The sequence below is a fragment of the Trachypithecus francoisi genome, unplaced genomic scaffold (genome assembly GCF_009764315.1).
Source record: "Trachypithecus francoisi isolate TF-2019V2 unplaced genomic scaffold, Tfra_2.0 Lachesis_group4, whole genome shotgun sequence".
NCBI lineage: Eukaryota > Metazoa > Chordata > Mammalia > Primates > Cercopithecidae > Trachypithecus > Trachypithecus francoisi.
Window position 1 is genome coordinate 110,951,979 of NW_022681469.1, and position 70,988 is coordinate 111,022,966.

The 70,988-nt window shown below is 49.8% G+C and overlaps 1 protein-coding gene across 1 annotated transcript; it reads right to left on the minus strand.

Annotated features, from left to right (window-relative positions):
- Positions 1-1,898: 1,898 nt before the first annotated feature.
- On the minus strand, positions 1,899-57,942 carry MMD2 (monocyte to macrophage differentiation associated 2). Its single transcript, XM_033193121.1, has 7 exons — positions 57,706-57,942; positions 23,055-23,136; positions 16,966-17,126; positions 12,828-12,902; positions 7,866-7,967; positions 6,611-6,680; positions 1,899-3,517 (listed from the first exon to the last, which is right to left on the minus strand). The coding sequence occupies exons 1-7, from the start codon at positions 57,750-57,752 to the stop codon at positions 3,314-3,316; spliced, it is 741 nt and encodes a 246-aa protein (XP_033049012.1). The 5' UTR covers positions 57,753-57,942; the 3' UTR covers positions 1,899-3,313.
- Between the last annotated feature and the right edge of the window lie 13,046 nt (positions 57,943-70,988).

Consider the following 70,988-nt stretch of genomic DNA (forward strand, 5'->3'; position numbering starts at 1 on the left):
AGGTTGGTCTCAAACTCCTGACCTCAGGTGATCCACCCACCCCAGCCTCCCAAAGTGCTGGAATTACAGGCGTGAGCCACCGCGCCCGTTTTCCCCTCTCTACATCACACACCCAGTGCACGGCCTAGAATGCTCCCAGGACAGGGCCTTGTCCACTGGAGAGAATGGCCTAGAAAGCTTCTTTTCCTTTCCTGCACTACTTAGCATGCATTCAGAGGACATCCAGGGTCTGGGCTTGAGTGAAGTGGAATCCTGGGAAAATCACTTCCAGAATGATGCTGGGGAAGAGAAAGTGTTTATGGGAAGCATGTCCTGAATTGGAGTGAGGGGAGGAAATGTGGCCAAAGCCCTTCTGAATGCCCTCCATGTTCTCACCAGACTAGCTACAGTTCGAAATTCCACCATTAGTGATTCATTCCTTTGGCTGACACCCCTGAAATCGTGTGATCTTCAGGATCAGGGGTTGCTTTCCATTGGAAAGCCAACAGAACTAATGAGGAGAGCAGATGGTATTGTGCATTTGTTATCCTAGTGCATCTTCAAGCAGCCCATAAAGTCCTGCCTTACTATACCCATTTAGCAGCTGAGAACACTGAGGCTCAGAGAGGTTAGGAAATTGACAAAAGCTCCCACAATGCTGGGGTCATGCTGGATTTGATCCCAAGTCCAGCAAGACACAGTCCCTCCCTCCAGGAGCTCCCAGGTCTGGGACTGGCGCAAGTAGCTGCATGATGAAGGACGGGGCTCCAAGCCGTGATGCTGGAGGGCAGAGAGCATGACCGGGAGCAGAAGGGAAGCCTCTAAGTCAGAGGAAGGCCGGAAGTTCCCCAATGCTGATGCCTAAGCTGAACTTTGAAGGATGAGTAGGAGTAAGTTGGGTGGACAAGGGGATCAACAGTTCCCACCAGCAGAACCAGCACCTCCAAAGATCCAGGAGCATGAAGGGGCAAGCCATTCTGGGGAAATGCAAGCCCAGATGCCCAGGAGGAGGGGGCACAGGAGGTGCAGGTGTCACACTGAGGAGTCAGCAGCTGCTATGGAGCCACTAAAGAAGTCCCAAGTCATCCAAATAAGAAAATAAGTCAAAGTATCTTAGTAGAAAAGAAGGAGGAGAAGAGGAGGGGAAGGAGGAGGAAGAACAAGAAGAAAAACAACAACAACAAGAACAAGAAGAAGAAGAGGAGGAGGAGAAGGAGGAAGAGGAAGGGGAGGAGGAGGAGAAGGAGGAAGAGGAAGGGGAGGAGGAGAAGGAGAAGGAGGAAGAGGAAGGGGAGGAGGAGGAGGAGAAGGAGGAAGAGGAAGAGGAAGGGGAGGAGGAGGAGGAGAAGGAGGAAGAGGAAGGGGAGGAGGAGGAAGGGGAGGAGGAGGAGGAAGGGGAGGAATGGGAGGAAGGGGAGGAAAGGAGGGAGGGAAGAAGGAAGAGGAGGAGGAAAGAAGGAAGCAAGGAAGAAGAAGTAGTCCCAAGTCACTGGTCCCAGAAGGTGCTTTGGTATCCATCAGCGTCTTGATCATAGGATTTTATCTTGGCCTGGCATGGTGCCATGCCTTGGGAGGTCTCCTAAACAGCACCCCAGAACCCTCTTTTCCAGCCCCAGGCCCAGGCAGAGGTCAAGTTTTCAGTGTCTCTGTCCTCATTTGGGAGCGAGTCTCTCTCCAACCAGCCCTCCCCTGCAAAAGTTTCCCCACTGACCTCCAGCCCTGACCCCAGCTGGTGGGAAATATTTGGTGAGCTCCAAAGGGCAGGCTTACCGAAGATAGCTTCCAGGCATTAGGAGTGCCTGTGTAGACACATAATGCTTGTGTAGACACATGTGTGCACACACATGCACATATACACGCACATATACGGGCAGGAGGACAAAAGCTATTCAGCATCTCCCAGCATGGAGACAGTCTGGTCTGTGGAATGTGTCGAGATAATTTAATACTGGCTTGGACATACGGGATTCCAGGTGCAGGAGCCCTGGAACCCCCTGGAATGTGCTAGAGATAAGCATAAGGCATTCTGTCTGTGCCCACTCCCTCTGGTTGGGAGTCACAGAATGAGGACCTCCTGCTTTGAGACAGATTCTTTATCCAGAGAATCTGAGATTCCAGTTCAGATCCTGGAGGTGGGCCTGCTACTCACCTCCCCAGTAAATGTCCAGGCAGCATTGGACAGAGAGGCTGGCCCTGCCCTGACGGGGGCTGAAGAGCAGGTCCCCAGAAGCCTTGTTGTTGGGCTACTGGGCACTTCAGAGGTTGAGGGGACCTGGAACAGTCTCCCTAGATCCGTGTGCCTTCCTTTTGGGGTACACCTGAGTAGCCTCTAACAGCCACTGATTGGCACCAAGAGAGAATCCAAAGGTTGGTATCACAAACTTTAAGTATGGAACAGGGAGCAAGTGCCCAGGGACTGTTTGCCCCATCTTATGAATGAATGGCTCTCGTAATGTCTCTGGATTTTGGGGGATGGGAAGAAATGGCCAAGTAACAGCATCCTCATCCCCAACTGTACTGAGAACCAACTACAGTGGGACAGAACATCAGGGGCTGCATGGGTGTGTGCCTCAGTTTCCCTCTACTGCCCCCAAACTGCCTACTCCAGGAGCTTCCCAAAAGGGAGGGAGAGATGAGGAGATAGGCATGCAAATGCCCATGTGGAGATTTTCAGCTACCCTGGCCATGATCCCATTTCAGCGCACACCAGACAGGAAGGGCAAAGAGGTCCCATCATGAGTGCCAAATTGGTTGGTACTGGCTGCCCAGAACACAGTGCTGGGAAGAATTCTAACATCACCCATGTGCTGCACTTGATTGGTGATGTCTGCCATGGTCACAGCCATTCACCATCCCTCATCTACAAGCTGGGCTGTCCCCTTTCCCTGAACAGGAGACAATTCGCCAGCCTGGACTTTGGTAGCAGAGAGGGAGGCCCTGGCCACCCAAGTATAAACAAGCCACAGGACTCCTTGCCAGATTCCTCAGGACCTTTGAAACACAGATTGGCCCGTCATTCCCCAATTGTCCAGGACCACGCCTGCTTCCTTTTCTGAAGATGTTAATGTTGCTTGTATTAGGAAACACTCATCTAAAATAGAAACACATTACAGGGTTAATTTCTCCTCTGTGAGAATGGCTAAATGCTTTCTTTCTCGCTGGAGACTCGGGGGACGATCTGGTTGTCACCAGAAGTCACCTCAGAGCCATCGAGAACTCTACCCAATGAAGGGAAGACAGGCCTTCGTGCTGTGCTCTGGGTTAACGTTCGCAAAAACGCTTCCTGTGGTGCTGCACTCCTAAAGCCCAAATGACCTCTGGAGTCTGGGTCACCTCATTTGGACACCTTGGTCTGCAGGGTGCTGGGCAGATAGAGGTACCTCCAGATGGCATAGTAGTGGGTACCAGCACCAAATGCTACAAAGAGATGCCAGATGGCGTGGGCAAAGGGGATCCTCCCGTCACTCTTGAAGAAGACCATGCCCAGGCAGTAGAAGACCCCTCCGGTCACCAGCTCCCAGATGCCCTCGGTGTTGGGCTGTCGGCAAGGACAAGGGTGGGGCACAGGTCAGAGGGGCAGCCAGTGTGGCTGGAAGTACCAGCCAGTCCCCACCACCCAAAACTAAAAGACACACAGATGGCAAACCAGCCCAGACTCCCAGGTGGGAAGCCTCAACACTGATATGCCAGTGATTCTCCCCAGACTAGTTCTCAGATGTCCCATTTCTATTAAAATCTCACCAATTTCTTTTTTTTTTTGAGACGGAGTCTCAGTCTGTTGCCCCAGCTGGAGTGCAGTGGCACAAGCATAGCTCACAGTAGCCTCCAACTCCTGAAACGATCCTCCTGCCTCAGTCTCCTCAGTAGCTGGGACTATAGATATCCCATGGCGCCATGCCTGGCTAATTTTATTTTATTTTTGGAGATGGGGGTGTCTTGCTATGTTGCCCAGGCTGGTCTCAAACTCCTGGCCTCCAGTGATTCTCCCACCTCGGCTTCCCAAAGTGCTGGCATTATAGGGGTGAGCCACCACACTCAGCCTCAAATAATATTTGTATAACTTATCTGTTTTTGTTTTTTTTTTTTTTTTTAAGACACAGTTGCTCTTTTGCCCAGGCTAGAGTGCAGTAGCAAGATCTCGGCTCACTGCGACCTCTACCTCCCGGGTTCAACCCATTCTCCTGCCTCAGCCTCCTGAGTAGCTGGGACTACAGGTGTGCACCACCATGCCCAGCTAATTTTTGTATTTTTAGTAGAGACAAGGTTTCACCATGTTGACCAGGCTGGTCTCAAACTCCGGACCTCAGGTGATCTGCCCACCTTGGCCTCCCAAAGTGCTGGGATTATAGGTGTGAGCCACTATGCCTGGCCTACAGCTTATCTTTTGTAAAAATGTAATACATCTGGGTATATGCACAAATAATTGAAAGCAGAGTCTTGACAGATATTTGCACACCCATGTTCATAGCAGCATAATCACAACAACAAAAGGAGGAAGCAACTCAGGGGTCCACCAAGGAATGAATGGATAAACAAAACGAGCTCGAGGCCGGGCGCCTCACGGTGGCTCACGTCTATAATCTCAGCACTTTGGGAGGCTAAGGAGGGCGGATCATGAGGTCAGGAGTTCGAGACCAGCCTGGGCAACATGGTGAAACCGCGTCTCTACTAAAAATACAACAATTAGACAGGAGTGGTGGCGCATGCCTGTAATCCCAGCTACTCAGGAGGCTGAGGCATGAGAATCACTTGAATCTGGGAGTTGAAAGTTGCAGTGAGCCAAGATCAAGCCACTGCATTCCATGCTGGGTGACAGAGTAAGACTCCATCTCAAAAAAATAAAATAAAATAATGAGGACAGGACAGAGTTATAGTTTGCAGAGATGCAAAAAGTTCTGGAGATGGATGGTGGTGATGGTCGCATGACAATGTGACTGTGCTTACTGCCACTGAACTGAATATTTTACCACAAGTTTTTAAAGTAATGGCATGGCAAAAAAAAAAAAAAGTAGAGAAAATAATTTTTGTTCTGCTTCATGGCAAAAAATATTTAGAGAAAAAAACATGGTAAGAAAAAAGTAGTAGTCCTGGCCCCCAGATGTGAGTACTATTAACAGGAGTTGTTCTTAATAAAAGAAACTCTCTGCAGGGCACGGTAGCTCACGCCTGTAATCCCAGCAGTTTGGAAGGCCAAGGTGGGCTTAAGCTCAGGAGATCGAGACCAGCCTGGGCAATATAGTGAGACACCCATCTCTAAAAAAAAAAAGAAGGCCGTCGCGGTGGCTCAAGCCTGTAATCCCAGCACTTTTGGAGGCCGAGACGGGCGGATCACGAGGTCAGGAGATCGAGACCATCCTGGCTAACACGGTGAAACCCGTCTCTACTAAAAATACAAAAACTAGCCCGGTGAGGTGCGGGCGCCTGTAGTCCCAGCTACTCGGGAGGCTGAGGCAGGAGAATGGCGTAAACCCGGGAGGCGGAGCTTGCAGTGAGCTGAGATCCGGCCACTGCAGTCCAGTCCGGGCGACAGAGCGAGACTCCGCCTCAAAAAAAAAAAAAAAAAAAAAAGAAGAAGAAGACGAAGAAGAAGAAGAAAAGAAAAGAAAAAGAAGAAGAAGAGAAGAGAAGAAGAAGAGAAGGAGAAGAGAAGAAGAAGACGAGAGGAGGAGAGAAGAGAAAAGAAGAAGAAGAAGACGAAGAGAAGAAGAAAAGAAGAAAGAATAAGATAGAGAAGAAAGAGAGAGAAAAAGAAAAAAGAAAAGAAAGATATTTTTGAAGAAAGAAAGAATTCAAGACCATCTTTTTTTTTTTTTTTTTTTTTGAGGCGGAGTCTCGCTCTGTCGCCCGGACTGGAGTGCAGTGGCCGATCTCAGCTCACTGCAAGCTCCGCCTCCCGGGTTTACGCCATTCTCCTGCCTCAGCCTCCCCGAGTAGCTGGGACTACAGGCGCCCGCCATCTCGCCCGGCTAGTTTTTGTATTTTTTTTTTTTTTTTTTTTTTTTTTTTTTAGTAGAGACGGGGTTTCACCGTGTTAGCCAGGATGGTCTCGATCTCCTGACCTCGTGATCCGCCCGTCTCGGCCTCCCAAAGTGCTGGGATTACAGGCTTGAGCCACCGCGCCCGCCAGAATTCAAGACCATTCAGGCAACATAAGGAGATCCTGCCTCTACAAAAAAAAAAAAAAAAATTGTTTTTTTGAAACAGAGTTTTTGAAACAGAGTTTCGCTCTTGTAGCCCAGGCTGGAGTTCAGTGGTGCGATCTCAGCTCACTGCAACCTCCGCATCCTGGGTTCAAGAGATTCTCCTGCCTCGGCCTCCAGAGTAGCTGAGATTATAGGTGTGCACCACCTCTGGCTATTTTTTTTTTTTTTTTTAGAGATGGGTCTTGTTGTGTTGCCCAGGCTGGTCTCAAACCCCTGGACTCAAACTATCCTCCCACCTCAGCTTCCCAAAGGACTGGATTATAGGCATGAACCACTGTGCCTGGGCTATTGCCTCTTTAGACAAGTCATGCTAGGCCTCAGTTTCCCCACCTGCCATAGGAGAGTGCGACAATCTCAACAGCCAAGTCCAGCCCAGACACTCTTGGTCCCTTGCAGGGACCCATCCATGCAGGGCTGGCAGCACTTACCATGGAGAGGATGACCAGGGCAGGGAAGAAGCCCATCACGATGTAGCAGAGAAGCTCCACAAGCTTGTACCTGGCAGGAAGACAAGCCATGCCAGCCTTAGGACATGCCTCCCCACAAGGAAATCGCGCACAGTTCCTGGGGAAGAGGGAACACTCTGGCCAGAACAGTGAGAAGAAAGGACGCTTTCTCTGCCCAGCACGCCTTGGCTCGGATTTCACCCAGCTACATCCAATAAGTGCTGGCAGTTGTGTGACCTTGGGTACTTTCCCTCCCTGAGACTCAGTTTCCACATCTGTAAAATGCATGCTGGTGCCACAGCAGGGATTACAAACATTGGGCATAGCATACACGGGCACTTCCTATGCTCAGCCCATGGCAGACATCACTATTTGACCCCAGCATCTCTTTCCACAGGGCCCAAGCAGCCACTTCCAATCGAGCTGGGTTGCTGCAGCAACCGAAGCCTCTTTGCTGTCCCTGGACTAAATGACTTCCAGAGGTTCCTAGGCTCTGAGACTGCAGGAAGTCTGTTATTCTCTTTTGCTTCTATCGTCCTGTTTCTATAATAATCCCATTGAATTATTTCCATCCCCATCACTCAGCAGAATGGGGATACAGAGAGTGTGGCTCTTTCAGGACCTCTCCCTTTCATCTGCTAATAATTTAGGGAGGGCAGGTGGCATGTGACCACCCCCACCCCACCCCGGTTCAATGGGGCTAGGAACCTATTTTTTTTGTTGTTTGTTTGTTTTTGAGACAGAGTCTCCCTCTGTCGCCCAGGCTGGAGTGCAGTGGCACGATCTTGGCTCACTGCTACCTCCACCTCCCGGGTTCAAACCATTCTCCTGCCTCAGCCTCCTGGTTAGCTGGGATTACAGGCGCCCATCACCATGCCCGGCTTATTTTCATATTTTTAATAGAGACAGGGTTTTATCATGTTGGCCAGGCTGGTCTCAAACTCCTGACCTCAAGTGATCCGCCTTCCTCGCGGATCACTCGGCCACCCAAAGTGCTGGGATTACAGATGTGAGCCAGCACACCTGGCCACCTGTGATGTCTTTTTGATAACTTCAAGTTGACCCTAGGGGCTGCAAGACCTGGTGGCCACCCATGAGCCTGAATGGCCTGACAGCCAGAGCTGTGCTCTCACGATTACGGCATCATCCTGGGCTCTCAACTACCCAGGAGTACTGCCCAGGAGGCTGGAGCATCTAAGGGAATCCCGCCTCCCAGCAGCCCCCAGGCCTGGCTTACCGCTCATGGAAGAAGAAGACATAGATGGTACCCACGGAAGCCATGATCCAGACCAGCCAGCGCATGTGGGAGGCCCAGGGGCCCAGCTCCCGAAGGTTCAGCCTGGGAGAGAGAGAGCCAAGGCCATGGCCCTGAGGGGGGCCCACCAAGACCCCAGCCCTTGAGGACCGGCCTGTCACAGGAAACTGACCCCAAGGAAGTCCTGTCACCCGTCGCTCCACGGCTGGGACATGGGCGCTCACAGGAGGACAGGTGAACAGGCAGAAAGTGCGCTAGATAACTTGAAACAGCAAGCAATGATTAGAGGAAAATTAGCAAAATTGATAATATCTAGAAGAAAAGGTAAGTAGGGCCTCAAACTGGCGGGATTATGAACAAGTGAAGCCTGTTTGGAGGGAATTGTGCATTCTCCGTCACTGCAGTTCCAGCAGCTAACCAAAGCAACGCTGTTTTATTTTGCTTTGTTTTGTTTTGCTTATTTTTTTGAGATGCAGTCTCTATCTGTGCCCCAGGCTGGAGTGTAGTGGCACAATCTCGGCTCACTGCCACCTCCACCACCTGGGTTCAAGCGATTCTCCTGCCTCAGCCTCCCGAGTAGCTGGGATTACAGGCACCCACCGCCGCGCCCAGCTAATTTTGTATTTTTAGTAAAGATGGGGTTTCTCCATGTTGGCCAGGCTGGTCGCGAACTCCTGACCTCAGGTGATCCACCCACCTCGGCCTCCCAAATGCTGGGATTACAGGCCTGAGCCACCACGCCCGGCCTCCAATCCTTTGTTAATAATTATTTTAAGAGACAAGGTCTTGCTACTTGAGAAGCTGAGGCGGGAGGATTGCTTAAGCCTGGGAGGTCGAAGCTGCAGTGAGCCATGATCACACCACTGCACTCCCGCCTGGGCAACAGAGTGAGACCCTGTCTCAAAAAAAATTAAAAAATAATAATAATTTAAAATCAAAAATAGGCCGGGCGCGGTGGCTCAAGCCTGAATCCCAGCACTTGGGAGGCCGAGACGGGCGGATCACGAGGATCAGGAGATCGAGACCATCCTGGCGAACACTGTGAACCCCGTCTCTACTAAAAAAATACAAAAAACTAGCCGGGCGAGGTGGCGGGAGTCTGTAGTCCAGTACTCGGAGGATGAGAGGAGAATGGCGTGAAACCGGAGTCGGAGCTTGCAGTGAGCTGAGATTCGGCCACTGCACTCCAGCCCGGCGACAGAGGACTCGTCAAAAAAAAAAAAAAAAAAAAATAAAAAAAAATAAAAATCAAAAATATGAGGAAGATCTGTTTTTACCAACATAGATAGATCTCTAAGCTATATTGTGAGGTGTTCGGTAGGTGGAGGGTATGAACCAAGAATGAGATGACTAATATTGTGCGTATGTATAAAGAGAGAACTGTCGGCCAGGCGTGGTGGCTCACGCCTATAATCCCAGCACTTTGGGAGGCCAAGGCGGGCAGATCACGAGGTCAGGAGATTGAGATCATCCTGGCTAACATAGTGAAACCCTGTCTCTACTGAAAATACAAAAACAAAATTGGCCAGGCATGGTGGCGGGTGCCTGTAGTCCCAGCTACTCGGGAGGCTGAGGCAGGAGAATGGTGTGAACTCGGGAGGCAGAGGTTGCAGTGAGCCGAGATGGCGCCACTGCACTCCAGCCTGGGCGACAGAGCGAGACTCCGTCTCAAAAAAAAAAAAAAAAAGAGATAACTGTCAATGCACAGAAAAAGATCTGAACCTCGTCCCATGTGGTTTTGTCTGGAAAGGTATAGTAGTAGTGGTAATGATTGGCAGAAGAGGGTCCTTTGAGTTTTTTCTGGAATGAATTACTATTTTTTTTTTTTTTTTTGGTGATGGAGTCTCACTCTGTCACCCAGGCTGGAGTACAGTGGCGTGATCTCAGCTCACTGCAACCTCCGCCTCCTGCGTTCAAGTGATTCTCCTGCCTCAGCCTCCCGAGTAACTGGAATTACAGGTGCACCACCATGCCTGGCTAATTTTTGTATTTTTAGTAGAGATGGAGTTTCACCATGATGGCCAGGCTGGTCTTGAACTCCTGACCTCAGGTGATCTGCCCGCCTCGGCCTCCCAAAGTGCTGGGATTACAGGCGTGGGCCACTGCGCCTGGCCTGGAATTAATTTCTGAAATGAGAATGTGTTACGTAAAACTTCTGCCAAAAAAAGTGACCTGCTTGGAGTCTGTCATTATAAAGAAGTTAAGTAACACTGAAAAGTTTAAGAGTAAAAAATTATAACTCGTCTCATTACCCAAAATACCCATCAGTGAACATCATTCTAGATATCCTTCCAAGTAGACCTAAAAATAGGCCACCAGGTAGAAGGATAGGACGGGATGACGGGAAAGGAGAAAGGGTGAGAATTAAGTTATACACATCATTTTTAATTAAAAGTATTATGTTTAATTTTAACTTGACTTTAAAAGAAGAAAATGGACACTTAAAAGTTTTGCTGAAATTCAAACAAATGTTTTTTCACTGTAAAATTCACTTGAATTCTGAAGTTAAGATAAATTATGTAAAGCACAAGAAAATTGGATTTTCAGCCGGGCACAGTGTCTCACACCTGTAATCCCAGCACTTTGGGAGGCCCAGGCAGGTGGATCACCTGTGGTCAGGAGTTCAAGACCAGCCTGGCCAAAATGGTGAAACCCCATCTCCACTGAAAATACAAAAATTAGTTGGTTGTGGTGGCAGAAGCCTGTAATTCCAGCTACTTGGGAGGCTGAGGCAGGAGAACTGCTTGAACCAACGAGGCAGAGGTTGCAGTGAGCCAAGATCACGCCATTGAGTTCCAGCCTGGGCGACGAGAGCGAAACTCCATCTCGGGAAAAAAAAAAAAAAGTTAGATTTTTAAAATTACATGTTTCGGGTTCTTGTTTGTTTGTTTTTTTAGAGACAGGGCTCTCTCTCACAGGCTGGAGTGTGGTGGCACAATCATAGCTCACTGCAGCCTCGATTTCCTGGGCTCAAGCGATCCTCCTGTCTCAGCCTCCTGAGTAGCTGGGAACACAGGCACATGCCATCACAAACTAGTTTCTTTCAAACACTATTCATGGATACGGTATTCTTGGACTTCTTTCATGTGTGACAATGGTGCCTATTGTTTTTATGTCTGCATGACAACCTCATTTGATAGTTTATTCTGAAGTCTATCTTTGAGAAATTATTAGAAGTGTCTCCACTGTGTGTCAGCATTAAATGGTGCTGTGGCCACATTCAGAAGCCAGCTTGTTTTTTTCACTTTGCAAATAATTTATTTTTTCAGTCTCAATGCCTGAAGAATTTGTCTCTTTCTTTCATTTCCATCAGCTTCTCTCTGATTGCTCTAATTTTGGCTTTTTGAAAATGTCTGTATTCTCCCTGATTATGTAAAACCTTCAGTATTTATTTGGTTTTTGGTTTGTTTCTTTTTCCCCCATAAAGAGAGGGAGCTGGGGGTTCTGTTTGTGACAACACCCTCAGATACCAGCACAGGGCATGGCACAGGGCAGTGCCCAGTCAATCACAGCCAGGGATAAAGGTAAAGAAGAGAGGCTCAGGCTGGGCGCAGGGGCTCACACCTGTGATCCCAGCACTTTGGGAAGCCAAGGCAGGCGGATCACCTGAGGTCAGGAGTTTGAGACCACCCTGGCCAACATGGTGAAACCCCGTCTCTACTAAAAATACAAAAATTAGTGGGGTGTTGTGGCACATGCCTGTAGTCCCAGCTACTCAGGGGGCTGAGGCAGGAGAATCGTTTGAAACCGGGAGGTGGAGGTTGCATTGAGTCGAGATCACGCCACTGCGCCTGGCTGAAAATCCAATTTCCTTGTGCTTTACATAATTTATCTTAACTTCAGAATTCAAGTGAATTTTATGGTGAAAATTCTGGGCAAGAGAACAAGACTCCATCTCAAAAAACATAAACAAAACAAAAAATAAAAACAAAATAAATATATACTTACAAAATGTGGCCACTGCAGTGGCTCATGCCTGTACTCCCAACACTTTGGGAGGCTGAGGCGGGATGATGGCCTGAGGCCAGGAGTTCAGGACCAGTCTGGGCTGCATAGTGAGACCCATCTCTACAAAAATAAAAACATTAGCCAAGCATGGTGGCTTGCACCTGCAGTCCCAGCTACTTGGGAGGCTGAGGCGGGAGGATCACTTGAGCCCAGGAGCTGGAGGCTGCAGTGAACTATGATCACAACACTGCACTCCAGCATAGGCAATAGAGCAAGACCCTGTCTCTACAAAAAAAAATTTTAATTTAAAAGCTATATTAAATAAATTAAATATTAAGTAAATATAAATATAAGTATATATGTATGTATATGCATGTGTATGCATGTCTATTACACATATTTATATATATGTGTATATATATAGACACATGCATACATATGTACATATTAATATTTGCTTTTCTGGATGGGCGTGGTGGCTCACACCTATAATCCAAACACTCTGGGAGGCAGAGGTGGGCAGATCACTGGAAGTTAGGAGTTCAAGACCAGCCTGGCCAACATGGTGAAACCCCGTCTCTACCAAAAATACAAAAATTAGCTGGGCGTGCTGGCGCATGCCTGTAATCCCAGCTACTCAGGAGGCTAAGGCAGGAGAATGGCTTGTACCGGGGAGGCAGAGGTTGCAGTGAGCCAAGATCTCACTACTGCACTCTAGCCTAGGCGACAGAGTGATATTCTGTCTCAGAATTCTCAGGAAAAAAAAAAAAAAAAAGATGTATATATTTGCTTTTTCTGCATAAAATAACTCAAGAAGGACACACAAGAAAGTGGGTATAAGCAGCTGCTGTCAGGAAGGAGAAAAGTGTGGCGGAAAGCGTTTCACCTAACTCCTCTGTGCCAAGTCAACATGTTACCCAGCCAAATAGAAAAATAAATTCAAACAATGAAAAGAAAGGCTGCCGAGCGTTTGCTGAGCGGTGGGACAGTACTCACCAGGGTGCGTAGGAAGCCGCTATGAAGAAATAGATGACCATCCGGTCGAACATGTGGAGACAGTGTTCCACCATCCTAGGGCGGCAGAGAAGCCGGCAGTCACAGCCCCTGCACAGCAGGGAAGGGCCAGTGTCCCCAGAGCCATGCCCTAGGCTGATCGTGCCTGCCTACAGGTTAGCGGGGCTGGGTTCCTCTATCCAGCCAGGACCCCTTGGGCCTCAGAATCCCGATCTGTAAATGACCAGGGCAGTGGTCTTCAAACCAGGCTCCTTATCACCCTGGGACTTCATGGAGACACCTTGCCTCGGGGGTCCCACTGAGGGCCTTGTGCCCCTGCAAGTAAGGATAGGACATCCTCTTTTGCAGTTTTTTTTTTTTTTTTTTTTTTTTTTGAGACAAGGTCTCGCTCTGTCTCCAGGCTGCAGTGCAGTGGCACGATCTCGGCTCACTGCAACCTCTGCTTCCCGGATTCAAGCCATTTTCTTGCCTCAGCCTTCCAAATAGCTGGGATTACAGGCACCCGCCACCATTCCCAGCTAGTTTTTCTATTTTTAGTAGAGATGGGGTTTCGCCATGTTGGCCAGGCTGGTCTCAAACTCCTGACCTCCAGTGATCCACCTGCCTCAGCCTCCTAAAGTGCTGGGATTACAAGCGTAAGCCACGGCGTCCGGCCATCCTCCCCTACCTTAATCAGAGCCACTGTGCATTTCTGCTTTATATACTGGGTTTTTCCAAAGATTTATAATGGGGAAAGAATTCTGTGGAGAAAGTGCAAAAATGGCCAGATAGAGTGGCTCACACCTGTAATTCCAGAGTTTTCGGAGGCTGAGGCAAGAGAATTGCTTGAACTCAGAAGTTGGAAACCAGCCTGGGCAACATAGTGAGACCTCATCTCTACTAAAAATTAGAAAGATCAGCCAGGCATAACAGTGCGTGCCTGTACGCCTAGTTACTCCAGAGGCTGAGGCAGGAGGATCTCTTGACCCTGGGAGGTTGAGACTACACTGAGCCATGTTTGTGCCACCGCACTCCAGTCTGGGCAACAGAACTAGATTCTGTCTCAAAAAAAAAAAAAAAAGGTGCAAAAACTACTAAATTCCGTGCCCCTCAAGACTGTCTGGGAGCTGACATCCTAATGCTAGAAGAACTTAGTGGTTCGGATCCAAGCTCTGGAGCCAGAAGGCCTGGATTTGAATTCCAGTTCTACTCTTCAGGAGTACATAACCTTGAGCAAGTTACCTATTCGCTCTAGATCTCAGCTTCCTTCTCTGTCAAATACGGAGGATGCCAGCAACCTGACACGGGGCTGTGGGGAGGATTAAATTAGCTAATACTCAGCACAGTATATAGTAAGTGCTCAATAAATATCAGCTGTTTTGGCCGGGTGCGGTGGCTCATGCCTGTAATCTCAGTAGTTAGGGAGGCCAAGGTGGGGGATCACCTGAGGTGAGGAGTTTGAGACCAGCCTGGCTAACATGGCAAAACCCCGTTTCTACTAAAAATGCAAAATATTAGCTGGGCGTGGTGGTGAGTGCCTGTAATCCCAGCGACTAGGGAAGCTGAGGCAGGAGGATTGCTTGAGCCTGGGAGGCGGAGGTTGCAGTGAGTCAAGATCATGCCATTGCACTCCAGCTTGGTCAACAAGAGTGAAACTCTGTCTCAAAATAAATAAATAAATAAATAATAAAAATAAATAAACCGCCATTTTTATGATGACCTCACCTTGTATAGTGAGCAATAACCCTCAATACATGGGATTGTCATGTGCCAGCCTCCACAGTGGTGCCCAGTGAATCACACCCCTGGTATTCACACACTGGGACCCTCCCCTCCCAAAACAAATAAGGTAAACTCAGGGAACCACTAGACATTGCAGAAATGATGGTGCATGCTTCCTAAGGCCAGATCATAAAAGACATTACAGCTTCTGCCTTGTTCTGTTAAGTTGCTAAGTTTGGGGAAAACAAGCTCCCATGTGGCTGTGAAGACACAGCCACACTACAACGCAGCACTAGCTCACCAGCCAAGCGAGGGGGCTCAGACTGTCCAGCCCCAGTCAAGCCATCAGATGACAGCAGCCCCAGTCAACCTCTGACTACAGGAAACACCACGGACTGGAGCCACACAGCTAAAGCTCTCAAATTCCTAAACCCTTGAGACTTTGAGACAGAGTAAGTGTTTCTTGTTATTTTAAGCCACAATACTCTGGCATACTTCGTTACAAAGCAATCACTGACCCGTACAAACTGTGGTTCTGTCTAGCAAAGTGCAGCCCTGAACAAATTTGACAAATGATTGTATGCACGGCTCAACTGCATGTCTTCCTAGAAATTAAAGGGAGCAGCATACAGCTTTATGGGGGGCCTGGATTCCTAGAGTCACTTTGGGTTGAATGTGGCTGCTATGCAACCTTGAGCAAATAAGGTTTCTTTTCTTTTTCTTTTTCTTTTCTTTCTTTCTTTTTTTTTTTTTAGACAGATTCTCACTCCGTTGCCCAAGCCGGAGTGCAGTGGCACTATCTCAGCTCACTGCAACCTCCGCCTACCAGGTTGAAGCGATTCTCATGCCTCGGCCCCCTGAGTAGCTGGGATTATGGGTGTGTGTCAGACACTGTGCCTGGCTAATTTTTGTATTTTTATTAGAGACAGGGTTTCACCATGTTGGCCAGGCTGGTTTCAAACTCTTGACCTCAAGTGATCCTTCCACCTCGGCCACCCAAAATGCTGGGACTTCAGGCATGAGCCACCTTGCCCGGCCTCACTGTAATTTTTTTTTTTTTTTAATCAAAACTAGCCAGACGCAGTGGCTCACATTTGTAATCCCAGCACTTTGGGAGGCCAAGGAGGGCAGATCGCCTGAACCTAGGAATTCAAGACCAGCCTGGGCAGCATGATGAAACCCCATCTCTACAAGAAATACATAAAATTAGCTAAATGCGGTGGTGCATGCCTATAGTCCCAGCTACTCAGGAGGCTGAGAGAGGAGGATCGCTTGAGCCCTGGAAGTGGAGGTGAACCGAGATGAACCACTACCACACTCCAGCCTGGGTGACAGTGAGACCCCATCTCAAAAAAAAAAACAAAAAACCAAAAATGTAAAACTCAGGGATTCTAATGCCTACATTGCAGAATTATTGAAAAGATTAGGGAATGGCACCTGTAGCATGCCTGGAACAAAGCCCAGAGGGGAGCTGGCCCATCATGACCACCCTGCAGCCAGCAAGGGCTTTTCTCTTGTTCCTCTCAGAAGCAAGCAAACCAAGCCAGGCGTGAAGGCTCATCCCTGAAACCCCAGCACTTTGGGAGGCTGAGGCAGATGGATCACTGGAGCTCATGAGTTGGAGACCAGCCTGGGCAACATGGTGAAACCTCATCTCTACAAAAAGATACAAAAATTAGCCAGGCATGATGGCACACACCTGTGATCTCAGCTCCTCAGGAAGCTGAGGCAGGAGGATTGCTTGAGCCCTGGAGGTGGAGGCTACAGTGAACCGAGACTCTACCACTGCACTCCAGCCTGGGCAACAGATTGAGACTGTTTCTCAAAAAAAAAAAAGTTGGCCAGGCACAGTGTTGGCCAGGCACAGTGGCTCACGCCTGTAATCCCAACACTTTGGGAGGCCGAGGTGGGTGGACCATCTGAGGTCAGGAGTTTGAGACCAGCCTGGCCAACATGGAGAAACTCCATCTCTACCAAAAAAAAAAAAAAAAAAAAATACAAAATTTAACTGGATGTGGTGGTACACACTGTAGTCCCAGCTACTCAGAAGGCTGAGGCAGGAGAATTGCTTGAACCCAGGAAGCGAAGGTTGCAGTGAGCTGAGATAGCACCACTGCACTCCTGCCTGGGCTACAGAGTGAGACTCTATCTCAAAAAATAAAAATAAAAAAAAATAAGTGAGCAAACCAGGCTCCCCTGGGCAAGGTGGTCTGCCCCAAAGAGACCCAACTGCAGCCTGTGTAAGGCAGGGCTTGTGCCTCCTGCAAAGCCAGCCTGTGGGTCACCTACCCCAGCCCCTCCCAGCTCAGCAGAGAATGTCACTAGGCAGACTGGATGTCCTGGTTCACCCCCCGGGTCGCCATGGGTCCCCCTGCCCCGACCCCCTACCCGGCATGGGTCCCCTCTGGGCAGGAGGCACCTGAGGTGGCTCTTCTTCCAGGAGATGGTGTGAAACACGGTGGAGACCACGAAGAGGCCGCAGAGGCCAAGGCCGTAGATCCAGGCGGAGATGGTCTCCCAGTCGTCGTCCGACAGGAAGTAGAGGTTGGAGCTGCCCAGGATGCTGGGGATGATCCAGAACTGGAGGGGCAGGGACGGCGGGGACAGGTGCAGCAGCTGGGCGGCTCAGAGCACGCCTCCTGCCCCTTCCCCGGCTGAGCTGCCCAACGTGGCAGAACTCATCTCTTGAAATGTGGTCAGTGCCACTGAAGAATGGAATCATTTTATTTTACTTTAATGGATTCAAGTGTAAATTTCCTTCCTTCCTTCCTTCCTTGCTTCCTTCCTTCCTTCCTTTCCTCCCTCCTTCCTTTCCTTTCCTTCTTTCCTTTCATCCTTCCTTCCTTCCTTCCTCCGTTCTTTCCTTCCTTTCCTTTCCCTTTTCCCTTTTCCCCTTTCCCCTTTTCTTTCCTTTCCTTTTTTCTTTTCTTTCTCTTTTCCTTTCCTCTTCCTCCTCCCTCCCTCCCTTCCTTCCTCTCTCCCTCCCTTCCTTCCTTCCTTCCTCCCCCAGGCTGGAGTGCAGTGGTGTAATCACAGTTCACTGCAGCCTCGACTTCCTGGGCTCAAGTGATCCTCCCACCTTGGCCTCCCAAGTAGCTGGGACTACAGGCACACACCACCATAACTGGCCACTTTTTACATTTTTTTTATAGACATGGGGTCTGGCTATAATGCCCAGGCTGGTCTTGAACTCCTAACCTCAGGCGATCCTCCCACCTTGGCCTCCAAAGGACTGGGATTATAGGTGTGAGCCACCATTCCCAGCCTCAGGTGTCAATTTCAGCAGCCACGTGGGGCCAGTGGCTGCCAACCTGGACAGTGCAGGTCTAGATACTTGATTCAAATATCTCAAAGGGGTCCATGTACGAAACGATCAAAGACCACGTCCCAGGGAGTGGCCACCCCCACCACACCCCAGCCCCTCTTTGGGCCACCACACAGAGAAGTATGATGTGCCACATGTCACACATCATCATCACTGGTGTCCTGACCTCATCTGCTTGGACTGCCCTGAAGGAAAAGCCCAGCCCTGAGCAGCACAGGCGGCCAGGTACCATTCAGTTTGTAAACGGGTTTAAATAGTGGATGGTGGCCGGGCGCGGTGGCTCACACCTGCAATCCCAGCGCTTTGGGAAGCCGAGGCGGGTGGATCACGAGGTCAGGAGTTCGAGACCAGCCTGGCCAATACGGTGAAACCCCCGTCTCCACTAAAAAATACAAAAAATTAGCCCGCACCTGTAATCCCAGCTACTCAGGAGGCTGAGGCAGGAGAATTGCTTGAACCCGGGAGGTGGAGATTGCAGTGAGCTGAGATCGTGCCACTGCACGCCAGCCTGGTGACAGAGCAAGACTCCATCTCAAAAAAAAATTATTTTTAAGTCGTGGATGGTCCACCATGATTCACTGGAGAGAATGGAATCTCCAAATCCTCTGCCTTTATAGGTGCGTGGCCTGGCCCTTCCCAGCCCCTCTACTCTGCTTTTCCCTACTCTCCCTCCTGCTCTGCCCCAAGTCACTATGCCTTGGCCTTCCTGGCCTTCGTCCAGTTGTCCCAACACTTTCCTGCCTCAGGGGCTCTGCACATGCTGTTCCCTTGTCCTCAACATGCTGTTCCCTTCACTCTCCGGGAGACTGGCTCCTAGTCATCCTTCAGCAGCTGGTTAATATCACTCTGGCAGGAGCACCTGCTCTGTCCTTTGACTGACACAGGCCTCTCCTGTTGTCTATAGCACCTGGTGCCCTCTCTCCCTGGCAGCCCCCACATCTTATGTATAAGATAGACTTACTTAATCATTATTTCCCCCACACAACACGAGCTGCACAGGGTCACCAGTGCATGGTGGGCACCTAACAAATATATACTGAAGGCAGGCAGGGAGGCAGGTAGGAAGGAAGGAATGCTGGAAGAGCCCTTTTGGGAAGAAGTAGGCAAGTCAGGGCCTGGTGCAGTGGCTCACACCTGTAATGCCAGCACTTTGGGAGGCCAAGGTGGGTGGATCACTTGAGGTCAGGAGTTCGAGACCAGCCTAGACAATATGACAAAACCCCATCTCTACTTTAAAAAAAAAAAAAAGCCAGGCGTGGTGGCAGGTGTCTGAATCCCTGCTAGTCAGGAGGCTGAGGCAGGAGAATCGCTTAAACCCAGGAGGCAGAGGCTGCTGTGAGCCACGATCGTGCCGCTGCACTCCAGCTTGGGTGACAGAGAGAGACTCTGTCTCAAAAGAAATAAATAATTTTAAACATTTTTTTAAAAAAGTAGGCAGTGAGAATTCAGCCCCGACAACGTGCATCCTCCAGGACTCACTGAAAAGCAATCTGTCTGCAAAATCAGCCCAGGTGAGTCCCAAAGGAAGGAGGTGTCCTGCTAGCCTCCCCGACATCCAGGCTGGGCGCTGGATGGGGACAGGTCAACAGCAATGCACCAGAATGGGATGGCTCCTTAATAAGAGGCCATCAGCCACCTACATGTCCATCTGCGCATGACAGACTGAACATCAACAGGGAAGATAGAAGCCTTGCTGTAGGCGATGGAATTATAACTTTAAAAAATCATTTCTGGCTGGGTGCGGTGGCTCACACCTGTAATTCCAGCACTTTGGGGGGCCAAGGCCAGGAGGATCACCTGAGGTCAGGAGTTCAAGACCAGCCTGGCCAACATGGTAAAACTCCATCTCTACTAAAAATACATAAATTAGCTAGGCATGGTGGCTTGTGCCTGTAATTCCAGCTACTCGGGAGGTTGAGGCAGGAGAACTGGTTCAACCCAGGAGGCAGAGGTTGCAGTGAGCCAAGATTGCGCCACCACACTCCAGCCTGGGTGACAGAGTAAGACTCTGTCTCAAAAAAAAAAAAAAAAAAAGAAAAGAAAAAAGAAAAAAAAAAATCACTGTCGTTAATCTTATTATGTCATCTTTAAAAATAAACAACAACTCGACAAGTGTGGTGGCTCACACCTGTAATCCCAGCACTTTGGGAGGCTGAAGTGAGTAGATCTCTTGAGGCCAGGAGTTTGAGACCAGACTGGCCAACAGGGTGAAACCTGGCCTCTACCAAAAATACGAAAATTAGCCAGACCTGGTGGCGCACGCCTATAGTCCCAGCAATACTCCATCTCAAAAAATTAAATAAATAAACAGCATCTATTTCATGCTACTTCATAATTTGGGGACATCTTTGTCATTAGGCTGTAGACTCTGATTATGTTTTGTGTTATTTTAAAATATATTATTTTTTTTTTAGAGATGGAATCTCTCTGTTGCCCAGGCTGGAGTGCAGTGGTACAATCACAACTCACTGCAGCCTCAACCTCCTGGGCTCACATGATCCTCTTGCCTTGGCCTCCTGAGTAGCTGGGACTACAGACACATGCCACTGCGCCTGGCTCCTATTTTGTGCTCTTTTGCGATCACCTACCATGCCTAGTATTCATTCATTCTGTTGCTCACTCACTCATTCATTCATTCCACAAACCTGTGAGCACAAGACATGTCCTTAGGAATGAAATGATACATGCCCTGTCCTCACGCTATGCTCATAGGTGCTAACTGAAGGTGCATCCAATAAATGAATGAGTTAACAGCAGGGGCCTGGTACCTGTGACTCAGTCACCCACTTTCTGGAGCCTGCTGGACTATGATATGCTTTGTGTTTATAGAGGCCAGAGGAGATCATAAATAGGTTTTTGTCCCCAGCCTCACAGCTTCTCCCAGGTATGATGACAGGATCAAGTCAGCACTTCTTTTTTTTTTTTTTAATGAGTCTCACTCATTCTGTTCTGCACTCAACTGGAGTAAAGTGGCACAATCTTGGCTCACTGTAGCCTCCGCCTCCTGGGTTCAAGCGATTCTCCTGCCTCAGCCTCCTCAGTAGCTGGGATTACAGGTGCACACCACCACACCCAGCTAATTTTTGTATTTTTAGTGGAGATGGGATTTCATCGTGTTGGCCAGGCTGGTCTCGAACTCCCAACCTCAAGTGATCTACCTGCCTCAGCCTCCCAAAGTGCTGGGATTACAGGCGTGAGCCACTGCGCCCGGCCAATTCAAGAGCACACTGGAAAAGAAACATACTTGTCAATGTGCCCACATTGTGCCAACATGGTGCCTTGAGCAACACTCACGGCCACCCTTGGCTCTTACGATGCCCATTCTACAGATAAGGAAACTGAGGCTCAGGGCCACTAAATGATGGAGCTGGGATTCAAAAGCAGGTCTTCTCTTCCTAGAGCTTTACTTTTTGGGGTGCAGTATAGACTTGTGTCGATAAATTAGCTTGCGGCTTTGGGCAGATTCTCTCACCCAAGCTTCAGTTTCCTCTCTTGCAAAAGAGACAGTCATGTGGTCATTCTCAAATATTTTCCGAGCCCCTTTATGCACACAGCATGGGGCTTCAGAGGTGAGCCAGTGAGAACCTCTGCTCACCAGTCTCTGCTCAACATAGCACCTGCTCAAAAGGGACTGACTGAGAAAATGCGAACTTAGAACCCAGTGTGGGGGCGCGGTGGCTCACGCCTGTAATCCCAGCACTATGGGAGGCCGAGGCAGGTGGATCATGAGGTCAGGAGATCGAGACCATTCTGGCTAACACGGTGAAACCCCGTCTCTACTAAAAACACAAAAAGTTAGCCGGGCTTGGTGGCAGGTGCCTGTAGTCCCACCTACTCGGGAGGCTGAGGCAGGAGAAGGGCGTGAACCTGGGAGACAGAGATTGCAGTGAGCCGAGATCGCACCACTGCACTCCAGCCTGGGGGACAGAGCGAGACTCCGTCTCAAGAAAAAGAACCCAGTGTGGTCCTGGCACACACCAAGTTCAAATCAGCACCAGCCACTCGTTTCTATTAACCGGCGGCTCGTCGTGAAAGCCGTGGGCTCAGGCCAAACACACAATAGACCCCGGGGTCTAACAGGTCAAGGCGGGGGGTTTGAGAATTAATTCACCTCCACACAGGCTATCTGGTCACCTCCCTGTGCCAGGTGTGCTGAGATGTCCTGAGATACCAAAGAATCCAGCAGAGATTCTGTCTGAACTCATGTCTGCATTGCCAGGGCCTGGAGCACTGCCTGCTGCCTTGAGGTTACCCAGGAACTGTTTGCTGAATGAATGTGCGATGGACTGGTACATTCCAGCTAGCGCGGTGCTGGGCCGTGAGGGCTACAATGGCTGGGGAGGCAGGCACCGGCTCAGAGCTTCCCAGCATCTGGGCAGAGGGGAAGACTTTGTTGGAGAACATTACAGCAAGGCTTGTGAATGATGGAAAGGGTTTCATAGGCAGGGCTGGAGTGGAGACGAGAAGTATGCCAGGCAGTGGGAACAGCACATGCAAAGGCACAGAGTCATGTCTTCTATTTAGGAAACAGTGACAGATTCAAGTGCTTGAGGCTGACAGCAAGAGCATGCTGGTGGGAAGTGCGTGGCCAGACGGGCTAGGAGCTTGCTAGAGTGACAGGATGCCATACAAGGTACTAGGGAGCCGTCAAAGGTTCTCTCTTGTTTGTTTGTTTTTGAGACAGCGTCTTGCTCTCTCACCCAGGCTGGAGTGCAATGGCACGATCTCGGCTCACGGTAACCTCTGACTCCTGGGTTCAAGGGATTCCCCTGTCTCAGCCTCCCGAGTAGCTGGGGTTACAGGTGTCTGCCACCATGTCCGGCTAATTTTTGTATTTTTAGTAGAGATGCGGTTTCACCATGTTGGCCATGCTGGTCTCAAACTCCTGACCTCAGGTGATCTGCCCGCCTCAGGCTTCCAAAGTACTGGGATTATAGGCGTGAGCCACCATGCCCGGCCCCATCAAATATCCTTAGAGCAAGACAGAGGCACGCCCAGCACTGCAGCCCAATTTACCCCAGTGGCTTTCCCACGAGATGCACTCACTCTTCTGAGGGCCTGAGGGCCACAGAAGATGCGAGGAATGGGCCACTTGGGACATACGTGAAGGAGTTGCCTTCCCCCACCCCCCTTCCCTGGAAGTGTCCCCATCTCAGCCCTGAACCCCCCAAAAGCCAACTCACAGCATGGGTGGCACAGTTGGCCGCATGTTCATACTCTGTGGGCTGGTACCTCTTGTGGGCAGGGACTCGGTGGTTCATGAACCTGGAAGGAGAGGGAGAATTCCAGAGGGAGAATTCTAGGAAGCTCTACTGGGGAAGAGGTGCCATTCGAATTCCCAGGAAGCCTGAAGACCTCACTTCCTACCGGTAGGAAAAGAAGAGAGCTCCTCCATTTTCCATCCCCCCTCCTCTTCCTTCCCCTCCCTCACTCTTTCTGATCATTAAATGGTTTTGGGTTATCCAATATTTTATGCCTAATCCCCAGCGTGGTGTTTCTTACAAAATTTTGCTAAATGCTAGATGTGGCATTCTCTTCACTTTTTTTTTTTTTTTTTTTTGAGACGGAGTCTCGCTCTGTCAAAAGACTGGAGTGTAGTGGCGTGATCTCGGCTCACTGCAACCTCTGCCTCCCGAGATCAAGCAATTCCCTTGCCTCAGCTTCCTGAGTAGATGGGCGTGTGCCACCAAGCCCAGATAATTCTTGTATTTTTAGTAGAGATGGGGTTTCATCATGTTGGCTGGTCTCGAACTCCTGATCTCAGGTGATCCGCCCACCTCAGCCTCCCAACGTGCTGGGATTACAGGCGTGAGCCACCACGCCCGGCCTTTTTTTTCTTTCCACAAAGGGTCTCACTCTGTCACTCAGGCTGGAGTGGAGTGGTGCAATCATGGCTCACTGCTGCCTCCACCTCCTGGGCTCAAGCAATCCTCCTGTCTCAGCCTCCTGAGATGCTGGGACTACAGGCACAATCTACCACGCCCGGCTAAATTTTTTTTGTATTTTTTATAGAGACAGGGTTTCATCATGTTGCCCAGGCTGGTCCCGAACTCCTGGGCTCAAGCGATCCTCCCACCTTGGTTTTCCCAAAGTGCTGAGACTACAGGCATGAGCCACCGCTTCTGGCCTCATTTCCTGTTTTTTATTTTCTCTAAGTACAGCTTACAAACAATATAGCTCTGCAAGGGGTCAGCTCGAAGGATTTTTACGGATGCATAGACCCACACAACCACCATCCAGGAAGAGCTATGGCTCACTTCTCACTCCCAAGAAAGTGCCCAGTGGCCCCTCCCATGGGTACCTTTTCCCCAGGGAAGCCACCCTCTGCCGTTGTCATCCTGGATTTATTTCCCCTGTTCTTGAACTTGCTCAATGAACTCATACAGAACATGCTGTTTTGTGTCTGGCTTCTTTTGCTTAATGTGATTTTTGTGAGATTCATCCACATTTTGGGGTACAGCAACTGGTAGTTTTCATGGCTGTATCGTATTCCACTGGGTGAACAGACCACAAGTGACTTCTCCAACCCACTGCAGGGGGACACTCCTGTTTGGGGACATTATGGATAACTCGGCCCATGAACATTTTTATGCACATATTTTGGTGAACACACGCACTTATTTCTGCTGGGCTCAGGTGAAATTGCTACATGACTTTATCTTAAAAATAAACATTCTTGGCCAGGTGTGGTGGCTCACGCCTGTAATCCCAGCACTTTAGGAGGCCAAGGCAGGTGAATCACCTTAGGCCAGGAGTTCGAGACCAGCTTTGTCACCACGGTGAAACCCTCTCTACTAAAAATACAAAAATTAACTGGAAGTGGTGGCATGTGCCTATAATCCCAGATACTTGGGAGGCTGAGTCAGGATAATCGCTTGAGGGAAGTGGAGGTTGCAGTGAGCCGAGATGATACCATTGCACTCCAACCTGGGTGACAGAGTGAGATTCGATTTCAAAAAAAAATGTTAGCCGGGCGTGGTGCCACAGGCCTGTAATCCCAGCTACTTGGGAGGCTGAGGCAGGAGAATCACTTGAACCTGGGAGACGGAAGTTGCAGTGAGCCGAGATCGGGCCACTGCACTCCAGCCTGGGTGACAGAGAGAGAGTCTTTCTCAAAAAACAAAACAAATCAAAACAAACAAAACAAAAATGTCTATGTTTTGTGTGCCTTTTTAGAATCTTCAAAGCGTTATCACCTCTGTTTAATCCTCACTGGAGCACCATGTAGAGCTATTGGCCATTTTACAGATGGAGAAGCTACAGGGCAGGGAGGTGAGGGAAGGAGATCACAGGGTGGGAAGGGACTCAACCCAGCCCCGGTTGACTCCAACGTCTAGTTATGCCTTGACGCAAGTCTGTGCTGGGGGACTTAGGTCAGGATGGGAAGACAGACAAGGGTTGGCTGGGCAGGAAACAGGCATCCAAGAGCTGGTGGTAAGGTCTGCACACACCTGGCTATCAGACCAGCAGCCGGGACCACAGCAGCGTGCATGTCTTCGGCCACAGAGGCTCGGCATCAGCTCACCTGAACGTTGCCAAGCAGCAGCCACCCAATGGGTCAAACTCCACTAAACACACCAAAAACCTTCCCCCCATGTCCGATGGTTACTTTGTAGACTGCCCCCCAAACAAATGAGTGTATGGTTCAGAACAAATGACTCCATGCAGTATATATGGGGCACTAAGCATTTATTGGGCACTTTTTGTATGCTGGTGTCACCAGGAGTTCATGGAGCATTTATTCAGCATCTCCTGTGTGCTGGCTCCATGCTCATAAAGACCCTGGAACATTCGTTGAGCACCTTCGGTGTGCTGGCTCCATGCTAAGTATAGTTCATGGAGCATTTATTAAGCATCTTTTGTGTGCTGGCTCCATGCTAAATACAGCTCATGGAGCATTTGTTAAGCACCTCCTGTGTGCTGGATCCAGGTTAAGTACAGTTATGGAGCATTCATTGAGCACCTTCTGTATGCTGGCCTCATGCTAAGTACAGCTTATGGAGCACTTATTAAGCACCTTGTGTGCTGGCTCCATGCTAACTATAGTTCATGAAGCATTAATTAACCAACTTTGGTGTGCTGGCTCCATGCTAAGTATAGTTCATGAAGCATTTATTAAGTACCTTTTGTATGCTGGCTCCATGCTAAGTGCAGCTCATGGAGCATTTATTAAGCACCTCCTGTGTGCTGGCTCCATGCTAGTAAAGACCCTGGAACATTCTTTGAACACCTTCTGTGTGCCGGCTCCGTGCTAAGTACAGTTCATAGAGCATTTATTAAGCATCTTTTGTGTGCTGGCTCCATGCTAAATACAGCTCATGGTGCATTTGTTAAGCATCTCCTGTATGCTGGATCCAGGTTAAGTACAGCTATGGAGCATTCATTGAGCACCTTCTGTACTCTGGCCTCATGCTAAGTACAGCTCATGGAGCACTTATTAGGCATCTTCTGTGTGCTGACTCCATGCTAAGTATAGCTCGTGAAGCATTCATTGAGCACCTTCTGTGTGCTGGCTCCATGCTAAGTGCAGCTCATGAAGCATTTATTAACCACCTTCTGTGTGCTGGCTGCATGATAAATGTAGCTCATGGAGCATTTATTAAGCACCTCTGTGTGCTGGCTCCATGACAAGTACAGCTCATGGAGCACTTATTAGGCATCTTCTGTGTGCTGACTCCATGCTAAGTGTAGTGCATGAAGCATTTATTAAGCATCTTCTGTGTACTGGCTCCATGCTAAGTACAGCTCATGGAGCATTTATTAAGCACCTTTGATGTGCTGGCTCCATGCTAAGTATAGTTCATGAAGCATTTATTAAGCACCTTCTGTGTACTGGCTCCATGCTAAGTACAGCTCATGGAGCATTTATTAAGCACCTTTGATGTGCTGGCTCCATGTTAAGTATAGTTCATGAAGCATTTAATAAGCACCTTTTGTGTGCTGGCTCCATGCTAAGTGCAGCTCGTGAAGCATTTATTAAGCACCTCCTGTGTGCTGGCTCCATGCTAGTACAGACCCTGGGGCATTGATTGAGCACCTTCTGTGTGCTAGCTCTATGCTGGCATAGTTCAGGGCTCATTTATGAAGCACATTGTGTATGCTGGCTTCATGTATGCTGGTGAGGGCAGGGCAGGAGTGAAAGCTGGGCAGGGGAGTCTGCCAGGCACTGACACTGTGATTTGCCCTGGGACACTTGGCACCTGGGTGAGTCCAAGGGTCCAACGGTTCAGGTGACTGCTCTCTGCCTGCATCCAGCTGGGACTCCATGGTCACATGATTCCACAGTCAGTCAAGTGACTTCAACACCAGGGTCACACTGAGCCCATTCGACAGTTGAGAAACCTAAGACCCCTGGGGACAGGCTTCTGCACCAAGCTAAAGAGACACCAACGTCCCATCTCCCATGGCCTCAGCACTCTTGCAGGGGCAGACTGAAAACTGGAATTATAGTCACAGAGAACATGGAGGACCCACCCTGGGGACCCCATTGAAGCCTCCCCAGGAGCCCAGAACATGCCACCTTCCTCAAGGTGGGCCAGGAAGCTGCCTGTGGCCAAGACTGGCTTATGTTTGGTTTTTTGTTTTGTTTTGTTTTCTGTTTTTTTTGAGATAGAGTCTCTTTTTCTTGAGATGGAGTCTTGCTCTGTCGCCCAGGTTGGAGTGCAATGCTGCTGTCTCGGCTCACTGCAACCTCTGCTTTCCGGGTTCAAGCGATTCTCCTGCCTCAGCCTCCCTAGTAGCTGGAACTATAGGCACATACCACCACACTCAGCTAATTTTTGTATTTTTAGTAGAGATGGGGTTTCACTATGTTGGCCAGGTTGGTCTCAAACTCCTGACCTCATGATCTGCCTGCCTCAGCCTCCCCAAGTGCATGAACCACCGCACCCGGCCAGGATTGGCTTATTAACTAATAAGTAATAACAACAAAAATAGTGATATGGGTTGAACCGTGTCCTCCCAGCATTCAAGTGTTGAAGCCCTAACTCCCGGTATTGAGAAGGGGACCTCATTTGGGAACAAGATTGGAGCAGATTTCATTAGTTAAGATGAGGCCAGGGTTGGGTATGGTGGCTCATGCCTGTAATCCCAGCACTTTGGGAGGCCAAGGCAGGCAGATCATGAGGTCAGGAGATCGAGAGCATCCTGGCTAACACGGTGAAACCCCATCTCTATTAAAAATACAAAAAATTAGCCGGGCGTGGTGGCGGGTGCCTGTAGTCCCAGCTACTTGGGAGGCTGAGGCAGGAGAATGGCATGAACCCATGAGGCGGAGGTTGCAGTGAGCCGAGATCGCGCCACTGCACTCCAACCTGGGCAACAGAGTGAGACTCCGTCTCGAAAAAAAAAAAAAAAAAATGAGGCCAGACTGCGTTAGGGTGGGCCCCCATCCAATATGAGCAGGGTTCCCTAAGAAGACGAAACAGGCCGGGCACGGTGGCTCACACCTGTAATCCCAGCACTTCGGGAAGCAAAGGCGAATGGATCACCTGAGGTCAGGAGTTCAAGACCAGCCTGGCCAACATGGCAAAATCCTATCTCTACTAAAAAAAAAAAATACAAAAATGAGCGAGGTATACTGATGGGTAACTGTAATCCCAGCTACTCGGGAAGCTGAGGTAGGAGAATCACTTGAACCTGGGAGGCAGAGGTTGTGCTGAGCCAAGATTGCACCACTGCACTCCAACCTGGGCAATAAGAGCGAGACTCCATCTCCAAAAAAAAAAAAAAAAAGACGAAGGAGACACAGAGAGGACAACGTCAAATGAAGACAGAGACACACGGGGAGGACAGCCATGTGATGTTGGAAGCAGAGATTGTGGCAATGTGAAGAAATATCTGCTGTTGTAAGCCGCTGGTGTGTGATCACCTGTGATTTCAGCCCTCGGACACAAACACAGGTGCATATCATGCTTGTTTTATTCTTTATTTTTAGTTATTTTAATAAATTTGAGACTGAGTCTTGCTCTATCACCCAGGCTGGAGTGCAGTGGCACCATCTCGGCTGACTGCAACCTCTGCCTCCTGGGTTCAAGCGATTCTCCTGAGTAGCTGGGATTACAGGCACCCACCACCACACCCAGCTACTTTTTGTATTTTTAGTAGAGATGGGATTTCACCATGTTGGCCAGGCTGGTCTCGAACTCCTGACTTCAAGTGATCTACCTGTCTCGGGTTCCTAAAGTGCTGGGATTACAGGCGTGAGCCACCGCGTCCAGGCCTTTGTTGTTGGTTTTTGTTTTTGCTATTTGAGAAAGGGTCTTGCTCTGTGGCCCCACTGTCATAGCTCACTGTAGCCTCAACCTCCTGGGCTCGAGCAATCCTCCCACCTCAGCCTCCCAAGTAGCTGGAATTACAGGCGCACACCACCACACCCGGCTAAATTTTTTTTTTTTTTTAATTTTTATTTTTGTAGAAGTGAAGTCTCACTATGTTGTCCAGGCTGGTCTCAAACTCCTGACCTCAGTTAATCCTCCCACCTCAGCCTCCCAAAGTGTTAGGATTACAGGCATGAGCCACTGCGCCTGGCCTCTTTACCTTTTTCTTTTGAAACAGAATGTCACTCTGTCACCCAGGCTGGAGTGCAGTGGTGTGATCACAGCTCACTACAAGCTTGAACTCCTGGGCTCTAGGGATCCTCCCTCCTCAGGTGCACTCCACCACGCCCAGCTAATATTTTTTAATTTTTGTAGAGATAGAGTCTCACTATGTTGCTCAGGCTGGTCTCAAACTCCTGGGCTCAAGCAATCCTCCTGCCTCAGCCTCTTGAGTAACTGGGATTACAGGTGCATGCCACCACACCCAGCTAATTTTTTAATTTTTTGTAGAGACTGGATCTTGCTCTGTTGCCCAGGCTGGTCTCAAACTCCTGACTTCAAACAATTGTCCTCCCTTGGCCTCCCAAAGTGCTGGGATTATAGGCATGAGCCACCATGCCCGGCCTCACAGTACTCATTTAGAGAGACTCTGCCCAAAAGCCCTCCAGGAGGCCCAGCCAATTTATGCTTCCCACCAACTGGGCAGGGAGTCCGGAGACCAGCTGTGAGGGTGCGACTTGCACCGGCCTCCAAGGTGGGAAACTTATTCTCCCCCTGAGGTCTCCCCCTCTACCTGCCACCAGGCGTGGGTCTGCAGCCCTGGCTCCCCCTGCTCCTGTAACAAACACCAGGAAACCACCAAGGGTGCCAGCCACATGGGTCCCAGGGTGATGTCACGGTTGCCGTGGTGACCTGGGACGGACAGTTATTTATTTATTTCTGAGTTCCACAAGCCTCTCCTTGTCTCTCAGTCACTGTGACCATTGAATGCTGGCAGAGAGGGGAGAGGGAGGCCCGGAGACAGGGCCGTGGGCAAACGACCAAGAAACAGCATTCCCACCACCCTGAAGACCCGAGTACTTTCCCTTTAGCTCCTTGCAACCTCATTTCTTTCCTCCCTAAACCCCTAGTCGGGCATTTTAAGAAAAAGTGAATTCATATTTTAACTTGCATTATAATTTACATAAAGTAAAATTTCCTCTTTTTTTGCTATAGTTTTGTGAGTTTTGACAAATGCAGAGAGTCCTATAACCACCACCGCCACCATCAAGATGAATAACAGATCCACCATCCCCCAGAATTCTCTCCTGCCCCCCTCTTTGCACCTGAAACCTCTGCCCAGCATCAGCCCGGCAGCCAAGACCCTGCCCCTGTCCTCTATGCTTTTTTTTTTTTTTTTTTTGAGGCGGAGTCTGCTCTGTCGCCCGGACTGGAGTGCAGTGGCCAGATCTCAGCTCACTGCAAGCTCCGCCTCCCGGGTTTACGCCATTCTCCTGCCTCAGCCTCCCGAGTAGCTGGGAGTACAGGCGCCCGCCACCTCGCCCGGCTAGTTTTTGTATTTTTAGTAGAGACGGGGTTTCACCGTGTTAGCCAGGATGGTCTTGATCTCCTGACCTCGTGATCCGCCCATCTCGGCCTCCCAAAGTGCTGGGATTACAGGCTTGAGCCACCGCGCCCGGCCCCTCTATGCTTTTTTTGTTTTGTTTTATTTTGTTTTGAGATGGAGTTTTGCTCTGTCACCCAGGCTGAAGTGCAGTGGCACAATCTCAGCTCACTGCAGCCTCCACCTCTCAGGTTCAGGTGATTCTCCTGCCTCAGCCTTCTGAGTATCTGGGATTACAGGCATGTGCCACCACCCTTGTCTAATTTTTGTATTTTTAGTAGAAATGGGAAGGGTCTCCCCATGTTGGCCAGGCTGGTCTTGAACTCCCGACCTCTGGTGATCCACCTGCCTCGGCCTCCCAAAGCACTGGGATTACAGGCGTGAGCCACTGGGCCTGGCCTCTGTGCTTTGCCTTTTCCAGAATGTCACATACATGGAGTCACACGGTAGTTGTACAGCTTTTTTTTTTTTCTTTAATGTTTAAAGAGAATCTGTTGTATAAAGTCAAAAGTGCATTCTTAGGTAAAAAGAAACTGTACACTGAATGCCAAAGAGGGATTTACTTATTTTCTCTTAAAATGTATTGTGGCTGGGCACGGTAGCTCACGATTGTAATCCCAGCGCTTGGGGAGGCCAAGGCGAGAGCATCGTTTGAGACCAGCTTTGGCAACATAGCAAGACCCGATCTCTACAAAATATTAAAAAATTATCTCGGTGTGGTGGCATGTGCCTGTCGTCCCATCTGCTTGGGAGGCCGAGGCAAGAGGATCTCTTGAGCCCAGGAGGTCAAGGCTGCAGTGAGCCAAGATCGTGCCACTGCACTCCAGCCTGGGTGACAGAGCATGATCATCTCAAAATAAAACAAAATGTACTGAAGGTAAATTTGTTTTATACTAAGAGAAAATGGCTTCTCCTAAATGTAACGTTATCTTTCCTGGTAATTTTTCTCGCTTCTTCCATCTCTGTTTTTGCTCCTGCATCCCCTTTGCAGTCTGGCTTTGTTGTTCAGCAGGGAGCATCTGAGATTCCTCTCTGGTATTGCACATCCCTTTCTTTTTACTGCTGAGCAGTATTGCTTCTCATGGACCTATCAGAGTTTGTTCATCCATTCTCCAGTTGAGGGATAATAAATGCATTTTTTTTTTTTTTTTTTTTAGATAGGGTCTATCACCCTGGCTGGAGTGCAGTGGTGCCATCATAGCTCACTGCAGCCTCACACTGCAGGGTCCCATCATTCCTCCTGCCTCAGCCTCCCAAGTAGCTGAGACCACAGGTACACACCACCATGCCTGGTTAATTGCTAAATTTTTTGTAGAGACAGTCTCTTGATATGTTGCCCAGGCTGATCTCAAACTCCTGAACTCAAGTGATCCTCTGGCCTCAGCCTCCCAAAGTATTGGGATTACAGGCATGAGACACTGTGCCCGGCCACATGCCTTTTTTTTTTTTTTTTTTTTTTTTTTTTTTTTTGTTTTTTTTTTGAGACAGTCTCCTAGGCTGGAGTGCAGTGGTGCAATCTCAGCTCACTGCAACTTCTCCCTCCCGGGTTCAAGCAGTTCTTCTTCAGCCTCCCAGGTAGCTGGGATTACAGGCATCTGCCACTACGCCTAGCTATTTTTTTTTTTTTTTTTTTGAGACGGAGTCTCGCTCTGTCGCCCAGGCTGGAGTGCAGTGGCCGGATCTCAGCTCACGGCAAGCTCCGCCTCCCGGGTTCACGCCATTCTCCTGCCTCAGCCTCCCGAGCAGCTGGGACTACAGGCGCCTGCCACCTCGCCCGGCTAGTTTTTTGTATTTTTTAGTAGAGACGGGGTTTCACCGTGTTCGCCAGGATGGTCTCGATCTCCTGACCTCGTGATCCGCCCGTCTCAGCCTCCCAAAGTGCTGGGATTACAGGCTTGAGCCACCGCGCCCGGCCCCAGCTATTTTTTGAATTTTGAGTACAGACGAGGTTTTGCCATATTGGCCAGGCTGGTCTCAAACTCCTGACGTCAAGTGATCTGCCCACCTCGGCCTCCCAAAGTGCTGGGATTACAAGCATGAGCCACTACGCCCAGTTCACAATGCTTATATTTCTTCCACCACCACAGCCGACTAATTTTTTTGGATTTTTAGCAGAGACGGGGTTTTGCCATGTTGCCCAGGCTGGTCTCAAACTGCTGGCCTCAAGCGATCCTCCTGCCTCTGATTCCCAAAGTGCTGGGATTACAGGTGTGAGCCACTGGGACTGGCCTGGATGCATTTTTAACAAGTGAAATGCACAGATAAAATTAAGACTGTTAGAACAGAGCTGGCAGTCAGAGAGGCAGCCTTGACTGTGGGAAACTTCTCTTGAAAAAGCCGACGTTTCTAGCAGGCCGTGGCTGGTTAAACTAAAGGAGGGAAGTGGCCTTTTCTTCCTCCTCCCTGGAGAACAGAATCCTCATTTTGTAGCCAACCCTTACTGCTTAGATGAGCACGCGGCCATGGCTTGGTGGAGGACTCCCAAACCGAGCCAGAACCCAGAGCCAGATGCTGTCAGCAGATGAGGAGAGAATGATGAATTCTTACCCTGAACTTGAGGAGGTACAGGCTTTGGAGCTTGGCACTGCTGGGCAGAAAATGCCTGCATCGGCAGTTAACCGCTGTGTGAGCTAGGAAAAATTACTTAACGTCTCTGGGCTGCAGCTTCCGGGTATGTAAAAGGGAATATTACCTAGCCTGCAGGTGTCATAAAGAATATGGTTTAGGCCGGGCGCGGTGGCTCAAGCCTGTAATCCCAGCACTTTGGGAGGCCGAGACGGGCGGATCACGAGGTCAGGAGATCGAGACCATCCTGGCTAACACGGTGAAACCCCGTCTCTACTAAAATATACAAAAAATTAGCCGGGCGAGATGGCGGGCGCCTGTAGTCCCAGCTACTCGGGAGGCTGAGGCAGGAGAATGGCGTAAACCCAGGAGGCGGAGCTTGCAGTGAGCTGAGATCCGGCCACTGCACTCCAGCCTGGGCGACAGAGCGAGACTCCGTCTCAAAAAAAAAAAAAAAAAAAAAAAAAGAATATGGTTTAAGGCCAAGTGCGGTGGCTCACGCCTGTGATCTCAGCACTTTGAAAGGCTGAGGCAGGCGGATAACCTGAGGTCAGGAGTTCAAAGCCAGCCTGGCCCAAACGATGAAACCCCATCTCTACTAAAAATACAAAAATGAGCCTGGCGTGGCAGCGGGTGCCTGTAATTCCAGCTCCTCGGGAGGCTGAAGCAGGAGAATCTCTTGAACCCGGGAGGCGGAGGTTGCACGGACCTGACATCGCGTCACCACACTCCAGCCTGGGAGACAGAGAAAGATTCTGTCTCAAAAAAAGAAAAAAGAAAAAAGAAAAAAATTAGCTATACGTGGTGTTTGCATGACTGTAGTCCCAGCTACTTGAGAGGGTGAGGTGGGACGATCACATGAGCCAGGAGGTCAAGGCTGCAGTGAGCTATGATCGTGCCACTGCACTCCAGCCTGGGCCACAGAATGAGACCCTGTCTCAAAAAATAATAATAAAATACTGACAGCTGGGTTCCACACCCAGAGATTTCAGTTTATTCCATCTGGGGTAAAGCCTGGATACTGGCATGTTTAGAAGTTTCTTTTTTTTTTTTAGCATTTAAAAAATGGGCAGAGACAGTGAGACCTCATTTCCACAAAAAAATCAAAAAATTAGCCAGACATGGTGGCATGCATCTATACTCCCAACTACTCAGGAGGCTGAGGTGGGAGGATCACTGGAGCCCAGGGAGGCTGAGGCTGCAGTGAGTCATGATTGAACCACTGCACTCCAGCCTGAATAACAGAGCGAGACCCTGTCTCAAAAAAAAAAAAAAAAAAAAAAAATTATATATGTTAATGGTGCTATACCATGAGGCACTGTGGAATGGCTCCAATATTAATTTCTTGCTTTGGACCCTGTACTTGAGTTATGTAAGATCTTCCACTAGGGGAACTGGAGAAAGGATACTCAGGATCTTTCTACCATTTTTGCAACTACCTGTGCATTTATAATTATTTCAAAATAAAAAATTTTTGGCCAGGCACGACGGCTTATGCCTGCAATCCCAGCACTTTGGGAGGCCGAAGCAAGCAGATCACCTGAGGTCAGGAGTTCAAGACCAGCCTGGTCAATATTGAGAAACCCCATCTCTACTAAAAATATAAAAACTAGCCAGGCGTGGTGGTGCGCACCTGTAATCTCAGCTACTCGGGAAGCTGAGGCAGGAAAATCACTTGAACCTGGGAGGCAGGGGTTGCCATGAGCTGAGATTGTGCCACTGTACTCCAGTCTGGGTGACAAGAATGAAACTCTGTCTCAAAAAAACGGGAAAAAAAAATTTAAAGTGTAACCACATACAATGCCAAGATGTTCATCAAAATCAAACGAAAAAAATCAAGTAATAAAATTATATACACAACATGATTTCATTAGTGTAAAACACACACACACCCCAACATTTTAGAAACATAAATGCATAGAAATAGACTTGAAAGAAAACAGGGAGATCAGTGAGTTTGGGGGTGCTGATCACAGAAGACTTTGCCCCGCTCCCTTATTTTTTAATTTTTAGGATTGGGTGGGAGATAAAGAGTCTCTCATTTGACTTGTGTTGTTTGAATCTTTATAAGATTGTATTCAAATTTTACTCATGTAACTACAATGAAAGTGTTATTTTTATTTCATTATTAATTTATTTTGCAGAGATGGGGATTCACTGTGTTGCACAGGCTGGTTGTGAACTCATGGGCTAAAGCAATCCTCCTGCCTCAGCCTCCCAAAGAGCTGAAATTGCAGGCATGGGCCATCACACCCAGCCTAAAAAATGCTAAAATTATACAGGAAATGTTTGCCATAGAATATTTTACTTTATTTTATTTTTATTTTTACTGTTTTGAGACAAAGTCTCAGTCTGTTACCCAGGCTGGAGTGCAACGGCACGATCTCAGCTCACTGCAACTTCTGCCTCCCGGGTTCAAGCAATTCTCCTCCCTCAGCCTCCCAAGTAGCTGGGATGACAGGTGCTTACTACAACACCCAGCTAATTTTTTATATTTTTAGTAGAGATGGAGTTTCACCATGTTGGTCAGGATGGTCTCAAACTCCTGACCTCAAGTGATCCACCCGCCTCGGCCTCCCAAAGTGCTAGAATTACAGGTGTGAACCACCATGCCCAGCCCACTTTAAAGGGTGTCTTAGTCCATTTTCTGCTGGAATACCCGAGACTGGGTAATTTATAAAGAAACTATTATAGGCCAGGCGTGGCAGCTCATGCCTGTAATCCAGCACTTTGGGAGGCTGAGGCGGGTGGATCACCTGAGGTCAGGGGTTCAAGACCAGCCTGGCCAACATGGCAAAATCCCATCTCTACTAAAAATACAAAAATTAGCCAGGCACAGTGGCATGCACCTGTAATCTCAGCTACTTGAGAGGCTGAGGCAGGAGAATCACTTGATGGGAGGTGGAGGTTGCAGTGAGCTGAGATCGCACTCCTGTACTCCAGCCTGGGCAACAGAGAGAGAAAAGAAAAGAAAAGGAAAGAAAAGAAAAGAAAAGAAGAAAGAAAAGAAAAGAAAGAAAGCGAAAGAAAGAAAGAAAGAGAAAGAAAGAGAAAGAAAGAAAAGAAAAGAAGAGGAGGAGGAGGAAGGAAGGAAGGAAAGAAAGGAAGGAAGGAAGGAAGGAAGGGAAGGAAGGGAAGGAAGGGAAGGAAGGAAGGGAAATTATTATAAATTATAAATTACTTTTTGCTGTTTTGTTTTTTAGAGAAAATAATGACAGGTTCTCACCCTGTCATGCATGCTGAAATGCACTGGCACAGTCATAGCTTGTTGCAGGCTCCAATTCCTGGGTTCAAGCGATGTTCCTGCCTCCGCCTCCCAAGTAATTACAGGCATGCACCACCACACCCAGCTAATTTTTAACTTTTTGTAGAGACAGGATCTTGCCATATTGCCCAGGCTGGTCTCAAACTCCTGGGCTCAAGTGATCCCACCGCGCCTCATCCTCTCGAGTAGATAGGACTACAGGTGTGCACCACTACATCCAGCTAATTTTTAAACATTGTTTTGTAGAGATGGGGTCTCACTATTTTTGCCCAGGCTGGTCTCAAACTCCTGGCCTCAAGCAGTCCTCCTCCTTTGGCCTCCCAAAGCACTGAGATTACAGGCATGAGCCACATCACCTGGTCCTAAGAAAATAATTTAATTTATTTTTCTTTTCTTTTTTTTTTTGAGATGGAGTTTTGCTCTTGTCGCCCAGGCTGGAGTACAGTGGCGTGATCTCAGCTCACTGCAACCTCCACCTCCCCGTTCAAGAGATTCTCCTGCCTCAGCCTCCCCCATAGCTGGGATTACAGGTGCCCACCATTATTCCCGGCTAACTTTTTTATTTGTAGTAGAGACGGGATTTTGCCATGTTGGTCAGGCTGGTCTCAAACTCCTGACCTCATGATCCACTCGCCTCAGCCTCCCAAAGTGCTGGGATTACAGGCACGAGCCACCATGCCTGGTCCAACAATTTAATTTCTTATAGCTCTCTAGGCTGGGAAATCCAGGGTCTAGGGACTGTGTCTGGTGGGGGCCTTCCTGCAGCTGAGGACGCTGTAGAATCCCGAGGCAGTATGGGGCATCCCATGGTGAGGGGCCTGTATGTGCTAACTCAAGTCTGTTTTTCTCCTCTTCTTAAGCCACTAATGCCTCACCCTCATGACCGCAGCTAATCCTAATCACCTCCCAAAGGTCCCACCCCTCAAATACCACAAACTTCCCACCCTCTTAATACTGTTACAATGGGGATTAAGTTTCAGAATGAGTTTTTGAAGAGACAAACATTCGAAACACAGCAAGGGGCAGGGCCAGGTTGTCGACTTGGAAAGGCAGAAGGTATGAAAGAAAGCAAAGCCAACCGCTGGCTGTAGCAGAGGAGAGACTGGGGGAAACGGGCATGAGAAATGTTATTTTATTTATATTTCTGTGTTACTTGACCAGCTACAATGTTCGTATACTACCTCAGTGATCTTTTTAAAATCTAATCAAATACAAAACATTTTAAATAAAGTCAAGTTTTGAAATCAACACTCAAGGCCAGATGACATCAAACAAGCTGCATCAAAGCTGGGGAGGGATGGCTGGGCTGGATGGCTCACGCCTATAATCCCAGCACTTAGGGAGGCTGAGGCTTGAGGCCAGGAGTTCAAGATCAGCCTGGGCAACATATCAAGACCCTTTCTCTACAAAAAATCTTAAAAATTAGCCAGGCGTGGTGGTGTGTACCTGCGGTCTCAACTACCCGGGAGGCTGAGGTGGGAGGATAGCTTGAACCCAGGAATTTGAGGCTACAGTGAGCTATGCTCATGTCACTGCACTCCAGCCTGGGTGACAGAGAGAGAACTTGTCTCAGAAAAAAAAAAGTCCTGGAAACTACCCAAATGCCACCCATGGTAGAATTAGCATGGAAATATTCACACAATGGAACACTAGATAGTAATGAGAATGAATGAATTACAGCTTTCAGAAGAAATAAGGACACTGCAGACTGGAGACAAATGTCAAATGGCAGTGCATACACTTCCAATCTCTTTTTCTTTCTTTCTTTTTTCTTTCTTTCTTTCTCTCTCTCTCTTTCTTTCTTTTCTTTGAGATGGAGTCTTGCTCTGTTGCCCAGGCTGGAGTGCAGTGGCACAATCTCTGCTCACTGCAACCTCTGCCTCCCAGGTTCAAGCAATCTCCTGCCTCAGCCTCCTGAGTAGCTGGGACTACAGGTGCACAGAACCACACTGGCTAATTTTTTTGCATTTTTACTAGAGATGGGGTTTCACCATGTTGGCCAGGCTGGTCTCCAACTCCTGACCTCAAGCAATCCGTCCGCCTTGGCCTCCCAAAATGTTGGCATTACAGGCATGAGCCACCGCACCTGGCCCAATCTATAAACTTCAAGAACAGGCAGGCAGGTGTGATGAAGGTCTGATGAAGCCAGGAGAGTGACTGCCTTTGACGGTAGTGAGGACTGACTAAGGGTGTGAAGGGTTTCCCAGGGCCTGGCATGTTGAGCATCCTGACCTGGGTGCAGGCTCCGGCAGGCCCCAGTACCCCAGGCTCCCTCCTCCGCAGTCTGGTAGGAGCCAAGCCCAGTCTCAGAGCTCAGCTTCTGCAATTCCTCCCTCTCTTTCTGGCCTGACCCAGCTGGGGTCTACCGCCCCCAGAGAGAAGCCTGACCCCTTTCATGAATGAGCCTAGGCCCGGGAACGCGGCTGCAGCCACCCCTTGCAGGCTGGGCTGGTGCCTGTCGGTGGCGACCCTGAGTCCCTTGGACAGAGGACTAGAGAGATTTGCCCAGGCTCCTACACAAAGGGGGTTCTGTCCGTCTGTCCCACAGAGGCAAAGGACCGCGCAGGGCCAAGCTGGCCCCAGCTGTGCTAAGCCTCTCTCCCCCTCTCTGCTTGGCCCTGGCCGCTTCTTTGTGTCCATTCATGAATTCAAGGCTCCTCCTGAAAGGCCGGCAGTATCTTGGCTCAGTCTTTGGGAAACAGTCCTTGGACCGGTGCCACCTGGGAATGGTCATGAAATAAAATCCTGGGGCAGACAGTGATGGGAACAGGAAGGGGAATCTGAGCAAGGGGTGGAAGGGGCCCGGGCTTGCATCTCGTGCCAGAGGCGGGGGACTCTGGCATCATGTGCAGGAGAGAGCATTCAGGTGCACTGTGGTGGCATCCCATGTGAACGGCCCCCTGGGCCTGGGGGTACTGACCCGACAGATCTCAGACCAGCTCCCACCCTTGGCACCCACCCTGTGGCTCCCCAGGAAATCTCTTCCCCTATGGGATGAGAAGGGTCCGTATCTCCAAAGCCAGAACCATCTCCCAGCCTCAGGGGGCTCCCAGATACTATCAGGTGAGAAGAGGCCATGGTCATTACTGGCTGCTCTGAGTGGGGTTAGGAGGAGGGGTCGCCCCAACAAAGATGGGGGCCCCTTTGCCACCTGTTCGTCCTCAGCTAGCTCCTGGATCGGCCTCTGTGAACAGGCCACAGACATCGTCCCTCACCATCAAGCCCTCCTTCCACCTGACCTAGGGGCTCTCACCCACCAATCATCTCCCAGAGATTCCTGTGACGTCACCAGGAGCCAATCAGAGTGTCCCACGTTGGCGAGTCAGAGGCTGCCTTACTTTGAGAGTTGGTAAGTTTACAGGCAATAGCAGAAAAAGGACACTTCTGGCCGGGCGTGGTGGCTCGCACCTGTAATCCCAGCACTTTGGGAGGCCGAGGCAGGTCGATCGATCACTTGGGGCCAGGAATTCAAGACCAGCCTGGCCAACATAGCGAAATCCCGTCCCTACTAAAAATAACAAAAATGAGCCTGGCGTGGTGGCATGTGCCTGTAATCCCAGCTACTCAGGAGGCTGAGGCAGGAGAATCGCTTGAACCTGGGAGGCGGAGGTTACAGTGAGCTGAGATGGCACCACTGCACTCCAGCCTGGACGACAGAGTGAGACCCTGTCACAAAAAAAAAGAGACACTTTTTTTAAACAGTCAAATAATGCATTTTATTATATTTTTCTTTATACTTTTTAAAACTTCTGTTTTAGGTTCGGGGTACATGTGCAGGTTTGTTATGTAGGTAAATTGCATGTCACGGGGGTCTGGTGTCCCTGACTCAAAGAAATAAATAAATGTCTTCCTAATAGCACCAGGAACTTTACACCACAAATGTATCTTTAAAGAGTCCTTGAGGCCGGGCGCGGTGGCTCAAGCCTGTAATCCCAGCACTTTGGGAGGCCAAGACGGGCGGATCACGAGGTCAGGAGCTCGAGACCATCCTGGCTAACCTGGTGAAACCCTGTCTCTACTAAAAAATACAAAAAACTAGCTGGGCGAGGTGGCGGGGCACCCGTAGTCCCTCCCAGCTACTCGGGAGGCTGAGGCAGGAGAATGGCGTAAACCCGGGAGGCGGAGCTTGCAGTGAGCTGAGATCCCACCACTGCACCCCAGCCTGGGCCACAGAGTGAGACTCTGTCTCAAAAAAAAAAAAGAGTCCTTGAGGTGACAAAATAATCCATGCCAAAGGACGCTTTAAAGATACATTTGTGGTGCAACATTCCTGTTGCTGGTGGGAGGTCATTTATTTATTTATTTTTATTTTTTTGAGATGAAGTCTCACCCTGTCTCCCAAGTTGAAGTGCAGTGGCATGATCTCAGCTCACTGCAGCCTCTGCCTCCTGAGTTCAAGTGATCCTCCTGCCTCGGCCTCCCGAGTAGCTGGGACTACAGGCACGTGCCACCATGCCCAGCTAATGTTTGTATTTTTAGTAAAGACAGCGTTTTGCCATGTTGGCCAGGCTGGTCTTGAACTCCTGACCTCAGGTGATCCACTGCCTTAACCTCCCAAAGTGCTGGGATTACAGGTGTGAGCCACTATGCCTGGCCTCATTTTTTATTTTTATTTTTTTTCTGTAGAGATGGGGGGTCTTGCCATGTTGGCCAGGCTGGTCTCAAACTCCTGGTCTCATGTGATTCTCCTGCCTTGGCCTCCCAAAGTGCTGGGATTACAGGTGTGAGCGACCTGGCCCTGCCTGGGAGGACATTTCTTTTCTTTTTTTTTTTTTAATTTAAAATTATTTGAATTAATTAGAAATGGAGTCTTGCTATGTTGCCCAGGCTGGTCTTGAACTCCTGGCCTCAAGCAATCCTCCTGCCTCAGCCTCTCAAAGTGCTGGGATTACAGGCATGAGCCATACACCCGACCCTAGACGGACATTTCTAATTCCCATTACACTTTCCATCCTGTCTATACCTCTTTTTTTTTTTTTTTTTTTGAGATGGAGTTTCACTCTTGTTGCCCAGGCTGGAGTGCAATGGTGCTATCTTGGCTCATTGCAACCTCTGCCTCCTGGGTTCAAGCGATTCTCCTGCCTCTACCTCCCAAGTAGCTGGGGTTACAGACACGCGACACCACCACACCCGGCTTTATTGTTTGTTTGTTTTTTAGTAGAGACAGAGTTTCACCATGTTGGTCAGGCTGGTCTTGAACTTCTGACCTCAAGTGATCCACCCGCCTCGGCCTCCCAAAGTGCTGGGATTACAGGTTGAGCCACTGTGCCCGGCCCCGGCCCCATCCTCTCTATACTTCTGTCCTAACTCCATTACAGCCAGTGACCCCTTAGGTAGTTGTAGTACACTTCAGGAGGTCCTGCCCTTTTCTTTTTCTTTTTCTTTTTTTTTTTTTTTGAGATGGAGTCTCTCACTGTCGCCCAGGCTGGAGTGCAGTGGCGCGATTTCGGCTCATTGCAACCTCCGCCTCCTGGGTTCAAGCGATTCTCCTGCCTCAGCCTCCTGAGTAGCTGAGATTACAGGCCCGGCTAATTTTTTGTATTTTTAGTACAGATGGAGTTTCACTATGTTGGCCAGACTGGTCTCAAACTCCTGACTTTGTGATTCGCCTGCCTCGGGCTCCCAAAGTACTGGCATTACAGGCATGAGCCACTGCGCCTGGCCTTTTTTCTGTATTTTTAGTAAACGTGGTTTTATCATGTTGACCAGGATGGTCTCGATCTCCTGACCTCGTGATCCACCCGCCTCAGCCTCCAAAAGTGCTGGGATTACAGGCATGAGCCACCACCGTGCCTGGTCGGTCCTGCCCTTTTCAACTCACACCCTACCCATTTCACAGAAGAGAAGACTGAGACCCAACCGCTCTACCCTGATGCCCCCTAGCAGTGCCCATTACCTAGCTTGTGTCAAAGGGCAGGGGGAGGGTTTAGGCTGACCACGCACATTGTGGCCACAGAAAACCTCTAGATTTGGAGTCCAGTGGCCAGCATGTTAGCCCTGCAGTCCAGCCCTGGCTGTGCAACCCAGGAAATGGTACTTAACCTGCCTGAGCTTGAAGCCCTTCTGGAAAATTCCTGTCCTAGACACTTCACAAACTGCCTTGAGAGCCGAAGAGGAGGGCAGCTTGAAGACAAATCACTGTTGTTGACTTATTATTTTATTTTACTTTATTTTTTGAGATAGGATCTTGCTGTCACTCAAAGTGCAGTGGTACGATCACAATTCACTGAAGCCTCAAACCCCTGGGCTTAAGTGATGCTCCCACCGCAACCTCCTGAGTAGCTGGGACTATAGGTGCATGCCACCACTCCCAACTAATTTTCTGTTTATTTTTTGTAGAGATGGAGTCTCACTATGTTGCCCAGGCTGGTCTTGAACTTTTGAGCTCAAGCAATCTTCCCACCTCAGCTTCCCAAGTAGCTGGGGACTACAGGTGCACACTACCACGTGCAAGAGTCCCTCTCTACAAAAAATGTAAAAATTAGCTGGGTATGGTGGCATGTGCCTGTAGTCCCAGCTACTGGGGAGGCTGAGGAGGGAGGATCGCTTGAGCCCAGGAGTTTGAGGCTGCAGTGAGCTATGATCAAACCACTGCACTTCAGCCTGGGCAACAGAGCAAGAAAAAAAAAAAATTGGAATCCATTCTGAAGGATATTAGCAAATCCTTCCCATCCCTTCCCCCACCCCAGGAAAACTTTAGCCCTGGGCTCACTTGGAGGGAGCAAAGGTGGCTCTAGTTCCAGAGATGAGGGGAGCCAGGGGAGAGCCCACCCTCCTGCTGGAGCCAAGAGGCATGACCTGGGCCAGCCCACCCCACGCTGGATCTGTGGAGCAGGCTCCGGAGTGGCCAATGCTCTCCATTTCTTGACCCTCTCAGCACTCCTACTATTCCTGCAAAAGGACTGGTGGAAGATCAGGGAGGCCTTGGGATGGCCATTCTCCACCAAAATAGTCCGGCCCGGCCAGTGGCCATGGGTCCAGTGTGCCATCGCAGAGCCCAGAATACGAGACAGTCTCTCTGGGTCCTGCTGAACCCTGCTACTTCTTCTTCTTCTTCTTCTTTTTTTTTTTTTTTGTGAGACAGAGTCTCGCTTTGTTGCCCAGGCTGGAGCGCAGTGGGGCGATCTCAGCTCACTGCAAGCTCCACCTCCCAGGTTCACACCATTCTCCTGGCTCAGCCTCCCGAGTAGCTGGGACTACAGGCTCCTGCCACCGTGCTTGGCTAATTTTTTTTTTTTTTGTATTTTTAGTAGAGAAGGGGTTTCACTCTGTTAGCCAGGATGCTCTTTGTTCTTTTTCTTCTTTTCTTCCCTCTCCCTCTCCTTCTTCTTCTTCTTCCTCCTCCTCTTTTCTTTTTTTCTCTTTCCTTCTCTCCTTCTTTCCCTTTACTTTTTCTTCCTTCTTCCTTCCTCCTCCTCTTTCTTCTTCGTCTTCTTCCTCTCTCTCTTTCCTTCCCTCCCCTTTCTTTCTTTTTATTTTTTTTGAGACAGTCTTGCTCTGTCACCCAGGCTGGAGTGCAGTGGCGCAATCTTGGCTCACTGCAACCTCTGCCTCCCAGGTTCAAGCAATTCTCCTGCCTCAGCCTCCAGAGTGGCTGGGACTACAGGTGCCCTCCATCATGCCCAGCTAATTTGTATATTTTAGTAGAGACAGGGTTTCACCATGTTGGCCAGGCTGTTCTTGAACTTCTGACCTCATGATCCACCCACCTTGGCCTCTCAAAGTGCTGGGATTATAGGCATGAGCCACCTCACCTGGCCCTTCCCTCCCCTTTCTCCCTTCCTTTCCTTTGGAGACCTCACCCTGTCGCCCAGGCTGGAGTGCAGTGGCGCAATCTTGGCTCAATGCAGCCTCCACCTCCAGGGTTCAAACGATTCTCCTGCCTCAGCCTCCTAAGTAGCTGGGATTACAGGTGTGCACCAAACACCTGGCTAACTTTTGTATTTTTAGTGGAGATGGGGATTCACCATGTTGCCCAGACTGGTCTCCAGCTCCTGAGCTCGAGTGATCCGCCCGCCTTGGCCTCAAAGAGTGCTGGGATTACAGGTGTGAGCCACCACACCCGGCTCCTTTCCTTCTTTCCTCCAGGACAGAGGAATGAAAATTCCAAAGCAGAGAGCTCTGAAATAGGTTCAAGCCGGTTTCCAGCCCAACTCCTTTCCCAAAGACCAGAATTCGGCATTCATTCCTATGTAAGGCAGCTGCCTGCTTGGAAAAGATTCCTCTGGAGACCTACACCTCTCTGGGGCAAAATGCGCGTGCGTAAACACACACACACACACACACACACAACACACACACACACACACACACACACCCCACCCTGTGCACACAATCCCAGGAGCTTCACAGAGTCGAAATACCATCCACGCATCCTAAGAATAGCCACGCTCCAAATACGTACTGATCAATTTGTTTCTGCGGCCTTTCTCTGAAAGAAGTGAAACCTTGGCTTTATGTAAGATAATAATGAAAATCCAAGTACTTTAAAAAGCTGAGTCCAGCGATGCTGAAGGGAGGTGGGGGTGCAGAGTCTTCACTAAGGGGGGATCTTGAAAAAGCGTAAAATGGCAACCGCGTGAGTGAAACAAAGGATTCAGACAATGATAACCAATGGATGCCAAGACCACCAGGTGAGAGGCTGCTGAGTAACAGGATGGTGAAAAGGACCTCAGGATCTCTCATCCCAGGGGTTACCTTACAGCCCCCATGGATCAACCTAGCACCACGGGAGGCAGGTCTACCATATATCTCCCAGTAAGACGAAGTACACCGCATGGCCTATAATCCTCCTGGCCTTTCTTTCTTCTTTTTAGAGGCAGGGTCTGGTTCTGTTGCCGAAGCTGGAGTGCAGTGGTGCAATCATAGCTCACTGCAGCCTCGAACTCCTGGGCTCAACGGATCCTCCCACCTCCCCAGTAGCTGGGACGACAGGCTTGTGCCTCACTACAAGAAAGAAATATCTGAGACTGCGTAATTCTTCAAGAAAAGCAGTTTAGACTGGGTGTGGTGGCTCATACCTGCAATCCCAGCACTTTGGGAGACCGAGATGGGCTGATCACCTGAGGTCAGGAGTTCAAGACCAGCCTGGTCAACTTAGTGAAACCCCATCTCTACTAAAAGTACAAAAATTAGCTGGGTGTGGTGGTGCGTGCTTGTAATCTCAGCTACTCCAGAGGCTGAGGCAGGAGAATTGCTGGAACCGGGAGGTGGAGGTTGCAGTGAGCTGAGATCGTGCCACTGCACTCCAGCCTGGGTGACAGAGCAAGACTCTGTCTCAAAAAAAGAAAAGAAAAAAGAAAAAGAAAAGCTGTTTAATTGGCTCACGATTCTGCAGGCTGCACAGTAAGGTGGCTTCTGCTCCTGGGGAAGACGCAGAAAGCTCCCAATCATGGTGGAAGGCAAAGAGGGAGCAGGTGCCTCGCATGGGAGGAGCAGGAGGAAGGGAGAGGGGTACTACACACTTTTTTTTTTTTTTTGAGACAGAGTCTCACTGTCGCACAGGCTGGAGTGCAGTGGTGCGATCTCAGCTCATTGCAACCTCCACCTCCCAGGTTCAAGCAATTCTCCTGCCTCAGCCTCCTGAGTATCTGGGATTACAGGTGCGCATCTCCAGGCCCAGCTAATTTTTTGTATTTTTAGTAGAGACGGAGTTTCACCATGTTAGCCAGGATGGTCTCGATCTCCTGACCTGGTGATCTGCCCGCCCCGGCCTCCCAAAGTGTTGGGATTACAGGCTTGAGCTACTGCGCCTGGTCTTTTTTTTTTTTTTTTTTTTTTTTGAGACAGAGACAGAGTTTTGCTCTGTCGCTCAGGCTGGAGTGCAGTGGTGTGATCTCAGCTCACTGCAAACTCCACCTCCTAGGTTCAAACGATTTTCCTGCCTCAGCCTCCTAAGTATCTGGGATTACAGGGCACACCTCCACGCCTGGCTAATTTTTTGTATTTTTAGTAGAGATGGGGTTTCACCGTGTTAGCCAGGATGGTCTCGATCTCCTGACCTGGTGATCTGCCTGCCCTGGCCTCCCAAAGTGCTGGGAATACAGGCGTGAGCCCCCGCGCCCGGTCACTACACACTTTTTAACGACCAGATCTCACAAGAACTCATTCACTATCTCAACCAAGGGGGATGCTGCTAAACCATTCATGAGAAACCGCCCCCATGATCCGCCCCCATGATCCAATCACCTCCCACCAGGCCCCACCTCCAACATCAGGGAATAGGAGATTGGAGCAGAGACACAGATCCAAACCATATCAAACTCTGTACAAGTGTTATGAACTGCATGTTGGCATCATCTCAAAATCCACACGTTGAGGCCGGGTGTGGTAGCTCACACCTGTCATCCCAGCACTTTGGGAGACTGAGGCAGGCAGATCACCTGAGGCCAGGAGTTCGAGACTAGCCTCGAGGGGATCCCCATCTCTACTAAAACTACAAAAATTAGCTGTACATGGTGGTGCACACGCCTGTAGTACCAGCTACTCAGGAGGATGAGGCAGGAGAATCACTTGAACCTGGTCGCGCCACTGCACTCCAGCCTGAGTGACAAGAGTGAGACTCCGTCTCACTGAAAAAAAAAAAAAAAATCCACATGTTGAAATCCTCACTCCTCAATGTGATAGTATTAGGCCAGGCCTCTGGCAAATGAGAAGGTCATGAGGATAGAGCCCTCACAAATGGGATTAGTGCCCCTAGAAGAAGAGGCCAGAGAGCTCCTTCTGCCATGTGAGTCTGTAAGAAGTCTGCCATCTACCACCTGGGAACAAATCTGACTGTGCTGACACTTTGATCTTGACTTCCAGCCTCCAGAACTGTAGGAAATAAATTTTTGTGTGTGTGTTTTTTTTTCTTTCCAAAATTCTTTTTAGGTTCTATAAATTTCTGTGGTTTATAAGCCAGCTAGTCCAGGCTAAAGTGCAGTGGCACGGTCACGTCGCACACAGCCTCCATCTCCTGAGCTCAGGTGATCCTCCCACTTTGGCCTCCAGAGAAGCTGGGACTACAGGGTTTCATCACCACGCCCAACTAATTATTGTATTCTTTTGTACAAAAGATGGTTGCAGTGAGCTGAGCCAACATGGCAAAACCCGTCTCTACTAAAAACAGAAAAACTAGTTGGGCGCAGTGGCGCACACGTATAACCCCAGCTACTCGGGAGGCTGAGGAAGGAGAATCACTTGAGCCTGGGAGGCGAAGGTTGCAGTGAGCCGAGATCACGCCACTGCACTCTAGTCTGGGCAATACAGTGCGACTCTGTCTCAAATAAAATTATTATTGTTGAATTATTATCAGCTATACTCACCCTGCTGTGCTATCAAATATTAGGCTTCATTCATTCATTCTAACTATTTTTTGGTACCCATTAGCCATCCCAACCTCCTCCCCACCTGCCCACTCCCCTTCCCAGCCTCTGGTAACCATCTTTCTGCTCTCTGTGTCCGAGAGTTCAATTGTTTCGATTTTTCGATCCCACAAATAAGTGAGAACCTGCAGTGTTTGTCTTTCTGTGCCTGGCTTATTTCACTTAACAGAATGATCTCCACTTCCATCTATGTTGTTGCAAATGACAGAATCTCAGTCTTTTTTTTTTTTTTTTTTTAGATGGAGTCTCACTCTGTTGCCAGGCTGGAGAGCAGTGACGCAATCTCGGCTCACGGCAACCTCCTCTTCCCGGGTTCAAGCGATTCTCCTGCCTCAGCCTCCCAAGTAGCTGGGACTATAGGCACCCACAACCACGCCCAGCTAATTTCTGTATTTTTAGTAGAGACGGAATTTCACCACATTGGCCAGGATGGTCTCGAACTCCTGATCTGATCGCCCACCTCAGCCTCCCAAAGTGCTGGGATTACAGGCATGAGCCACTGTGCCCAGCCAGAATATCAGTCTTTTTATGGCTGAACAGTACTATAGCATTTTATAAGAGTAGTGTGAACAGGCTAAGACAATTTGATCATAATTTTGCATCAATGTTAAATTTCCTTTTTCCCCCATCTCCTTTCTCATATTTAACAAATGACCTGCCTACGTTACCATTTCCGGCTAGGTATTTTTAGAATAATTTTTTTCACTGTGGTAAAACACACATCAAATGTACTATCCTAACCATTTTTAAGCATACAATTTGCTGTCATTAATTACATTCACCTTCTTTTGTGTGTGTGTATGTATGTGTGTCTGTGTGTGTGTGTGTGTGTGTGTGAGAGAGAGAGAGAGATGGAGTTTTGCTCTTGTTGCCCAGGCTGGAGTGCAATGGCGCAATCTCAGCTCACCACAACCTCTGCCTCCTGTGTTCAAGCGATTCTCCTGCCTCAGCCTCCCGAGTAGCTGGGATTACAGGCATGCACCATCACGCCTGGCTAACTGTGTAATTTTAGTAGAGACGGTGTTTTGCCATGTTGGTCAGGCTGGTCATGAACTCCCTTCCTCAGGTGATCCGCCTGCCTCGGCCTTCCAAAGTGTTGGGATTACAGGCGTGAGCCACTGCGCCCAGCCCTACATTCACCTTTTTATACCACCGTCACCACCATTCATTCCCAGAACTCTTTTCATCTTGCAAAACTGAAACCCTGTCCCTATTAAACACTAATTCCCCATTCCCTGCCCACCCCCACTTGCTTCTGCCAGCCACCATTCCACTTCCTGTCTCTATGGATTTGACTCCTCGACGGACTTCAGATAAGTGGAATCATACAGCATTTGTCCCCTTGGGGCTGATTTCATTTAGCATAATGAATGTCCTCGTGGTCCATCTAGGCTGCCACGTGTGCCAGAATTTCCTTCCTTTTCAAAGCTAACTTTTTTTTTTTTTTTTGAGATGGAGTCTCTGTCGCCCTGCAGGCTAGAGTACAGTGGCATGATCTCAGCTCACTGCACCCTCCACCTCCCGGATTCAAGCAATCCTTGTGCCTCAGCCTCTTAAGTAGCTGGGGATTACAGGCATGCACCACCACGTCCGGCTAACTTTGCATCTTTAGTAAAGACAGGGTTTCACCATCTTGGCCAGACTAGTCTCAAGCTCTTGACCTCAGGTGACCCACCTGCTTCAGCCTCCCAAAATGCTGGGATTACAGGCGTGAGCCACAGCGCCCAGCCTAAATTTCCTTACTTTGATCTCATTGCATAAGAGAGTGCCCTGAAGGGTTTGTGGGTCTAGGGGCCTGATGTCCACAAGCAACTCTCACAGTCCAGGAGGTGAAGGGCAGCCCTGACCCCACGAGGCACCTGCAGCTCCAGCCCGCCTGCAACCCTATCCTTGGAATCCCAAGAGAGCTACTCCCTTGATAACTGTGATGGCAGCCTCAAAAGTAGCTTCCGTCCCTTTATTTTCTTCCCTCTCAAGCCCAAACCATGCTGCCCTCAGTTTAAAAGCCATTAATGGTGCCATAGAGCCCATGGAACACTGGTTGGGTGTGCCCGGGGCCCGTTGGGACCAGGCTCAGTATCCTCTCCACGCCCAGCCTGTGTTGCAGCCTCACCAGACCCTGCCCTGGGTTCCTGCACTTCACCCCCTAGTGCCCTTATTTTTCAATGTCCTTCCCTCACCCTGGAACACTCCTACTCATCCTGAAGAGCCCACCTGCATGCTGCAACCTCCGAGGCTTGTCCTGTCCTGTCATGGACACCTGTGGTTTCTGCCCATCCAGTATCTAGCCCAACTCATTCTTCCCCACCCCACCTCCTGAGACAAGGTCTCCGTCTGTCACCCAGGCTGGAATGCAGTGGCACCATCATGACTCACTGTAACCTCAATCTCCTAGGCTCAGGTGATCCTCCCATCTCAGCCTCCAAAGTAGTTGGGACTACAGGCATGAGCCAGCACACCTGGCTAATTTTTAAATTTTTTGTACACGCAGGGTCTTGCTATGTTGCCCAGACAGGTCTGAAACTCCTGGGCTCAAGCAATCCTCCCACCACAGCCTTCCAAGTAGCTGGGACTATAGGTACGTGCTACCATGCCCAGCTAATTTTTTGCCTTTTTTTGGAGAGACGGGGTTTCATCAAGTCGCCCAGGTTGGTCTTGAACTCCTGGGCTCTAGTGATCTTCCAGTTCAGTCTCCCAAAGTGCTGGGACTACAGGCATGAGCCATCTTGCCCGGCCTCAACAAGGTTTGTGAATGCATCAATTAACCAACTAACCAGCTGTGGATAGTGGACAAGCCAGGGATGCCCACCACATGCCAGACCACGCTGGCCCCTTGGGGGACAAAAGAGGGTTTGAATAGCCTCAGCCCCCTCCTGCTCTGAGTGGCTTGCAGTCTGGCTGGGGAGATGTGTACAAAGCTGAAGTACCTGTGGAGCCATCCCCTGCTCATTCCTGAAGGATCCTGAAAGGCCCGGGACTTGGGACAAGCCTGGAAGGGTGGGCTGTGCCTGGATGAATCTGAAGATGCATTTCTGCACTGCTGATGAAGTGGGGTTTCCAGGCAAATCTCACTTCCTATTTCTCCCTGCATATTCGTCAACTCAGCTGTTCAGGCAAGGAGGAAAGAAACACACTGTGACCTGCTGGTGCTGAAAGAACAGCTCCCCCCACCCCCGGCACGGGCAGGGCGGCCACTGCCCCAACACTGCATGGTATCAGGCCATTGTTTATTTGGCATCTACTGTATACCACTCTGCATGCATTTCCTCACAGTCAGTCCTACCAAGAAGGCATCCTTTTTTTGTTTGTTTTTTAGATTCTCATAGGAGCATGAACCCTATTGTGAACTGCACATATGGGGATCTTGGTTGTGTGCTCTGTATGAGAATCCTTTTTTGTTTGTTTGTTTGTTTGTTTGTTTTTGAGACAGTCTTGCTCTGTCGCCCAGGCTGAAGTGCAGTGCCACAATCCCGGATCACCGCAGCCCCCACCTCCTGGGTTCAAGCAATTCTCCTGCCTCAGCCTCCCAAGTAGCTGGGATTACAGACACCCACCTGGCTAATTTTTGTAGTTTTAGTAGAGAAGGGGTTTCACCATGCTGGCCAGGCTGGTCTTGAACTCCTGGCCTCAAGTGATCTGCCCACTTCAGGCTCCCAAAGTGTTGGTATTACAGCCCTGAGCCACCACACCTGGCCTTTTTTGTTTGTTTGTTTTTTTGCTTGGTTGGTTACTTTTTTAGAGACACGGTCTCGATATAATGATCAGGGTGGTCTTGAACTCCTGGCCACAAGTAATGCACCGGGATTACATTCATGAGACACCATACCCAGCCAAAGAAGGCATCTTAATCTCTGTCTCCTCCATCCCTACAGCTCCCCACCTCAGCTGGCCATATTCTTATCTGAAGCATTATCACATAGTTATTATCTGTTGTATGCTTCCCACAGAAGAATGTGGCTCCAGGAGGGCGGGGAATTGTCTTGGTCAGCACCACCTTGGCTACTTCCAACAGGTGCACACGGCAGCTGGAAACACCATCAATATCAACACATTCCTGCAACTCCTGAACTCCTGCAGGTGTTGGACTATACTTGACTTGTATAAAACCAGATTCCAATTCTTTACACTGGAAACTAGATGGACATTGAACCCTCAGCCTGAGTGGTTTCATTTTCGTGTGATTCAGTCTCTCTCTCTCTCTCTCTTTTTTTTTTTTTTAAGACGGAGTCTCAGTCTGTCACCCAGGCTGGAGTAGTGCAGTGGCAAGATCTTGGCTCACTGCAACCTCTGCCTCCCGAGTTCAAGCAATTCTCCTGCCTCAGCCTCCCAAGTAACTGGGACTAGAGGTGCCTGCCACCACACCTGGCTAATTTTTGTATTTTTAGTAGAGACAGGGTTTCACCATGTTGGTCAAGCTGGTCTCGAACTCCTGACCTCAGATGATCCACCTGCCTTGGCCTTCCAAAGTGCTAGAATTACAGGCGTGAGGCACCACACCCAGCCTCAGTCTCATTTTCATAAAATATTTCAGTTTTACTGAATTACTTTGGACTTTAAATTTTTATAGTTATTCATCTTACATTTACATTTTGCCTTTTATTTTATTGTATTTTTTAGAGATGGAGTTGTTCTGTCACCCAGGCTTGAGTGCAGTGGCGCGGTCATAGCTCACTGCAGCCTTGAACTCCTGGGCTCAAGGGATCCTCCTACCTCAGCCTCCTGAGTAGCTGGGACCGCAGGCACACAACCATGCCCAGCTAATTTTTTCTTTTTGTAGAGGCGGGGATCTCACTTTGTTGCCGAGGCTGGTCTCAAACTCCTGGACTCCAGAGATCCTCCCATCTCAGCCTCCCAAAGCACTGGGGTTACAGGCATGAGTCACTGCACCCAGACAGTTAGGCTTCTTATGCACTGGATATGAAAGTGGTATCTCATTTGACATTGTCTTGATTACCACTGAGAGGGAGCAATTCTTCACATGCTCACCTGTATTCGCTTCCAAGAAATCCCTGTCCATGTCTTTTACATTTTCTATTGGGCTGTCTTTTTTTATTTCTTATTCTCTCTATATTTTGAATATTAATTACTTGTTGGTTAAATGTGTTGCAAATATGTCCTTCGCACTGTGGCTTGTCTTCTACTTTCTTCATGGCATTTTTGATTAACAGAAACTTAATTTTTTTTCTTTTTTTCAGACGGGGTCTCCCTCTGTCATCCAGGCTGGAGTGTGGGGGCTCAGTCTCAGCTCATTTGCAGCCTCGATCCCCAGGCTCAAGCAAGCCTCCCACCTTAGCCTCCTGAGTAACTCGGACTACAGGCGCACTCCACCATGCCCAGCTAACTGTTTGTATTTTTTTGTAGAGATGGGGTTTCACCATGTTGCCCAAACTGGTCTTGAACTCCTGGACTCAAGTGCTCCTCCCACCTTGGCCTCCCAAAATGTTGGGATTACAGGTATAAACCACCTTGCTCAGGCTGAAACCTAATTTTTAATGTAGCCAAGTTCATCAATCTTTTTTTTATGATTTGTACTTTATGTGCCTTCAGAAACCTTTACTTACCCCAAAGTTCATAAGTTATTCTTTTATAGATTCTCAAAGTTTTCAACTTTTTTATTTATTTCACATTTACATCTTTCATCCCTCTAAAAGTGTCTTTTCTGTATGGTGTGAGGTAGCGTTCCTGTTCTACTGTTGTCATCTGAATAGTGAATCGTCTCATTACCATTTATCCAATAGACCATCCTTGCCTAGGTTTATCAGCAACACCATCTTTGGTAAAAATAAAAGGCCTTTTTAAAAGTTCAGATGGGATCTTGCTATGTCGCCCAGAGTGTTTTCAATCTCCTGGCCTCAAGTGATCCTCCTGCCTTAGCCTCAGGTGTAGCTGGGATTACAGGCATGTGCTACCACATACAGCTTAAAATGCCTTTACATGCATAAATCTATTTCAGGCCTCTTTATTCTGCTGTACTGGTCAATTGGCCCAACCATGCACCAACACCGTACTGTCTTAATTCTTACAACTTTATGATACGAATGTTTCTTGGTGTACAAAAACCATTCCAGGTGACCAGGTGGTTACTTACATCAAAGACTCTAGGTTAGAACCTAGGGGTTAGCTGGCCCTACCATCCACTGAGAAGCAGAGACTCCAAGAAGGAGAGCATTTTTTACAATGTCACACAGCATTTAATTTGGAATACCCATCTCTCACCACAGAAGATACCATATGGTAGATGCAATCCACATGTGGTTATTGAGTACTTGGAATTGACTAGTCCAAATTCAGACGGGCTGTAAGTATAAAATGCACATTAGATGCTGAAGACTTGTGGTGAAAAAATGTAAAATATCTCATAAATAATAGTGTTCATATTCATTGCATGTTGATATAATAATGCTTTGCATATAAAGAGTAAAATATATTCTAAAAATTATAATAATTTCACCTGTTTATTTTTACCTTCTTATAACAAGATGGAATATCAAGCACACATTAAACTGAGTGTCTACTAGAAAATTTAAAGCTGGCCGGGCATGGTGGCTCACACCTGTAATCCCAGCACTTTGGGAGGCCGAGGTGGGTGGATCATTTGAGGTGATGAGTTCAAGACCAGCCTGGTCAATATGGTGAAACCCTACCTCCACTAAAAATACAAAAATTAGCCAGGCATGGTTGCAGGCATCCGTAGTCCCAGCTACTCGGGAGGCTGAGGCAGGAGAATCGCTTAAACGTGGGAGGTGGAGGTTGCAGTGAGCTGAGATTGTGCCATTGCACTCCAGCCTGGGTGACAGAGTGAGGCTCCATGTCAAAACTAAATAAATAAAATAAAGCCACATCTGTGGCTTGTATATTTCTCATGGACAGCCCTAGATTATATCATTAAATTCATTCAATCAGCTGGGTGCAGGGGTTCATGCCTATAATCCCAACACTTCCAGAGGCTGAGACAGGAGGATCACTTGAGCCTAGGAGTTCAAGACCAGACTGGGCAACATAGTGAGACCCCCATCTATACAAATACTTTTTTTTTTTTTTTTTTAATTAGCCAGGCATGGTGGTGCACACCCGTAGTCCCAGTTACTCAGGAGGCTGAGGCAGGAGAATCATGTTTGCCTAGGAGTTTGAGGCTGCAGTGAGCTATGATCACACCACTATATTCCAGCCTGGGCAAAAGAGTAAGATCCTATCTTTAAAAAAAAAAAAAAAAATCACTTAATCAATAAGCCTTTATTACGGACCTAATTTGCAGACCGTATAGTTGTAAGGACTGCACAATGAGGAAGGGAACACAAATAGAACTAATCCACGCAATCCATTTTCTCCCTGGTCCTGTCACCCATAGAAGCTGCATTGGCCCAAGCGTGAAAGACTGGCCAGCTCCAGATCCCTATTCTAATTCCAGAGCAGCCAGCACAAGTGTCCAAATCTAGAGACCATTTAGACCAGCTCTCCTGACTTTACAAATCAACTCGCTGGGGTCAAGAGAGGTTGAGACATCTACCAAGGTCACACAGCAGGTGTGGGACACGACCGGGCTGGTTGCTGAGACTTCAGAGTTCCTTCCCTTCGTGTCCACATCGGCAGCCTTCAACCCAGGGTTTCTCCCTTTCCCGTGAACAGTTCACCAACTTACGTCTCACAAAATCCCCTGGAGTCAGCCTTTACAAGTCCAAGTACCCACTGTGGGAGGCCAAGGTGAGAGGATCACTTCAGCCCAGGAATTCAAGACCAGTTTGGGCAACAGGGCAAGACCCCGCCTCTACTAAAAATACAAAAATTAGCCAGGCGTGATGCCGGGCGCCTGTAGTCCCAGCTGCTCAGAAGACTGAGGCAGGTGAATCACTTGACCTGGGAAGCGGAGGTTGCAGTGAGCTGAGATCATGCCACTGCACTCCAGAGTGGGCAACAGAGTGAGACTCCGTCTCAAAAAAAATATGTATATACAAAAATTATCTGGGTATGGTGGTGGTCCACACCTAGAGTCCTAACTAATCTGGAGGCTGAGGCAGGAGGATCGTTCAAGCCCAGGAATTTGAGGCTGTAGTGAACCATGACTGTGCCACTGCACTCTAGCCTTAGTCTGGGTGAGAGACAGAGACCCCGTCTCAAAGAAAAAAAACAAAGGCTGGAGGCGGTGGGTCATGCCTGTAATCCCAGAACTTTGGGAGACCGAGGCGGGCGGATCACAAGGTCAGGAGATTGAGACCATCCTGGCTAACACCGTGAAACCCCGTCTTTTCTAAAAATACAAAAAATTAGCCAGGCATGGTGGCAGGTGCCTGTAGTCCCAGCTGCTCGGGAGGCTAAGGCAGGAGAATCGCTTGAAACCAAGAGGCGGAGGTTGCAGTGGGCCGAGATCACACCATTGCACTCCAGCCTTGGCAACAAGAGGGAGACTCCATCTCAAAAAACAAACAAAAAAAGGTAAGTCCAGTCCAGTCCCACAATCTGGCCAACAGCAAATCCGCAGGAACTCATCCTCAAGTCCTTCCCAAGTGCATCACCTCCCCGGGTGGGATTCCCCAAGTTTAGGAAAGATAGACTCATCATGTGCCCTGGGGGAAAGAGAGGGTGAGACTGAGGGGGAAGGAAGGGCGCCATCCTGTCCCCCAGCCTTCCGTACCCTGGACACCATCCTAGCCCTGAGCTTCTGTTGTCAAGTTGTGCTCAATCTGACCAGAACTTGTAGAGACTTCAGGGGCACCAGGGGACTCTCAACAACCAGTTGCAAGTAACAAGCCACACTCATGTGAGTAGGAAAAATACTACCAACCCATCTCCCACTCATCATCCACTGGAGCCTCAGCACACACCAGGCCCCTCTGTTCACGAAGGCAGGGGACCCTCGGTGGCAGAGTGGGAAAGGTGACCTGGAGGACAGCCTGATGCCCCCTCCAAAGAGGCCCCTGGGGCTGCTCCCACCAGAACAGTCTGTGCTCCCCAAAGACCACTGGGGACCGAGGAACAACTTTAGGAGGGGTTTTTCATGCCAGCTTCCAGGCAAGCACACCGCCCCAAAAAATCTTAAAGATAAGGAGAACCCCCCCACGCCCACCTTCTTCACTGGAATTCCGAGCAACAGGAGCCTAACTTCTACTCAGCTATCACAGTATCTGCTATCACCATTTTACAGAAATGACCGAGGTTCTGAGGGGACCATGGAGTTCACACTATGAAAATACCTGGATGTACAGGTGCCCCCTCCGCTCCTAAGCCTCAGTTTCTTCATCTGAAAAGAGCACTTACTGTTTCCTCCGACTTGCTGGAAGGGTGGACAGAGGTGGTACCAAAGCCTTTTACCATGAACAAGAGTGCCCAAGAGAGACCGAACGTAACTGCCCGAGCGTAACTTGGCTGGGCTCCAGGCGCTGTGCAAAGTGCTTTGCAAGGGCCAGCTCGCTTAATCCTCAAGGGGACCCAGGACACGGGGACTCGCATAACCCCCGTTTTGCAAACGTGGAAATGAGGTTCAGAGAAGTGAAGCGACTTGTCCAACGGCACCCGGCGAAGAGGCGCGGGCATCCCGGTTACTCCACCCCAGCCCCAAGACGAGGCTGCCTGGATCCTGGTTTTCTCGGGTGGGGGTCAGGGGTCCGCCGATCCCCTCGAGTGCTCCGGGCGGCGGGGCCCGAGTACCAAGGTGGCCCCCGCGGTCCCGGCCGCCGCGCGCCCCTCCCTACCTCCCCGCGGACCCCCGCAGCCGCCGCTCACCTAGCGTACTTCGTCTTCTGGAAATCCAGCAGCCGCGGGGCGAACATCGCGGCGCTTCCATGGGAATCCGGCCCCGGGCTCAGAGAGCGAGCAGCTGGCAGAGCCTGGGGTGCGCGGCGGCCGCAGCAGCAGGTTGGAGGGCGCGCGGCGGGGGCCAAGGGGACCTGGTCCGCGCCTGGAGCCGGAGCCCAAGCCTGAGCCGGAGCTGGAGGCGCCCGGAGCCGCCGACGCCAAAGCCCGAGCAGATGGTGGCGGGGGCGGGGCGGGCCGGCGGGCGGGCGGGATGATGGGGGCGCGGGGGGGCTCCGGGGCACGCGCAGCCAATCGCCTGGGCCCGGCCCCCTCCCTCCCGCGACCCCGCCGCCTTCGCTGGGGTGAAGAAGGGTCATGGGGAGATGGGGGGTGGGAGAGGTGGGGGTGAGGAAGTGGGCATAAGGAGTGGGGGCGCGGCGGGGGGTCCTGGCCGCGCGCGCGAGCCACCCATCGCCCAGGCCTTGGGCGGCCCTGGACCCGGCCTCTTTCCCCCCTCCCCTGCCCTCGCTGGAAGCCAGGAGGGGGTGTTGGTGGGGTGGGGAGCGGGAAGTGGTAGTAGGGGGAGCGGGAAGGATTGGGAAGGGGGGCGCAGGGGGGTGGAATGCAAAGTTGGGGGGCTGAGGGAGTGGGGGAGGGGGAAGGGGACGGGAGTGGGAACTGGGGGTGCTGGAGGGGTTGCGGGAACTGGGAAGTGGGGGGTAAGGAGAGTGGGAATGGATGTGGACGAGTGGGAAGTAGGGGGGGTGGTGGGGAGTGGGGGACTTGGGGGTGGGGGAGTGGGAAGTGGGGGGTTGGGGGAAGAGTCAGGGGGTTGGTGGGAAGAGGGGGACTTGGAGGTTAGGGGAGTGGGAAGTGGGGGGTTGGGTGGAGCCGGGGGTGGGGGGGTGGGGGGGAGCCTGGGAGTGGAGGGAGTGGGAAGTGGGAGGGTTGGTGGGAAGTGGGGGACCTGAGGGTAGCAGGACTGGAAAGTGGGGTCTGTAGGGGGTGGAGGAGTGGGAAGTTGATAGGGGACTTCCCAATCCAGCCCCTTTTTCCCGGCTGTCCTCCACCAGTACTTTTTCCAGTGAGGAGAAAAAAGGCCTCCAGGGCTAGAAGGGCTGCCGACCCCGCTGGCCCCGGCTGGGCTGGAGGGACAGGGGACACTGCGCCCGTCGTCCCCAGTGTAGCCGGGCCCCCACCTACCGCCTACCTGTGGCTTGCTTGCTCCCCCCACCGCCCTGCTCCCTATTGCCATGTCCCTGCGAGGCGCGAGGGACCCTACGGGAACTGCCCAGGAAGGGGTCGGGGCTTCCCAAAAACCCTCTTCCCCCAAGACTTCATGATTCTGAGGACCCTGGTGACCCCCCCGACAGGGTCATTTGCATCTGGTGGCTGGATTCCCCAGTACAAAATCCAGCTTTCTCCCTTAGGAGACCTGGGCCAGGTTCTAGGCTTTGGAAAACCAGTCACCCCATGGGAGGCTTGGAACCCTTGGGGGCTGATGGAGGGAAGAAGCCTTCCATGCCAAAGACATGCCAGCGGCACCTGGGGAACCCAAGGATTGGCCTGCAGATTGAAGAGAAGGCCCTTCCTTTGCACGCACACTTCACCCTCCTTCCCAAGCCCCAGCCCCTGTTCCTTTTTATTAATATAGCAATGCTTTATTTGAGATCTTGCTGAACATTCAGAAGATAACCCCACCCACTCCCCCTGCCCCCAGGGAGCTAGGACTAGAAGTGGGAAAAAGACAAAGCACTTCATCTTGTTTTCTTTTTTTTGAGATGGGGTCTTACTCTGTCACCCAGGCTGGAGTGCAGTGGCGCCATCTCAGCTCACTACAACCTCTGCCTCTCAGGTTCAAGCGATTCTCGTGCCTCAGCCTCCCAAGTAGCTGGGACTACAGGTGTGCACCACCATGCCCAACTAATTTTTGTATTTTTAGTAGAGATGGCGTTTCACCATGTTGGCCAGGCTGGTCTCTTGACCTCAGGTGATCCGCCAGCCTCAGCCTCCCAAAGTGTGGAGATTACAGGTGTTGCTGACTCCATCTAATTTATTTTGGCATTCCCATTGGGGAGGACCAGAGGGTTATAAGTAGATGCCTTCAGAGGCCACAGCAGGGCTGAGGGCTGGGGGGTGGGGTGGGGATGGCTGAGGTGGGGACCAGAAGAGGGGTCAGGAATGCTTAGGAGGTAAAGCCCACCAGACCACCCTGATGATGGATTAGAAGTGGCAGATGCAGCCAGGCGTGGTGGCTCACGCCTGTAATCCCAGCACTTTGAGAGGCCGAGGCAGGCGGATCACGAGGTCAGGAGATTGAGACCATCGTGGGACTACAAGTCCCAGCTACTCGGGAGGCTGGGGCAGGTGAATCGCTTGAACCCGGGAGGCGGAGGTTGCAGTGAGCCAAGATCGCACCACTGCACTCCAGCCTGGGTGACAGAGTGACACTCCATCTAAAAAGAAAGAAAGAAAGTGGTAAATGGTCTCTTTCTCTCCTGGAGCCAAGACACTCTTCCGCCCTGGGACATGAGAACTCCAGGTTTTCCAACCTCTGCCTCCAGGATCTCAGCCTCTGTCCCAGCCTCACATTATCTATCTATCTGTCTGTCTATCTGTCTATCTATCTATCTATCTATCTATCTATCTATCTATCTATCTATTTTTTTTAAGCCAGTTGGGGCAAGCCACTGCTCATGCCTGTAATCTCAGCATTTTAGAAGGCCAAAGCAGAAGGATTGCTTGAGGCCAAGAATTCAAGACCAACCTTGGCAACATGGTGAAACCCCATCTATACAAAAAATTTTAAAATTAGCCAGGCATGGTGACATGTGCCTATAGTCCCAGCTCCTCGGGAGGCTGAAGCAGGAAGATCGCTTGAGCCCAGTAGTTGGAGGCTGCAATGAGCTATGATGGCACCACTGCATTCCAGTCTAGGTGACAGAGTGAGAAGACTCTGTCTTAAAAAAAAAAAAAAAAAAAAGACAAGGGCCAGGCGCAGTGGCTCACGCCTGTAATCCCAACACTTTGGGAGGCCAAAGCAAGTGGATCACCTGAGGTCAGGAGATTCAGACCAGCCTGGCCAACATGGTGAAACCCCACCTCTATTAAAAATAAAACAAATGAGCTGGGAGTGGTGGTACACACCTGTAATCCCAGCTATTTGGGAGGCTGAGGCATGAGAATCGCTTGAACCAGGGAGGCGAAGACTGCAGTGATTGTGCCACTGTACTCTACCTGGGTGATAGAGCAAGACTCTGTCTCAAAAAGAAAAAGAGAAGAAGAAAGAAGAAGAAGCAGAAGAGGAGGAGGAGGAGGAGGAGGAGGAAGAGGAGGAAGAGGAGGAGGAGGAAGAGAAGGAGGAGGAAGAGGAGAAGGAGGGAAATGAAACAGAAGAAATGACTTTTTAGGCATTGGTGCATAGTGAGGAGGAGTCACATTCTTTAAGCCCCGTTTCCGCCGTGCGTCTGGCATCTGCATTTGCGTGTCCCAGCTGGGATGCTGTGCATCACAAGTCACAAAACAAGTGAGACCTGGGGTAGGACAGACGAGTGCCTCCTATCCCCTCCTGCCAATGAAGGAAACTGAGGCTTATGGGCTGGGGACCTTCCCAAGGTCACAGGGCCTTTGGGGGCAGGACTGCCCTGGAGTCCAGCTGGGCTCTGGGCTGATTTCCCTACACAGAACTCCTGCTCTGGTGATTTCTCAGACCTCCAGGAGATGGAAGTCAAACAGAAGTAGTAAGCAAAGTCAAACCCTGCATGCCATGGTGTCTGCCCTGACCTTGACCTCAATGGCCCTTGCTCTGACCCCGCAGGTCCAGACCTCACTGTCCACTGCACCAGGACACACCTGTCCCCAGGTACCAGCAACACCTCTGCCCCACCCAGGCCCAGGCAGCCACTGGTACCCACAGCTCCCAGGAGCTGGGGCTGGACCTGTCCAGGGTCCATGCCGCCCTCTTCCTGCCCCCAGCCTGCTGTTGACCTTCAAGCAGACCTTGGCAGTGGAATCTTTAGGGCCCCAGAGGGGACCCCTGAAGTGAAACTCGAGCCTAGAAATGGATTTTCTTTTTCTCCAAGAGCAAAAGAAGTTGAATAAAAAATTAGTTACTATTTTTACTGCTGGGATCCAGTTGTTATGGCAACTGAGAGCCTGACTCCCGCTTAGGAGGAGGCGAGGTTGGAGTGTGATGAGGGAGAAGGCAGGGACGGGGCTCGGGGCAGGCACTAGCTGGGGGACAAGCCTGGGGCAGGTGGCAGGTCTGCCCGTCCAGACAGAAGTCTCCCCTTCTGCTCGCCTGATTGCGCTTACCTGACTGCGTTCCTAATGACTCTGTCTCCCTTTAGCCACACTCACCTCCTGCCACTTCTGAGGGCTACAGCTTGGCCTAGCCTGGTCACCTCAGCTTCTCTCTCCACTACCTCTGGGAGTGGGTGGCTGTGCCCTCATTTCCAGGTGAAAACCAAGGCCCCTGCCTCAGGGGCAACTCACACTGAGTAGATCAGCTCCATCAAACTCATCTGGCCAAAACCCTCCCTCCGTCCCTGCTCTCCACCTCAAGGTAGCACCAGTAGCCACCAGGGCCAAGTTTTGCAGGTTTGCCGGGCGTGGTGGCTCACACCAATAATCCTAGCACATGGGGAGGCCAAGAGTTCAAGACCAGCAGCATAGTGGGGCCCCGTCTCTACAAAAAATTTAAAATTAGCTAGATGTGGTGGTGCACACCTGTAGTCCCAGCTACTTGGAAGCTGAAGTAAGATCACTTGAACCCAGGAGTTTGAGGCTGTAGTGAGCTACAGTCATGCCACCGCACTCCATCCTGGGCAGCAGAGCAAGACCCTGTCTCTAAAAAAATAAATTTAAAGGCCAGGCACAGTGGCTCACACCTGTAATCCCAGCACTTTGGGAGGCTGAGGCAAGCAGATCACTTGAAGTCAGGAGTTTGAGACCAGTCGGCCAACGTGGTGAAACCCTATCTCTACTAAAAATACAAAAAATTAGCCAGGCATGGTGGTGTGCACCTGTAATCCTAGCTACTTGGGAGGCGGAGGCAGGAGAATAGCTTGAACCCAGGAGGTGGAGGTTGCAGTGAGCCAAGATCACGCCACTGCCACTCCAGCCTGGGCGACAGAATAAGGCTCTGTCTCAAAAATAAATAAATAAATACATTTTTTAAAAAGGAGAAAGATGGAAAAGGGAGAAGGTGGATAGGGGCTCAGGAGGATCGGGGAATGAAAAAGCATGAAGCGGGCATTGGTCCACGTGAAACCATCTGGGTTTGCTAACCGTGCTTATCAAAGTTAGGTTCCTGCCCTCCCACAGAGGCTGGGACACAGGGGCCCTCTCCTCCTGTGCTGCTGGAACAAACTGTAACTTCTCGCAGTCTTGAGCGTTCTCAGGCAGGCACTTTACGAGGGACAGGGGCCACCCTAGGGATGCAACCTTGAGCAGCTGGAAACGAGGTTCGTGTTTGTTCAAGTCTTTATGGGCCAAGGCTGAGGCCCAGCCACGAAAGGCTCAGAAGAGCCTGGCTGGAGTTTGGCCAACGAGAGTGTCTTTGCCGGGGGTCTGAGGGTGGCCCCAGGACCGGGAAACAACATTGCCTGGGGTATTAGGGTCTGAAAGAAGTCAGGGAAGTCTTCTCAGCTGAGTCTTGCAAGACGGCTGGAAAACGAACAGGCAGGAGGACAAGAAGGGGCAGGCGAGAAAAAGGCATCCAGGTGAGGAAGTGAGTTCCAAGTGAAGGAAATAGCATCAACAGCACCTGTGGGCAGGCACAGTGGCTCACTCCGGTAATCCCAGCACTTGGGAGGCCAAGGCAGGCGGATCACTTGAGGTCAGAAATTCAAGACTAGCCTGGTCAACATGGTGAAACCCCATCTCTACTAAAAATACAAAAATTAGCCAGGCATGATGGCAGGTGCCTGTAATCCCATCTCTTTGAGAGGCCAAGGCAGGAGGATCACTTGAGGTCAGGAGTTTGAGACCAGCCTGGCAAACATGGAGAAAACCCATCTCTATTAAAAATACAAAAATTAGCTGGGTGCGGTGGCACGTGCCTGTAGTCCCCCCAGCTACTTGGGAGGCTGAGGCAGGAGAATGGCTTGAATGCTTGAACCTGGAAGGCAGAGGTTGCAGGTCATGCCACTGCTCTCCAGCCTGGGGGACAGAGAGAGACTCCATCTCAAAAAAAAAAAAAAAGAAAGAAAGAAAGAAAGAAAACAGAATTTGCGTCAGGTTATGGCATACAGAACCTGAACTGACACTGATACTAAGTATAATAGTCTAACTCCTCCCACCCATTTTTTTGAGACAGGGTCTCGCTCTGTTGTCCAGGCTAGAGTACAGTGGCATAATCATGGCTTACTGCAGCCTCAAACTCCTGGTCTCAAGCAATCCTCCCACCTCAGCCTACCAACTATCTGGGATCACAGATGCACACCATGACACAACGCTAATCTTTTAATTTTTTATAGAGACAAGGTCTCACTATGTTGCCCAGGCTGGTCCCAAACTCCTGGGCTCAAGCAATCCTCCCACTTCGGCCTCCCAAAGTGCTGGGGTTACAGGCCTGAGCCACCCCGCCCAGCCTTGACTCCCTTTTTGATGTTTAACTGCTTGTGATATTGTTATATAATAAGAAATATATATATTTGGTTCCTGCCCTTGGTTCCTGAGGCAGAGCTTCTAAAACCTTTGTAGACGGGGGCACTTGGAGAATCTTTAGTTCTAATATTTGATACTTGACTGTTTCCTGACACAGAGCTCCTAAGAGCTCCGTAACGTCCTGAGTGATAGGAGCATCTTTTGTTCTAATGTGGTGACTCCTGGGTGGGCTCCTGGGTAGCCTCAGGATGTGGGGGCTAGTTGCCGGGTGAACCAACCATATGATTAGAGGGTTAGAACGTTTACTTCTCCTGCTGACTTCCAGAGAAGGGAGAGGGACTGGCGGTGAGTTAATCACCAATGGCCAATGATTCAGTACATCATGCCTATGAAACGAAGCCTCCAAAAAACCCAAAAAGGACCAGGCATAGTGGCTCATGCCTGTAATCGCAGCACTTTGGGAGGCCAAGGTGGGCAGATCCCCTGAGGTCAGGAGTTTGAGACCAGCCTGGCCAACATAATGAAACCCTGTCTCTACTAAAAATAAAAATAAAAAAATTAGCCAGGCATCGTGGGGTGTGCCTGTGGACCCATTTAGTGGAGAGGCTTAGGCAGGAGAATTGCTTGAACTCAGGAGGTGAAGGTGCAGTGAGCTGAGGTCATGTCACTGCACTCCAGCCTAGGCAACAGAGCAAGACTCTGTCTCAAAACAAAACAAAACAAAACAAAATAAAACAAAACAAAAAGGGACAGCACTCAGAGAGCTTCGATGTTGAACACGTGGAGGTGCAGAGAGGGTGGCGTGCCCAGAGAGGGCATGGAAGCTCCACCCCTTCCCACAAAACTTGCCCCATCAGCCTTGGCATCTGGCCATTCCTCTGCATTTTTTGTAATGCCCTTTATAGTAAACTGGTAAACAGACTGGCCATGGCCATGGTGGCTCACGCCTATAATCTCAGCACGTTGGGAGGCTGAGGCAGGTGGATTACTTGAGGTCAGGAGTTCAAGACAAACCTGGCCAACATAGCAAAACCCTGTCTCTACTGAAAATACAAAAATTAGCCGGGCGTGGTGGTGGGTGCCTGTAAACTCAGCTACTTGGGAGGCTGAGGCAGGAGAATCGCTTAAGCCCAGGAGGAGAAGGTTGGCTGCAGTGAACCGAGATCACACCTCTGCACTCCAGCCTGGGCAACAGAGCAAGACTCCGTCTCAAAAAACAAACAAACAAACAAAAGTGCTTTGTGTTAAGTATTGAGGGGTGTCACTTTGGTCTTATTTTATTTTTATTTCAGAGACAGGGTCTGGCTCTGTCACCTGGTATGATCATAGCTCACTGTAGCCTTGAACTCCTGGGTGCAAACCGTCCTCCCACCTAAGCCTCCCTAGTAGCTGGGGCTACAAGTGCACACCATCATACCTGGCTTTTTTTTTTTTTTGTAGAGAATGAGGGTCTCGCTGTGTTGCCCAGGCTGGTCTCAAACTGCTGGCCTCAAGTGATCCTTGTGCCTCAGCCTCCCAAAGTACTGGGATTACAGCCATGAGCTACCACACGCTGCCTATTTTTATTTATTATCAAAAAAAATTTTGGCCAGCCATGGTGGCTCGCACCTGTAATCCCAGCACTTTGGGAGGCTGAGGCAGGTGGATCACTTGAGGACAGGAGTTCAAGACCAGCCTGGCCAACATGGCAAAAACCCATCTCTATTAAAAGTACAAAAATTAGCTGGGTGTGGTGACACATGCCTGTAATCCCAGCTACTCGGGAGGATGAGGCCTAAGAATCACTTGAGACTGGGAGGCAGAGATTGCAGTGAGCCGAGATCATGCTGCTACATTCCAGCCTGGGCAACGCAGAGAGACTCTGTCTCCAAAAATTATATATATGTGTGTGTTTTTATAGAGAATGAGGTCTCACTTTGTTGCCCAAGCTGGTCTCAAACTCCTGGTCTCAAGTGGTCCTCCCGCCTCGGCCTCCCACTGGGATTACAGTCATGTCAGTGTACCCAGCCTATTTTTATTTTTTATTTTTTATTTTATTGTAGAGACAGGGTCTTGCTATGTTGTCCAGGCTGGTCTCAAACCCCTAGTCTCAAGCAATCCTCCCATCTCAGCCTCTCAAAGCACTGAGGTTATAGGTGTAAACCACCATGTCTGGCTTTGTTCTATTTTTAAATCTTTTTTTTTTTTTTTTTTTTTAACAGAGTCTTCCTCTGTCACCAGGCTCGAGTGCAATGGTGTGATCTCAACTCACTGCAACCTCCACCTCCAGGGTTCAAGCGATTCTCCTACCTCAGCCTCCCGAGTAGCTGGGACTACAGGTGTGCGCCACCATGACCAGCTAATTTTTGTATTTTTAGTAGAGATGGGGTTTCACCATGTTGGCCAGGCTGGTCTTGAACTCCTGACCTCAAGTGATCCACCCACCTTGGCCTCCCAAAGTGCTGGGATTCCAGGCGTGAGCCACCGCGACCGGCCAAATCTTATATAGTGCTGAAGGCTTTTAAGTATCATTTTCCCTCTTCCCCTGTGACTGACACCTGGGGAAATTGATAAGAAGCCTCAGTGCTCCCTCCTTTGCCACCAATGGGAGGTTTAAACCACACAAGCCCCTGAGCGCACACAAACCCTCACCCAGTTGCACCCACCAACCACCATAAAAACCCCAAGCCAGTCTCCTTTCCCTGTTCTCACAAGACTTTTTTTTTTTTTCCAAGACAGAGCCTCACTCTGTCATTAGGCTGGAGTACAATGGTGTGATCTTGGCTCACTGCAACCTCCGCCTCCCAGATTCAAGCAATTCTCCTACCTCAGCCTCCAGAGTAGCTGGGATTATAGGTGCCCACTACCACGCCCAGGTAATTTGTATATTTTTAGTAGAGATGGGGTTTCTCCATGTTGGCCAAGCTGATCTCGAACTCCTGACCTCAAATGATCTGCCCATCTCGGCCTCCCAAAGTGCTGGGATTACAAGCATAAGCCACCACGCTAGGACAGTTTTATTTATTTATCTATTTAAGTTTGTTTTTTTTTAGTGATTTTTCTTTTAGACTTCTAGGCCAGCAGTAAGTTTTAAAAAATAGAGACAGGGTCTCGCTATATTGGCCGGGCAGGCCTTGAACTCCTGGCCTCAAGCAATCCATCAGCCTTGGCCTTCCAAAGTGCAGGGATTAGAGGTGTAAGCCACCGTGCCTGGCCCCAGATGGCATTTGATTTTGTTTTTGTTTTTGCTTTTTGAGATGGAGTCTTGCACTGTTGCCCAGGCTGGAGTACAGTGGTGAGATCTCTGCAACCTCTGCCTCCCAGGTTCAAGAGATTCTCCTGCCTCAGCCTCCCGAGTAGCTGGGATTACAGGTGTGTACCACCATGCCCGGCTAATCTTTTGTACTTTTAGTAGAGACAGGGGTTTCACCATGTTGGCCAGGCTGGTCTCAAACTCCTGACCTCAGGAGATCCACCCTCCTCAGCCTCCCAAAGTGCTGGGATTAGAGGCATGAGTCACTACACCCAGCCTAGGATGGCAGTTTTTGGTGTTCCCTTGATTGAGACAGAGCTCTGGAGCAGGTTCTGGTATGCTCCAGATGGCCCTGCTGCCTAAAGACACATTATGTGTTATATCCCACAGTGCCACATATACCCACAGAACATGCCACGGTGCTAGAGATAACGATGGTACGTGGAGTCTCTGGCAAGCTCTAATAGAAAAGCTGCAGCTCTGGGCATGGTGGATCAGCCTGTAATCCAGCACTTTGGGAGGCTGAGATGAGAGGACAGCTTGAGCCCAGGAGTTTAAGACCTGCCTGGGCAACACAGGGAAATCCTTTCTCTACAAAAAAATACAAAAAATTAGCTGGGTATGGTAGCACGTGCCTGCAGTCCCAGCTACTCGGGAGGCTGAGGGGGGAGGATCACCTAAGCCCAGGAAGTGGAGGCTGCAGTGAGCCGTGATTTTACCACTGCACTCCAGCCTGGGGGTTGGAGTGAGGCCCTGTCTGGAAAGAAAGAGAGAAAGAGAAAAGAGGAAGGAGGGAAGGAAGAACGGGAGGAATGAGGGAAGACAGGAAGGCAGGAAGGCAGGGAGGGAGGGAGGGAAGGAAGGACGGAAGGGACGAAGGGAGGGAGGGAGGATGCAAGGAAGGAAGGGAGGAGGAGGGCAGGAGAGGGGAGGAAAGGAGAGGGAAAGAAAGAAAAGAAAGGCTGTTGCCACAGTGGAGATGCTGAGTATTATAGAACAAAGCCCCATTCTTTAGCATATTTATGATTCAAAATGCAGCTCTTTGCATGCCACAGGGTCCTGGTGAAGACTAAGCACTTGACCATGGGGCATCAAGAGACAACCAGACTGCAGCTGTGCGTTACCAGAACCATCAAATTATAATGTTGAATGAGCAAAGCAGCAATCCGTTATGCAATGGAGATGGCATATTCTATGTAAGGCCTCTGTCCAGAGGGCAAAATAAGTACATTTATAGGGAACCTGGACCTCCATGTCATTTACCTTCAATGAAACAATGCTTCTCCAGGCTGGGCATGGTGGCTCACGCCTGTAATCCCAGCACTTTGGAAGGCCGAGGCGGGTGGATCACTTGAGGTCAGGAGTTCAAGACCAGCCTGGCCAAAAAGAAAAAAAGAAAAAGAAGAATATCAGTTTCTCGAATTCTAATTTCCCATGACTATACTGATATGCACACAAACAAATGATCAGTAAAACACAATCCAATTACTTGGGCAAGAAATAAGCCCCAGGAGCATCCAAATGCAAACAGGTGCTTGCCTGTCTCCATTAGTTGGGCTTTTTGTTTGTTTCTTTTTTGAGACAGAGTCTTGCTCTGTCGCCCAGGCTGGAGTGCAGTGGCACAATCTCGGCTCACTGCAATCTCTGCCTCCTGGGTTCAAGCAATTCTCCTGCCTTAGCCTCCCAAGTAGCTGGGACTACAGCTGTCCACCACCATGCCCGGCTAATTTTTGTATTTTTAGTAGAGACAGTTTCATCATGCTGGCCAGGCTGGTCTCAAACTCCTGACCTCATGATCCACCCGCCTCGGCCTCCCAAAGTGTTGGGATTAAAGGTGTGAGCCACCGCGCCCAGCCTAGACGGGCTTTTTCAACAAGCAAATGAAATTTCCCAAATTGAGAGGGGCCAATCCCACTGTCTGGTACCCACAAAAGACACTTACTAAAAAGACACTCACTTGCGGGACACACACACAATTACAAACAAGCCCCAAGAACGTCCAAACTGAAACACACAGGTGCCTCCCTCTCTCAGTCAGCTTGGGTTGATCAACTTGAAAATGAAAATTCCTTAATTTTTTTTTGTTTGTTTTTGTTTTTGAGACAAGGTCTCACTCTGTCACCCAGACTGCAGTGCAGTGGCGTGAATCTCAGCTCACTGCAACCTCTACCTCCTGGGTTCAAGTGATTCTCATGTCTCAGCCTCCCAAGTAGCTGGAACTACAGACACATTCCACCACACCCAGGTTATTTTTGTATTTTTAGTAGAGACGGGATTTCACCATGCTGGCCAGGCTGGTCTCAATCCTGGCCTCAATTGATCTGCCTGTCTCAGCCTCCCAAAGTGCTGGGATTACAGGTGTGAGCCACGGTGCCCGACCCCTTGGCTATTGTTTTAGGCTACTATTATCGTCTTGCTTATCAAGATAGTGCTCAGGGCTTCCTAGATGCCTGGAATTTTCCTTGAAGGAACTCAAGAATTTTTCTTGATTTCCATACTTGGGGGACTCAACAACCCCTTAAGGGGAGGCCTGCTTGGTCTCAGCTTCTCATTGGCCAGACCCAACCAGAATCCACAGGGCCCTGAAGCCAAATGACATGGTAGTGTTTGCATGCTGGCCTCCACTGTAGACAACAAGGTAGAAAAAGGTTGAGAGTGGATCTGGAGGGACAAATGGTAGCTATGGAGGACATTCAACCCAAAAAGATGCAAATGTACACTCATAAGGCACATTAGATGAAATGCATACAGGTGGTCGGGTGCAGTGGCTCATACCTGTAATCCCTGCATTTTGAGAGACCAAGGCGGGTGGATTGCCTGAGCTTGGGAGTTCTAAACCAGCTTGGGCAATATAGTAAGACCCCTGTCTCTACAGAAAAGTTTTAAAAAATAGCTGAGGCTGGGCAGGGTGGCTCACGCCTGTAATCCCACTTATTATTATTCTCACTTATTTGTGGGACCTAAATATCAAAACAATTGACCTTATGGGCATAGGGAGTAGAAGGACGTAAAGTTATCACAGGCTGGGAAGGGTAGTGTGAGGATGGGTAGGGGGTGGGGATGGTTAAAGGGAACAAAAAAAATAGAAAGAATGAATAAGACCTAGTATTTGAAAGCATAATAGGGTGACTATAGTCAATAATAACTTTTTCTTTGAGGCATAGTCTTGCTCTGTCACCCAGGCTGGAGTGCAGTGGTGCAATCTTGGCTCCATGCAGCCTCTGCCTCCCTGGGTCAAGTAATTCTCCTGCCTCGGCCTCCCAAGTAGCTGGGATTACAGGCACATGCCACCACGTGGCTAATTTTTGTATTTTTAGTAGAGACAGGGTTTCACCATGTTCGCCAGGTTGGTCTCAAACCTCTGACCTCAGGTGATCCACCCACCTCAGCCTCCCAGAATGCTAGGATTACAGACATGAGCCACCACACC

What these genes read in the sequence shown, in the direction of transcription:
- MMD2 (XM_033193121.1), bottom strand. Translation starts at nt 57,752, where the DNA reads ATGTTCGCCCCGCGGCTGCTGGATTTCCAGAAGACGAAGTACGCTAG. An exon ending in CAGAAGACGAAGTACGCTAG is followed by an intron (nt 23,137 to 57,705) that starts GTGAGCGGCGGC and finishes CTCTCCTTCCAG; the next exon opens with GTTCATGAACCACCGAGTCC. An exon ending in CCAACTGTGCCACCCATGCT is followed by an intron (nt 17,127 to 23,054) that starts GTGAGTTGGCTT and finishes CTGCCCCTCCAG; the next exon opens with TTCTGGATCATCCCCAGCAT.